General features: G+C 43.0%; 2 protein-coding genes and 1 long non-coding RNA gene across 3 annotated transcripts; 1 reads left to right on the forward strand and 2 right to left on the reverse strand.

Moving 5' to 3' along the window:
• Positions 1-29,651: 29,651 nt before the first annotated feature.
• LOC121147274 lies at positions 29,652-32,143 on the forward strand. The gene is made up of 2 exons (XR_005882355.1): positions 29,652-29,775; positions 31,938-32,143. It is a non-coding gene; the product is annotated as an uncharacterized LOC121147274 (long non-coding RNA).
• Positions 32,144-38,178: 6,035 nt separating this feature from the next.
• On the reverse strand, positions 38,179-47,399 carry LOC121147016 (beta-defensin 33-like). Its single transcript, XM_040966679.1, has 3 exons — positions 47,318-47,399; positions 40,415-40,553; positions 38,179-38,381 (listed from the first exon to the last, which is right to left on the reverse strand). The coding sequence occupies exons 2-3, from the start codon at positions 40,470-40,472 to the stop codon at positions 38,251-38,253; spliced, it is 189 nt and encodes a 62-aa protein (XP_040822613.1). The 5' UTR covers positions 40,473-40,553; positions 47,318-47,399; the 3' UTR covers positions 38,179-38,250.
• Positions 47,400-66,556: 19,157 nt separating this feature from the next.
• Positions 66,557-68,007, reverse strand: LOC121147571 (beta-defensin 103A). Its single transcript, XM_040967490.1, has 2 exons — positions 67,950-68,007; positions 66,557-66,702 (listed from the first exon to the last, which is right to left on the reverse strand). The coding sequence occupies exons 1-2, from the start codon at positions 68,005-68,007 to the stop codon at positions 66,557-66,559; spliced, it is 204 nt and encodes a 67-aa protein (XP_040823424.1).
• Between the last annotated feature and the right edge of the window lie 4,082 nt (positions 68,008-72,089).

The raw sequence follows: 72,089 nt of genomic DNA on the forward strand, positions 1-72,089 counted from the left end.
GTTATTTTGAAGACATGTTGGAATTTGGTTAGATTTCTTTGAATCCGTAGTCAGTTTTAGACCTTTAACAATATCATTCTTCTAATCTGTGAATGTGGTTGTCTTTCCATTTGTACATGTATGCATCTTCAATAACTTCATCAGTTTTTATTACACAGATATTTGATTTCCTTTGTGAAATGTACTCTTTATTTCCTTGGCATTTATGGTCAGACATGTTGCTTTCTTGATTTCTGCTCCAGCTATTTTACTATTGTAATATATTGTTACCAATGAAATGTTTGTTTCATATATTAAATATTCATTAATCTATCACTTCAATTAGTTTTATGTAAAGTTTATGTATCCCTATGTATAAAATCATGTCATCTGCAAACAGGCAATTTAAAATTTTCTTTTTTTTCTAACTTGGAGGCTGCTTATTTATATATTTTTCTCTGCCCACTTTCTCTCAATATGATTTCTCCCACTGGGTTGAATAAAATTGGAGATCTCAGACATTTCCTCTGTTGTCTTAGATCTTTGAGAAAAGTACTGTTCTGCTTTCTCCCGTTCATCATGATGTAACTATAGGCTTATCAAGCATGGTACTATGTGGGGAGGTACATTATTTCCATGTCTAACTTGCCAGGAGTTTTTCATGTAAGTTAATACATGCGTTTTCTGCATCTATTGAGGTTTTCATGTGTTTTTTGCTTTTTTTTTTTAATGTGTTGGATCACGTTCATAGGATTCAATGCCTAGGTTGGAAAAGTAGAAGGGGAGTTCAAATTTATTCAAAACCAAAGATTGCACCTCAAGAAACTAGAAAGTAAATACAAATTGGGATTAACTGAGTAGAAGGTAAAAATGTAACTATTGGAGTAGAAGTAAGTTACAGTGAGCGCAAAGGGAATGATTAATGAAATAAAAAGTGCTTTCCAATGTTAAGGTAATTTTATAAAATTTAGCTAGACTAACAAAAATATAGGGAAGACTCCAACAAATAAAACCAGAGAGGAAAGAGACCCCAAAGGACATTACAGAAAAATGAAGAAGTGTAAGAAATTACTAAGAACAATGCACCCATTAATTATAGAACTCGAAGGAACAGATCAATTCCGGGACTTAAACCCCTAGTCGGACTGAATCAGGAAGAAATTTCAACAGACCAATAATGAGGGAGAAAATTCAGCCAGCAATAAAAAGTGACCCATCACATTCCTTGATTGTATCCTGCTTGCGTATGTTCTATAATCTGTTTTATTCACTGCGGAAATTGCTTTGGTAGGAAATCATTGAGGACTTCTGCATTTATGTTCCTCAGTGATATAGACCGATAGCTTGGTGTTGCTTGCTTCGTGTCCTTCTCTGTCCTCAAGGTCAAGTCACGTTTCCTTGTAGAGTGTGTTTGGGATATTGGTATTCGCTGTCCTGAAACACTTGGTGGAATTCAGCAGTGAAGATATCGGGCCCTCCAGTTTGTCAGCCTTCTTATTTTTGCCTTTGTTTCATTATGAACTGAACTTACCAGTGTGACACAAAGCTTGAGGTATTTCCAAGCTTATTCTAGTAACCAGCATTTTCCCTTAATACAACTTTTCATTCTTTTGAAACCTCAATATCTACTTGCCTGAAATGAGAATATTAACTTTTTTCCATTGGTAAGACTATGAAGTCAATCTTAACTGTGACCAATCTATATCAGGTAGTATTCTGAGACTGTATTAAGATATTTGCTAATATGAATGTTAACTAATATTTGCTAACTACCAAAAGCTTGTCATCCATTATAATGGGATTTCAAAATAATACTGTTTAGCAGGTGCTATTATTAACCAGATTCATTTTTGCAAGTGTGAAAATGAAGATGACCTTACTCAAATTTATGAAAGCTTAAGCAACAAGGCTGATGTCGAATTCTGCATCGCTAACTGCTGCCCCATACTCGTTTATTTCTACATGCTAAAAACCTAGTGCCTCTGGCTTGCTGGAATCGTCTGTGTTCTAAACCGAGACCTGAGAGCTGTGGAATGTCAGTACACATTTGCTGGCTGATGTCTCACAAAGTTTCCAAAGTGCTTCCTTCACATGTTTCTGTGGATCCCGTCCTTGATTTCATGTCACGGTCCTGGGACTTGATTGTTCCTTTCTACATCATTGGAAGAGTTGAAGTCTATTACCAGAATCATCAGTCAGATGAGTCATGAACTCCCGTCATTGTTGAGTAAAGAGATTTCACTATTTCCAGAAAAGGTTGACTGGACTAGCCACTGAGCTGCTCTCAGAACAGCCTGTAACTGAACATGGTGGCCAGTTACCAGATCAGTCATCAAGGTCACTAGTAATACAACCCTGTCAAATTAAATCATTTAGACAAAACCTTTTGGACTTTGAATGGATTGAATTAAATTTGTACATTAATGAATATAGACAATATATCTTTCATAATATTCCATCATGAAATGCACATTGTACTCAAGCTATAAATCTGTATATCTTTATCTGTTCATTCTTTGCTACTGATAAAACACTTTTTCCAAACTACTGTTTTACATGTAGCAGTGGAAAACATCCACCCTGAACACTGTATAATCTTCATGAAATCATTTGGTGTGGTCTGATTTGAGATTCAGTAAATCTAAGTGGGCTAATTTTAAGTTGATAATTTTGTATGGTATATGAATGGTGTTACAAGTACCCAAAAGGCCCTTGGAGGAATCAGGGTTTCCACCAGCAAAAGCATCACTGTATCATGTATATGTTTGTTTGTTTTGTTTTTACTTTCTTTCTCATTATCACTTTATGATTGCTTGCTATGTTTCTTCTTATTTGATATTTAATTTTCATTCCTTTTAAAGTTTGCTACAGGCAAATTTATTACAACCATACTATGGAAAATTAGCAAGAAATAAAATTTAAAAAGGTCTGGCATGGTAGCCTAATCATTAAAGTCCTCACTTTGCATGCGCTGGGATCCCAAATGGGTGCCAGCTCATGTCCCTGGATGCTCTGCTTCCCATCCAGCTCCCTGCTTGTGGCCTGGGAAAGCAGTCGAGGACGGCACAAAGCCTTGGGACTCTACACCTGTGTGGGAGACCTGGAAGAAGCCCCTAGTTCCTGGCTCCGAATCAGCTCAGCTCTGGGCATTGCAGCCACTTGAGGAGTGAACACATGGACAGATCTTTCTGTCTCTCCTTCTTTCTGTAATTCTGACTTTCCAATAATAAATAATAATAATAAAACTAAATCTTAAAAAAAATGGATTGCTTAAAATAAAAACAGAAAGAAAATAACAAAAATATCTCAAAATTTTGAGAAACAGACCAGAAAGGAAGAAATCCCACATAATAGAGCAAAGCAGTCAGTGCTACCCCAAGATTACGAAGGCACAGCGAGAGCAGAGGACATTCGTTTCTGACCACACTGACGTTAAGTTGCCTTGGCTCTGGACACGTGGATTGTGTTCCTATCTGTCCTTCAGCACAGTCCCTAGCTTCACACAGTGCAGAATCCAGATGGCAGGAGGCGTGCCTCCAGCTCCAAAAAGCGAGGTCTTTGTCTTGACAGACGAAGTCCCAGCTCTCTGGGGTGGACATTTCAGCTTTCTCCTCCTCCTGCATCTGCAACTTAACTTTCTTCAGCCAGTGCTGTTGATACCGCCTTCTTTTTGTTGGTGTGTGTCTAAACCCCAGGAAGGTTCAGTTCATTCTCATCCAGGAAGTCCCTGGAGAGAGCTGGGATCTGCTTGTCAACCCACCCTTGCCGTAGTGTGCCTTGAGAACACTAGTCGTGTAGACGTTCAACATCAGCTTCACAGAGCCTTGGGAAATTCAGCCAAACTGCAGTTAAGAAAACCAAGAAGCCAGTATCTGAGTTCCATCATGGCAAGCAATGGGAAACTGGTTGCCAAGCGGCAGTTTAAGCCAGGCCCAGAGCTCCTAAAAATGAGCAGCAGTTATGAGAAAAGCTTGGCTTCCAAGACATGGACTCAGATATAGTACAAAAGATCGAGCACTATCTTGTGGGTTTGTTTAAAAGATTTTTAAAATCTATTTGAAAGTCAGAGTTGCACAGAGAGAAGATATATCCACACATCCCTACACACTGGAAGACAGGAAGTGAGAGAGAGAGATCTTTCATACACTGGGTCATTCCCCAAATGTTCGCAACAGCTGGACCTGGGCTGATTCAAAGCCAGGATTCAGGAGCTTTTTCTAGGTCTCCCATGAGGATGCAGGCAATCAAGCACTTGGTCCATCTTTTGCTGCTTTCCCTGCTGCATTAACGGGGTGCTGGAATGTAAGTGGAACAGTTGAATCGCAAACTGGCACCCTTATGAGAGGCCAGCATCGCAGGAAGCAGTCTTAAGCACTATGTCACATCAGCCTCTATCCTGTGAGTTTTGTCACAGGTATAACATGATTTGAGCCTCAGAGTTTTTAGAAATAAAGTTTAGAAGATTTTCATTGCATGAAAAATAAGCACACACACACAAATCATCTAAAGTCTAACTTTTGACAAGCTTAAGAACAGGAATTATTAAGTACCCTCACTGGGCTCATCTGCATTCCAGGCTTTGTTCCAAGTGCTGGGAATGTAGAAGGTAACTATAGGATAAGAATCTCTGCCAGCACAGGGCATGTACTCCAATGTTTGAGATAGAGAAAAGAAAACAAAATAGTTCAGTGCTTTACACGAAGTTTTATTGTTATCTAACAACAGTCCAAAATACTTGGAGACATTGCTGTGGAACCCCCAAACAGCTGTTCACCCAATGCACAGAAAGTCACTGGGGGGCTGCTCAGTGATGTTTAATTCACAGACTCCCCCAAAAAGGCATGAAGTTTCCTTTAGCTTGAAATTGAGGCTGAGGAGTACGTGATCAGATCTTCCAAGTTCCTGGCTCATCAGGGGAGCACGTGACCTTCTTGTGATTGGCCAGTGTCTCTCAGTTGGGCTCAAGCTGCTCTGAGGGTTATGAGGGTTATGTGAAGGTGGCAGTTACATTCTGCCCAGACCTGGAATTCCCCCGGTCACCAAGGTTCTTATCTATCAGAAAAGCAAGTATTCCCGAGTCCTGTTACCAGCACGTCACAGCGTCACAGGCATCACGCCCTGCAATCAGTCCTTTTTTTTTTTTTTGGTAAAGGACAAACAAGGGCATCTTAGGCTAAGAATACAGACAAGAAGTTGGGTTCTGTTTTACATTACAGGGATTCGATTTCATTATGGACTCATTGTCTCCTTAGATGAGTAGCTTGAAGCTCTCGTCTATAGCACTTCACAATTCAGTATTTTTTACACGCATATGTATGTATGTATGCATGCATGTGTATTTAATTTGGGAGGGAGAGAGGGAAGGAACTCCCTTTCACTAGTTTGCTCCCCAAATTCCCACAGTGGCTGAGACCGGGCAAAGGCAAGTCTGGGCACAGGAACACATTCAGGTCTCTCATGTGGGTAATAGGCATCCAACTCTGAGCCCTCACTACTGTCTACCAAGGCCTGAGTCATTAGGAAGCTGGAATCAGAAACCAGAGTCCTGACTTAAACCTAAGTACTGTGATTGGGAACTCAGGAATCCTAACTGACTACTCACCTGCTAGGCCAAGCACCCTCCCAGCAGGGCAGGGATTAAATTAAGTGAGAGTATTAGTGTGAGGGCTAATTTGACGGGGGTGGTCTTAAGAAAGAGGAAGAGACATCAGGGGGATGTGCTCAAGGAAGAAAAACCATTAGAAAAGGCACCAAGAACAAGTCATCTACCAGTCAGAAAGACCAGAGAATGAAAACAACCATGCTGACTCCTTGATCGGGAACTTCCAGCTTACAGAGCAGTAAGAAAAACAATTCTTATTGTTTAAAGCATGTAACTCCTATTGTTTAAATCCCACAGTTCATGGTATCCTGAAGACAGCATGAGATGACACAATTTGCACAATGCTAAATGCAGCTAAGAACAATAAAATAACAAGGCCTGGGGGGCGAGCACTTTGCAGACTTAGAAATGGGGGGGAAGTCATCCACAGAGACCCTGGCAGAAGTGCAGACCAGCAAAGACCCAGATTCCAGGGTAGGGGCCAGAAAGACTGGTGCAGACAAGGGTACAGACGGATGAGTAAAGATTCTAGGTTTACCCTGAGCAAACCAACTATCTCATGAACAAAAATAATGATTTTGTTGGTCCTTTATATTGGCTTTATACTAAAGAGATATGTTTTTAGGTAAATAGATTCATTGGATACAGAATAAATATAGCAAAACTTGTTTTTTAAAATGATTTTAACTCTCTTAGTCTATGAATGTGGTATTTCTTTTTTTTTTTTTTTTAAAGATTTATTTTTATTATTTTTTCATTGGAAAGGCGGATATACAGAGAGGAGAGACAGAGAGGAAGATCTTCCGTCCGATGATTCACTCCCCAAGTGAGCGCAACGGCCGATACTATGCCGATCCGAAGCCAGGAGCCTCTTCCGGGTCTCCCACGCGGGTGCAGGTTCCCAAAGCTTTGGGCTGTCCTCAACTGCTTTCCCAGGCCACAGGCAGGGAGCTGGAAGGGAAGCGGGGCTGCCGGGATTAGAACCGGCGCCCATATGGGATCCCGGGCGTGCAAGGCGAGGACCTTTAACCACTTGCGCCACCACGCCGGGCCCTGAATGTGGTATTTCTTTATATTTGTTACAAACTTCTGTCTTCACACATTTTTTAAAAAATATATTTATTTGGAAAGGTAGATATACAGAGAGGAGAAGACAGAGAAAAAGACCTTCTGTCCAATGGTTCACTCCCCAAGCAGCTGCAATGGCTGGAGCTGAGCCAATCTAAAGTCAGGAGCCAGGAACTTCCTCCAGGTCTGCAGGGTCCCAAGGTTAGGGCCGTTCTCCATTGCTTTCGCAGGTCACAAGTATGGAGCTGGAAGGGAAGCAGGTCAATGGGATTAGAACCAGTGCCCATATGTGATCCTGGCATGTGCAAGGCAAGGACTTTAGCCGCTGTGCTATAGCACCAGGCCTTGTCTTCACACATTTTTAAAAGTTACATTTATATAACTCTTGACAATCCACCAATAAGTGTTTTGTTAATTTTTTATAGTTGTTTCTATTTAAAAAGGTGGTTTTATCCACTGTAATGGTTTACTTAACACACTCCACTTGCTCCTTACTGTAAACAATGATAGAATAGTGAGTTCTGCTTCCTTATTCCTCCCAACTTTAGTCAGATAACACTTCTGAATATTTGGCAATGAGTTTGTATGTTTAAAGGATTTCCAAGTATGAAAGCAGAGAGAAATGAATCACTTGAAATAATTTTAACTATTGGTTCGGACCTTGGGGCTGGGGGCAACTGCAGTTCCCTGCAGTGTAGTGGCTGTGGGGGGGTGCCCCTGCTGGACCGGATCCAATGCTGGGGACTCAGGCCAAAGCCACTGCTGAAAGGCAGTGAACAGGTCCTTGGCTTTGGGCAGCCAGTGCACCAAGTAGTGCCAGGCTCTACCTGCTGGCCGCCCAGTGGCAAATTCTGGGATTTTAGAATATGAAATTGCTGCCTAGGGACACCCATGAATAATGCCAGTGTTAGTGTAGGTGAGAGATGAATTCTAGGTGATTACCAGTAACAGCGTCATGAAACTTTCAGGTAAGCATGGGGACTGAGACCTGATGGTTGGGAAGGGAGTGTCCATAAGATCTGTTAGGGCCAGACTGATTCACCAGCTCAATTAGCAATCCTGAGATGGTTTGTTAGCATAGAGCATCACTGACTGCCACACACCAGTCCGCACCAAAGCTATGGATGGGGGCCTGTCTGGCAGGGCTAGGTACCATTACTTGACTGGGTGGTGGAATATTGGACTGGTCACATTTGGCAGGGTCAAGACACTAACCAGGAGGGGAGGAAGATGGCCGACGTAGGAGGAAGGCTGTGAGTGAGCGTCTAGTGAGAGAGGGATAGAACGCTACAGAAGCAGCAAAGAGGAACAGCAGGGAACCGCAGGGAGAGGTCTGTGAAGCTCCCTGGGACAGTGTGGAGCCAAAAAGATCCACACAACTCGGAAGAACAACGAGAACGGAGCAGGGCAAAGGCAGAGAAACCGACATCCCACGCCAGACCTGCTGAGTCACTTTTGAAAACGGCCTGACGGGAGACGCGGCCAGCTCGGAGGCGGGGAGATCAGGGGGATCGTCCCCGGCGGGAGGCCCTCAACAGCGGCGGAGGCAGACTGCAGCGGCCGGACGTTTGGTGAGGGGGGGGGGGGTTGACGTGGCAGCCTTCGCATTCCTCGACCCCTGCTGAGGTTACAGCCTCTGAGATCGCGGGGCAGGCAGCCTGAAACTGTCGGGTCTTGGCCTTGGGAACTACGCTCAGTGGTGTTGGTGGCTGAAGGGGCCCTGGGAAGGCGCCTCGGTTGTTCTTGCGCTGAGGGGGCCAGTGCGGCTCGGTGCGCAGAGACAGCTGGCAAGGGTCTGGAGTCCCCCACACCCCACCTGGTGGAGGACCGGGAGGACTCTGAACGCTGCACCGAGCGGACTGGGCGGCCCCGCCTGCAGCAGCCGCCTCCGCAGCGCAGGTGTCAGGTGTCAGGAGACCTCTGAGATTTGGGAAGTGTAGCGCTGTGTGTCCCTGACACGCAGGTACCACTCCCATAGGGTGAACTGCTCACTCCTCGCCTACCATCCCGCAGTTCTGAGTGTGGGCGACCCACCAGGAGAGCTCTGAAAACTCCAGCACCATACTCACACGGTGCGAACCTGCCATGAAGTCATTATAACAGGGCGCCTGGGCCACTCCTCCGCTAAGGGCCTGTGTGGGGGAGCCACACGGGAGCAGGGGCTCTGAACACCCACACACCACGAGTGGTGGATTCACTGCACAAGAGCCACGCCTGGAAAGTGCCTCACCCACAGTCCCGTGTGTGGGAGACGCACCAGGTGGGATCTGAAAGACCCTGCAGTCCCTGACACGGAGAACGCAGGGAGAAAGCACATAAAACCTTCTAAGCCCTGTGGATTCCCGTGCAGGGGGCACACCCAGAGAGCGCCTCCATCCCTCCACGCCCTGGGGTGTCACACCTGTAGAAGAGGTGCCCAGAGTGTGCCTGGAATCCACTGGGCCCCCAAGGTGGTGCTCTACAGCCCCGGGCCCTGAGAACGCACCAACGGTGCCTTGAAAACTACCACGCCTGGCAACACCACGCCTGCAGGCTCCAATCTCTACAGGAAAGCACCTGACGGCCCCTCAACACACGGGTCCATTTGCCCCACCAGAATACACCAACGCAATGGGAAAAACCACCAGAAAGAGTTGTGCTCCAGATGAAAGAGCCAGCACCCCACCAAACAAGGGCCAAATGCCATTATCAATATCGACGATACGAGATGAAGACATGGACGTGTTACCAGCAAAGGAATTGATGAAAATAATGCTAAAATTTCTCAGAGACGTGGACACAAAGCTGGAAGACTTCCAGAACCGCATAATCACCAAAATACAACAAATCAAAACCAAACTGGATGCCCAAGATAATAAGATTGAAAGCCTCATCAACAGAATAAATGCGGCAGAGGAAAGGATCTCTGACACAGAAGACACACAAAATGAAGGTGCCCAGCGAATTAAACAGCTGGAGACAAACCTCAGCAAAACTAATAAAATGATGCAAGAGATGAAAGATTACCTTAGAAAATTGAATATTCGGATCATCGGCCTCCCCGAGGGAGTAGAAAGAGAATCTGGGATGCAAGCAGTGCTTGATGAAATTATACAGGAAAACTTCCAAAACACTTGGAACACGAATCCACCCCGCATACAGGATGGACAGAGAACTCCCAACAGATATGATCCAAAGAGATCTTCACCCAGACACACGGTGCTCAAGTTCTACTCCAATGAAGACAAAGAAGGAATCCTGAGACAAGTACGAAGTAGAGAAAAGATCACATACAGGGGAAAACCCATCAGAATCACTGCTGACTTCTCCGAAGAGACCCTACAAGCAAGGAGAGAATGGACAAAGATCTTCCAAGTCCTGAAACAAAACAACTGTCAACCAAAAATAATCTACCCAGCAAAGATCTCATTTGTATATGAGAACGAAATCAGATACTTCAATAGCAAAGAAAAACTAGAAGAATATGTCTACACAAAACCAGCTCTGCAAAGTCTCCTTAGAAATGCGCTAGTCCCGGACAAAAAGGAGGCAAATCACAAACAAAGTTGGCAAATAAGAAGGTCTCCAAACTAAAGGCCACACGAACAAGACAATTACATAGGCAACAACACACACACAACACAATCACATGGCAGGACAAAATTGCAACCTCTCAATTTTAACTCTCAACACAAATGGTCTAAATTCACCAATCAAAAGACAGAGATTAATAGAATGGATCATCAAACAAGACCCAACCATCTGTTGCCTACAAGAAACGCATCTAACCAGAAAGGATGCAAAGAAACTGAAAGTGAAGGGATGGAAAAAGATATTTCACGCCAATAGACGAGAAAAAAAAGCTGGGGTAGCTATCCTAATTTCAGACGAGATAGATTTCATTCTAACTAACATCAAAAGAGACAGGGAAGGCCATTTTATACTGGTGAAAGGAAAGATCCATCAAGAAGCAATCACCATCATTAATGTTTATGCACCGAATCTTAATGCACCTACTTACGTAAAGCAATTACTTACAGACTTAAGGGAAGACATAGACACCCGCACAATTCTTGTAGGCGATCTCAACACACCTCTAACAACAATGGACCGGTCTACGAAACAAAAACTCAACAAAGAAACAACAGAGCTCACACAAACAATAGAACAACTGGACTTAGTAGACATATATAGAACTTTTTATCCTAAGGCCACAGACTATACCTTCTTCTCAGCAGTGCATGGCACCTTCTCCAGAATCGACCACATGATAGGACATAAAGCGAATCTAAACAACTTCCAAAACATTAGTATCATACCATGTACCCTCTCAGACCACCATGGGATGAAACTGGAAATCAACAACTCAAAACTCCCCAGGAAGTATAGGCACTCTTGGAAATTGAACAATATGCTATTAAACGAACAATGGGTCAGAGAAGAAATTAAAGATGAGATCAAAAAATTTATGGAAACCAATGAAAACTCTGATACAACATTCCAAAACTTGTGGGACACTGCCAAAGCAGTGCTACGAGGTAGATTCATCGCAATCGGAGCGCATGTCAAGGCCCAAGAAAGACGCCAAATACAGGAACTAACCTCACACCTCCAGGATCTGGAAAAACAGCAGCAGAAGAGTCCCACGCACAATAGGAAACAAGAAATCATCAAAACAAGGGAGGAGATAAACCAAATAGAAATCAAAAAAACTATACATAAAATCAACAAATCAAAAAGTTGTTTTTTTGAGAAAATAAACAAAATAGACACTCCACTGGCCCGATTGACCAAAAAAAAAACAAGAGAAAGTGAGAATCAATAGCATTAAAGATGAAAAAGGCAACATAACAACAGACACTGCAATCATTAAGAAAATAATTAGAAATTACTACAAAGAACTGTACTCCCACAAATTTGAGGACCACCAAGAAATAGAAAAGTTCTTGGACTCCCACCACCTACCAAAACTCAGTCCGGAGGCAACTGCAGAATTAAATAAACCCATAACCGAGGTAGAGATTGAAACAGTCATCAAGGATCTCCCAACGAAAAAAAGCCCAGGCCCAGACGGCTTCACTACAGAATTCTACAAAACATTCCGAACAGAACTAACCCCAATCCTCTACAAGCTCTTCAAAACAATAGAGGAGGAAGCAACCCTCCCAAACTCATTCTATGAAGCCAACATCACCTTAATCCCAAAACCGGACAGAGAACCATCAGAGAAGGAAAACTACAGACCTATTTCTCTGATGAACATTGATGCTAAAATTCTCAACAAAATCCTAGCCAATAGAATTCAAAAAATCATCAGACAGATCATTCATCCGGATCAAGTAGGATTCATCCCTGGAATGCAGGGATGGTTCAATATTCGGAAATCCATAAATGTTATAAACCATATCCAAAAACTGCAAAACAAGAACCACATAATAGTTTCAATAGATGCAGAAAAAGCCTTCGACAAAATCCAACACCTCTTCATGCTAAAAACTCTAGCCAAAGTAGGCATAGACGGGAAAATCCACAACATATTCAAAGCAATTTATGAAAAACCCAACGCCAGTATCATACTGAATGGAGAAAAGCTAGAACCCTTCCCACTGCGATCTGGAACAAGACAAGGGTGCCCGCTATCACCACTGCTATTCAACATAGTCCTAGAGGTACTTGCAGAGGCCATAAGACAAGAAAAAGAAATCAAAGGCATACGTATAGGAAACGAAGAAGTCAAGCTTTCACTATATGCAGATGACATAATCCTATACATAGAAAAACCAGGAGACTCAATACAGAAACTGCTAGAACTTATACGAGAGTTTGGCAGAGTGGCGGGGTACAAAATTAACGAACGAAAATCAACAGCCATAGTGTACGCAAATAACACCAAGATGGAAGAAAATCTAACCAACAGGATACCATTCAAAATAGCTGAGAGAAGTATGAAGTATTTGGGAATAAATCTAACCAAAAGCGTAGGAGACCTATTCGAAGAAAACTACAAACTATTTAAAAAGGAAATTGAACAAAACCTCAAAAGATGGAACAACATCCCGTGCTCCTGGATAGGCAAAATCAATATCATTAAAATGTCTATACTGCCACAAGCAATATACATTTTCAATGCAATTCCAATCAAATTGCCCAAAACATTCTTCACGGAACTGGATACAATGATTCAAAAGTTCATCTGGAAACACAAAAAACCACGAATAGCTAGAACCATCCTGAAAAATAAGAAGTTAGCAGGGGGAATCACAATCCCGGACCTCTGGACATACTATAGAGCAGTGGTTATCAAAACAGCCTGGTACTGGCACAAAGACAGAAAGGAAGATCAATGGAATAGAATAGAAGCTCCAAAAGGGAACCCACACAAATACAACCAATTAATCTTTGACAAAAAGACCAATGACAACTCAAGCAAGTGGGAAGGCCTCTTTAGTAAATGTTGTTGGGACAACTGGCTGATAGCCTGTAGAAACAAAAAGATAGACCCACATCTATCACCATACACCAAGATCCAATCTACATGGATAAAAGACCTAAACCTACATCCAGAAACCTTCAAACTCTTGCAAGAAAATGTAGGAAATACCCTGCAAGACCTAGGAGTAGGTCCCAACTTTCTAAGAAGGACACCAAAAGCAATAGCAGTTGAGAACAGAATAAACAAATGGGACCTCATCAAACTAAGAAGCTTCTGTACAGCAAGGGAAACAATCAACAAAGTAAAAAAGCAACCCACAGAGTGGGAGAAGATCTTTGCACACGATATAGGCGATAGGGGGCTAATTTCCAGGATATACAAAGAACTTCAAAACAACCAAAAAACCAAAACGAACAAGCCACTCAAGAAATGGGCACGGGAAATGGGCAAACATTTCACAAAGGAACAAATCCAAATGGCAAACAAACATATGAAAAAATGTTCCAGCTCCCTAGCAATAAGGGAAATCCAAATTAAAACATCGATGAGGTACCACCTAACACCAGCAAGATTGGCCCACATAAACAAGAACACCAACGACGCCTGCTGGCGAGGATGCGGGGAAAAGGGAACCCTACTCCACTGCTGGTGGAGCTGCAAATTGGTACAGCCTCTATGGAAATCAGTCTGGAGAACACTCAAACAACTCAAAATCTGCATACCATATGACCCAGCAATAGCACTCCTAGGAATATATCCAAAACACCTGTTTTACGACAAACCAACATGCATCCCTATGTGCATTGCAGCACAATCAGTAATTGCAAAAACATGGAAGCAACCAAAATGCCCATCAGCAGAAGATTGGATAAGAAAGCTTTGGTTCATCTACTCCATGGAATACTACTCAGCTATTAAAAAAAACAAAATGCAGTTCTTTGTGGCTAAATGGGCACAACTGGAAACTATAATGCTAAGGGAAATGAGTGAATCCCAAAAGATTAGATACCACATGTTTGCCTTGATTTAACGTGTAATTTTTGTTTGGTTGTTTGTTATTTTTTGAACCTGTCATTGATACTGTCTCAACCCAGATGTCTCGAAGAATGGAACTTGCATTATTTTTTAACATATTGTTTACCCAATACTATGTCAATTAATTCCATAATGTTGTATAATGATACTGAGGCCTTGTTGGGGCTTTTAACTGACCGGATCTTTACTCTGTTAGACCTATCTTCAGACCATAGAAGGTCTCCCCAAGAGGCCACTGAACTTATCTGGACAATAGGACACGGAACTTTATGCTAGGCATGTGTTTGCAAGCAATGAATCTCAACTGAACTTGATCTATGGTTATGCAACAAGGTGGAGGAATCCACCATGGGGGGAGGGGTGTGGGAGGGGTGGGGGGAATCCCCAGCGCCTATGGAGCTGTACTACATAATACAATGTAAGCAACAATAATAATAATAAAAAAAAAATCAAAGAGAACCCCAAATAGCTCCGCCTCTCGAAGAGCATGCTTCTATATAATCACTTTTATCACACTGAAAATACCATTTGACATAACAGAATACAGTTCAAGTGCTCACAATTAACATACACCATGCTTAGACAAATACAAGTGGTGTGTATCCCAATTCTTTAAAAGATACTACAGGTATAGAGCATCTTGAAATAGGTTCACACTTTACCTTTCTAAATGTGTATGTATATACTAATAAATATGACTTGTGTTAAAATAAAAAAAAAGAACAGTCTAACTGTAGATCATAAATCACAGGTATAATATTTCAATATAATTTTCAACAATATTCAAGTTGTCAGAGTTCAATACCTTGCAGCTTTGTCCTGACTATCTGAATCCTAGGCATGGCCAAATACTTAATTACATTCAGATTTGGATTTTAAACAGAATTAAATATCTGGCCTGTAAAGAACACGCTAAGAGATTCTACAGGTATTGTATTGCAATCAATGATTTCCTAGTGGCAGCAAAATATTTAATTCATGGTAGTTTTCGCAGCTTTGCATAATGGTACATAACATATCACTACTGATTTTCTCAAGCTGTGGTGTCACCAGAAATAAAATATGAATGAAGAATCCATTGGAAAATTTCTAAGTTTCCTCTTTGCAGTTGTTAGGACATACACAAATGATTTGGAAGCTACCACCAAGGGACTACAATACTCAGGATTCATTGTTCTAGATGTTAATAACGAAATTATTTCACTTTTAGGCTTTTGAAAAATTCTCTTTGGAAATAAAGGCATGTAATCTCTGTTTCTCAAAAAAAAAAAAAAAAAAAAAAAAAGACACTAACCAGCACTCGAGAGAACTTGGTCCGGGAGTAAACTCTGTGGTGGAAGTGTGGGCCCAATGCCGTGGAAATATGTTTGCCTGTCATCCGAGGCCATCACAGGGGAAAACGCATTTACGAATGCTAACTGGGCCTCTGGGCCACTGCCAGGCACGTGGTGCTACTCGTGAAGTTGTTGACCCAGTGGTTTCTCTGGTTCATTAGCAACCAATATGGTGAGAACATGGGCAAGTCATTAGGGACCACTTCAGAAATGACCACTGAAGAATGAAGAGGAGCCTAAATAAGCAGCCTACTGCCCACAGAAGAGAAGGAGGGGAGTGGATGCCCAGCAGTTTGTGAAGTGGGGCTGGGCTGTATGTTCCCCAGGGTTTATTTTTAGAGACTGTCCCCTTAGGCAGAAGAAGTAATTGAAGTGGCGAGAGCATTTTGTTCTCTCCTGTTTCGCTCTCTCTTCCCGTGGGTGTGGGCAGCATGCTTAGACGCTTGTAGAATCAGCACCGGAATGGTGACTTCTCTCACCCATCCTGTCGTTGTGACGACCAAGCCTGGAGAGGTTGTGTGGTGTATGATCCAGAGGCACAGCCAGGAACTGTGTATCCCAACATTCTTGACATTTTCTGCATGGTGTTATTGAGGTCTTGAACTATTTCTGTGGAAGAGTCTAGGCTCTTGTTGTAAAAGAAACAATACATGATGGCTGTGAGCACAGGTGGGACTCAACTTGAATGGGATGCCACTTGATCACTGTTTGGCCCTATTACACCATCTCCAGGACTCGGCTGTTAAGATTCTTTTCCAGTTTATATCATCCTAACTGTAAAGATTGAGGATTAAATGAAGCAATATGTGGAGCGTTTAGCACAATCCTTTGCTCGTAGTGAGGTACTTTCCCCGATACTTGTCAGTGGGTGCGTGGGATGCTCATTTCCATGTATATGCTGTGTTCCAAAAGGCTGTGAGCCCTCTATCCAGGTGTGCTCAGGTGATGTATTCTGTGTCTGTGATTTGAAGTAAAATGCATTTTTTTTCATTCTCATTTTAAGGCCATTGGAAAATTTTTAAAACTACTCTTAAGTGAATATAAGGACTGGTTAGAAATACAAAGGAATTCAGGATCAGGCACAGATGACCATTCTGAGGGTCTTCAGAACAAGGGAGGTGATACAGACATGGATCAATAACGATGGCCGTTCATGTATTGGAGGACTCCACCAGTTCATGGTGGCAATTGCCACATAACGGAGACCTCCACTGCTTCAATGGAGTCCATGGGCCTTTTCTAGGAAGAGGTGGTCAGCCCAGTGTGAGATGTCTTGCCAGGCCTCTGTGAGCCGGAGAGCTGGGACGAGAATCAACAGCCAGCGTCTTGCTTTCTCAGAGGGGAGGGAAGAGCAGCTGTGCTCAATCCCAGGACTGCTCAGTGGCTTGCCCTTCCAGAAGCCACTCAGTCCGGGCCATGGACTGCCTCTGGGGCATTGAGAGTTCTGCAAGAGGTTCACACCGGGTGTGTGTCAGTCTCTGTGTCAGTTCCTCCTTCCCTTTCCCTTCTTCCTTCCTTCCTTTACTTCCCTTCCATTTCTGTTTCCTTAGCATGTCAACTATCATCATGTTTAAAGCTTTTTTATTTTTCAACATCTTCTGCAGAATTCTCTTGGGGCTTACAGACAGTAGCGGCCCTCCTATTCTTAGACCCTGAGTGGATTTTTTGCCAGTAACTTATTGGAGATGCTGACGTGAACTGAATCACCGTGATGTTACAGCCTACAAGGGCAGACAGGTCCAAGGTTCACAGAGACCCGGGGTTGTAGTGCAGTCATTAAAAGGCTCTCGATTTCTTTCCCAGACACAAACTCATTTTTGATCTCCAAAGACATCTGAGCTGAAATGACAACCTGTGCTTAATGCATGAATTCAAATTCTTAATCAAGTTCTGGAAGAAAAATCAAAGGCTTTTACGCAAGAAATCACCGGTATTGAAAGGTTACCGAAACGTTCATTTAAAAAAAATTGATCTTACCTAGTTCTGGAATATTAAGGAAGTTCATCTTTGACATGAGAAGATAGAATTGAGAATCAAGAAAGGAGAAGATGGGGTTGAAATAAGGCAATATTTTTCATTGTGGTACAGAGAAGAGTTCTGAAAACCTAAAGGACATCTACACAGGTTTCTCGGTAATGTTGAATTTCCTCATTTTACCAAAGTTTCTTCATCTGTAAAATTGTGTGGATTGGAGTAGATCATTTCTGAAGTCTCCAATGCATGTCATTGCAATTTTATGAAGAGGCAAAAAATTAATTAACTACGAATTTATGATTTTATGGTTGAAAAGCTATTGAGAATTAACCATGAAGTGAAAGGAAAACAACAAAAATTTAACCTGGGGGCTGATAATAAAATTAGCACACAAATTAATTGTTTATAAAAACAATATAGTTACATATTGTAATAAAGAGTAATGTGGCTCAAATAGAAAGAGAAACCATGAAGTACTATGGTTATCATAATGTTATGAAAATGTTTTAAATCTATATGAAGAAATTATTGAAGGGTATCCAAAAGAAATATTTAAATTCAAACACCTATTAAAATCTTGTTGTTTGGGAAGCTCAATGGTTCATGCATTGTTGTTTTGCTAAACAAAAGCTGTAATTTTGAATTAACACAAATTACCAAAGTAGTAACTTTACTTTTAACATGATCAAGAAAACGTTCTTTTATAAAAGTGGATCATTGGGTGTAGCCAAGAATTTTAAAGAAATGCCCATAGTGTTGTGCTATTAAAAAATCACACAGTTCTGGCAGAGGAAGTCATGGGGAGAGAAGCTTACTCTGTGTTGTATGATGACATTTGATAGCTGGGGAGGGGGTAGCACGGTGTGCCACTGAAATACTATAGGCTGTGGGCATGCAGGTCCTTTCCACAGTGCCCTGCTGTACCCAAGGTGCCAAGGAGGCCTGTGTAATTTCACTTTTCTTCTGTACACAGATTCTAATTCCTACGGGAATAGAACCATGAGCCCAGGCATGTGCCTTTTATACCAGACAGCACACTCCTGCAAGGGGCAAGAAGCATTTTAATGTAGTTAGAATTGTCTCCTGGATGTCCAGAACAAATTCCAACTGAATGTTGAAAAATTATGGACAAAAATGATCACAAATATGCATATAATTAGGAGAACACACAAATGTCTTTAAAGAAAAGTAAGCAGGAAGAGCATAAAAAGTGAAAATGGAGAGCAGTCAGTAATTCCAGCTCCTGGATGAAAATGTATTAAAATCAAAATCAAGCAGGGAATCATTTTTGTATTATATATGGTAAAGGACTAATGAACTGAGTATTGCTAGAAATCAATGAGAAGAGATGAATGGCCCGACAGAAAGACCAGTAGAGACAAAAAATGCCAAAGAGCGTTAAGAGAAGTTCAGCTTGCTTTTTAGGTGTGGCAAGGCAAGCACAAATACTACTGTTCACTAATATAGTTAGCATTCTTCATACACACCAGTTTAGTTTGTGAATATAAAGTCAATTGAATGTGTGCCTTTGCAAAAATTGAAAGAGAAATAAGAAGCAAATAGGAGAGAGGGATAAGCATCAGGGAGGGACAGAGGGGTTACACCTGTCATATTCATAAAACTGTATTTGTGGGGAAAAAAGCATAGTGAGACGGTGGGCACTTGTACAGTATTATTAATAATGAAAGGTGTATAATGGTTAATACTCCTTACAATCACATAATATTTTGAATATATATTCAGTCATGCATATATATGCTACAAATATATTTGAATAAATATTAAAGGATCTTCAATTTGATATTTAAATGGAGGTGGTTGTAAAGCACGGTTCTATACTTTAAGGCAAATATTCCCACGGTTTTATCAAAGGAGAAGCGCTCCTGAATCGTAAACAGTTGCAACTGCAGAGAGTCTGTGTATTGCTTTTTTAGTTTTGATTTTTAAATTTCTATTATTTTTAATTTTGAAATATATATTGAAAATTGTATTGGCATACCTTGAATAAGTTCATGTATTTCATTGTACCCTCCTTTCTTCTTGACCCCCTTAGTTTTTGCAATAATGTACTTTCATCTTACTTTATAAATCACAGTATTAATGTAAAAACTAAAAAATAGAAATATCAGTATTCCATAGGACCATAGATGAGAGCTAACCAGTAACCAAACAGTATAAACAGTAACCAAATTATAAGATATCAGTTTAATCCTTATATATTTTTTCATATTCTATAATTACCACATATCAGAGAAGCCATATCAACATTTGAAGGAGTGATTTGTACCCCCATATTCATAGCAACTCCATTCACAATAGATTAGGTATGGAATCAACCTGGATATTTATCAACTGGTGAATCTAGAAAAGGAGTGGTATATATATGCAAAAAAACACCTCCCATCCGTACAAAAGAATGAAATCAGCAGAGTGGGTGCAATCGCAGACCATTATGCGTAGTGAAATAAGCCAGTCCCTAAAAAGAGCCAACATAGATTTTCTGATATGTGGAGTGTGTAATTTTGAAAACAAGAAACATAATAAAGAATGAACAAATGATTAAAATTCATATTCTAAGAATAAGTAGGTATATTTTTCCACTAAATTTTAAAAATATTTATTTGTTTTTTATTGGAAAGTCAGATTTACAGAGAGAAGGAGAGACAGAAAGATCTTCTGTCTGCTGGTTCATTCCCCAAGTGGCCACAATGGCTGGAGCTAAACTGACCTGAAGCCAGGAGACAGGAGCTTCTTCTGGGTCTCCTGCACAGGAGCAGAGTCCCGAACCTTTGGGCCATTCTCAGAGATGCTGGATGGGAAGTGGAGCACCCAGGACATGAAGCAGAGCCATATGGGACTCCGGGATGTTCAAGGCAAAGATTTAGCCAATTGTGCCATCGCACTGGACTTTTTCCCACTGACTTTAGCAAGCATGGTTTCTTCCCTTAACCCAATGCCATTCTGCATTACTGAAAAGGAGCCTGGGAAAGCCCATAAACTTGCCTCCATGTCTTTTCCAGTCAACTTTATTGCTCGGAAGAGTCCCATTTGCACTCCTTCTGTAATGGTGTGGTCCTCAACCCTACTCCTCAGCTTCAGGTGCTCAGGCCTCTGCTGCACTTCGATATAATCTTCTGGTGATGGGTCAAGAAGACTGACTCCCATCCATGTGTTGAAAGCAAATCCAGGTGAGCTGTAGACGGGGATGTGGGAACAGGGACGAATACAGTGCTGAGATCGGCCAGCCTTGCTGATGGGCGAGCAGGATCTTGGAGCAGCAACAAAACTAGCCCATGTGGCAATGTGTGGACCACACTTGGCGCCTCAGCCTTCTAACCTGGCTCTCCTGTTCTCCCCATCAGGAACATCACCTCTGCAGCTATGAGGCTCCACACCTTATTCACTATCCTCTTTGCCATCTTCCAGGGACTGCCCGGTAAATGCCATTCACTATGCTATTTCTTTTATTATTTTTTTTTCTTTCCTTAAGTCAAAAAGTGTTAGAAAGTAAAACCTGAAGGGATGCTCTCAATTATCACTGAGTGCCAGAATGACTTTTTGGAGTTAGAAAAAAAAAATTTCTTTGGTTATTCAGTCTTCACATTAAAAGTCCTGTTTAAGTGGAAAACCACCCCATCTCCCTTCATCTCTCTCTCCAAGTACATTACATGGTTGGACAATGAAGTCACCTGGCCAGTATGAACTCGGAGGCAACACTCTGGCCCTGGCCAGAGATCTCGTATCCTTCTCAGCACAGTGGTGACATTGAGCTCATCTAGGCAAGGCTTTCGTCTCATGAGAATGTGTCCCATGTGACCAGGACATGAGCTGAGTGATGAGATGCTCCAGGAAGCAGGCTGAGACAAGCTCTGCAGCCTACGGCAGAATGAAGGGTGAGGGTCTTTGAATCAAACCCATTTTCTGCTGCTGTTCAGCTGAAAAAGCCATAGGTTCCACTTGTGCAGGGATCTTGAGCATCTTCCCATGGAACTTCTACCTGGAACCAAACATTTGTTTTCCAGGCTATGCTCGGACACTCCATTTTGAGAGACCCTGCTACCTTCGGGGTGGAATCTGCCTGAAGCAAGGAACCCCAACTTGTGAGCCCTTCAAAGGACCCTGTCGAGCATTCACTGTTTGCTGCAAAATAAGGAGAAGCTGATGGAAGGAGCAAGGAACCAGCAAGAGCTCTGGAGCACGGCTCTTCTTGTCCAGACGAAAATAAGTGACATTCAGGACCTCTTAGGTTTATTCTTAGATTTAAATCTCATGAAAAGGGAGGGATAAACTGATAAGAATTAAGTTTAAAGTATTCAAAGCACTTTTATTCATTCGACATGTTTAATCATTGAAACAATTTTGGTTTATAAATCTGGTTTCTCATGTGTACAAAAATAATTCAGCTAAATTTAATTTTCCCAATACAGTTTATACATGGAGAAGTATAACCTGAGGCCTTCATTTTCAGTGTGCAGTCACTGCTGCTCATAAAACATTTCTCTAATGTGGAGTGAGAGGATATGAGGACAGAGTGGCTTGTGAATAATCACTTTCTCAGTGCTGAGTAGGAGAAACATCTGAGGTGACACAGAGCCACGGGGGGATGGAACATACAGGAAAAAGTTCATGTACAGTGAGGCTACCCAGCTAGATCAACCACATGTGGAGTCGGGGGCATGAGCCTGGAGAAGGGCAACAATTTCAACTGAAGCTCAAGGCTTCCACTTGTAGCATAGGTGGTGACCTTATGTCTTTGCCGGTCATTTGTTTTGGTTCAATTACAGCCATCAGCTTTTGCGTCCTGCATAGCTCATCTCTCCTTCACAAGTATGAGTGTCCTGCTCTTCAAGTAATTGTGAAAATGATCTTTGTTTTTCATGATTTATGATGCAAAGTTGGGTGGTGGAGACGGGGTGCAGATGTGGGAAAGGATACAAGGTGTGGAGGTCAAAGAGAACAGACAAGATACATTCATATTCTGCCAAAGTCTCAGTGATCACATGGGAAAAGAAGGGATTTGGCTGGCGTTGGAATGATCAACAGGCTGGGCAAGCTACTTCCCGGGTTTTAACCAATTAATAACTAAATGATATTTAGTTCATATTTGCAGATAAATGATGGTCTATTATCAACTGTAATTCTATATTTGTAAAGATATTCAGATAAAAGTTCTAACATTAGCTTCTCTTAATTTGTTTCATTGATGTTGATTTCCTACATAATTCACCTATAGGAATTTTCCAAGATTTTGAGTAGTTTTGGCAATTATAGCATAGGTTCACAGCATGTATACATATATACATATGTATATGTCTGTCTATATATAGATAGATAAACACAGTTACCTTATAAAGCAATGTTGCTAACATATAAAAAGTTAGTTGACCCTTGACTATAATAAGTTTATTTGTTATAGCAGGTTGTAATAATTTTTTTTTAGTTGATGAAGTACTTGGTAAGTCAGAAACCTGTTTCTTCAGTCAAGTATCTTGCTGACTGTTTCCTAATAATGCCAGTAGAAAAATGCACTTTGAAATAGGTCTCTTTTGATCTTAGAAAAATCATGTAGCAAACTCTTTTTATTTCTTGAAATATTTGTTTTTTGTTGTTTTTTGATGCGATTTAGTTGGCAGTGGGCTCCCCCCTCGCCTCCCCTCCACTCTGTTCTCCCCTCTAGGCAGAACTCTTACATGTGAAAAAGAGGCAAGTAGGATCTGAATGTAGGATGTAAGACAGCTTCATCAGGCTTGAGGGGAACAGTATGCCCACAGCTTCCTGACACACAACACAAAGTGGGTTAATTGTCTCAAAATCACTAACTTTCCAAAGGACAGAGAGAAGGACTTGCCAACATAAGTGATGGCAATTCTACCAGGGAAATGGCTGAGAAAACACAACTAGTTCTGGAAAAAAATTTCCAGAAAAAAAGGGGGAAAGGGATAGGTGGTTTATACTGACAACTTTCCCTCAGAGACTAAATTTATGGGGTACCATGTGGATGTGAATTATAGCAACTCTATCATGGGGCATTTCAGCAGACTTCCCAGGCACCTAGAGCATCATGGTCACTGATTCCATAAACCTTGACAGGTACCTCATTTTTCAGACCTCTCCAAGACTGAAGGAATATGGCAGAGGACAGGATGATTGCAACCTTCTTAGAATTCTAGTCTTTCATTGGAGATTCAAAACAGAGGCTGAATAACCCTCTCCACTGGGAAAAAATACATAGGAGATAGAAAAAGGCTGAAGAGAAACAGTAGGACCCTCTTGCTGACTTTGTTGATCCAAACACCAGCACCAGCACCAGCACCCTCCCTGGGTGCATCACACTAAGGTGGAGCTTTGTGAGAGACGGAGAATACCATCAAGAAGCAGAAATCCAGAAAAGCCTGGGGAGGGCCAGTCTTGCTCTGCTGTCATGATCCGTTTGGAGGAAGACGAGTCGGGAGCCTCGTGGGATCTGAGGGCTGTGCTCCCAGTGGCCGCCCAGCTGACAGCGCCTGTCCAAGGTCCCTCTGTCTGTTAGCACCCTCACACTGGAGACCGAGCTTGCAGCTCAGGGCTTCGCACTCCACCCACATCCAGCCAGTGTGACTTATCCTCCTGATTCTCCATTTCTGCCCCAGGATTTCCTCATTGGCTAATCTGAGATCTTCAGGAGGCTCTTCTTTCTTCAATAAAGAATATGTTTAGTATTTCATTCAGCGTATGCTTAAGGAAAATGCAACAGCAAGTGCTTCTGATACCACTTTGCAATTCCAATGTAAACTACATTATGTGTGTATGTTTACATGTATTATTTCTTTATATGCTTTCAACCACTTCAATTTAATGATGTATTCTTTTGCCAGATCCACACCTTTGATATGCTCCTGTCGTAAAATATGTTTTGAGGTCGGGTGTTGCAGTATAGTAGGTCAAGCCTCCATCAGGGATTCCTGCATCCATGTCAGTGTGCCTGAATGTGACAGCAGCTCCAGTTCTAACTTGTGTCCTGCTGATACAGTCCTGGGAGGCAGCAGAGATGCTTCAAGTTCTTGAGTCCTTGCCACCCAAGTGGAAAATCCAAACCCAATACCTAGAAACCAGCTTTAGCCTGCTGCAGCCTGGACTGCTGCAGGCATTTTTTCCTGCATTATATGTTGTCCACAAAATCTTGCCAATTCTTATGGCAAGGTAACTTTTTGAGTAGGAAAGAAGAAGATTATAGGAAAGGAGAAGAAATAAGATTATACAGTATATGAATGTATAGATAGATACATACTACATAGATCATGAGATCATTTACTATCTAGTTTTCACTAAATATTCCGAAAAGCTAAAAATTCCAAGTAATATGTATGACTCAAACTCCTGGGAATAGGATGAAAGGAAAGAGCTGTACATGAAAAGTACCCAGAAGTACATAATTTATTTGTGGCTAGTGCCTCTTCAGTAGATCTCTGTGCCATCTTGCTGCAGTAGGCACAGGGCAGGAGCTGAGCTCACGAAAGAGGAAGAGGAGCAAGTGGGTCGGAAAGTGGTCCTTCTCCAGACTTCCCCAAACAGCCAGGAGGATGCTGGCTCCTCCCGTCCATTTCCTCGGGGAGTTATCATAGCAGTCATTATTTCGAAACAGCAACAACAGATAACAAGGCATAAAAACCGGCACACAGGATTGATCTGCAATTAAACAAAGCACCTCGAGGCCTCCAGACTGTGTCCCCAGCCTCGCAGAGGTAGCATCCTTCTGATGGTGGGTGTGTCCATCCCTCCCAGCCCAGTGCGGGGGGGGGACTCCCTGTAATTCATTCGAAACCCGGCAGGATTCACTGGGTCATTTACTTGGAGTCATCTTCAGTAGCAGAACTGGGAAAGACTAAGACCCAGCTGTGCTCCCAGCAAGCTACTAACTGCTGCTAATGTCTGCTCTCCAAGCAGCTGGCACAGCTCCGCCTGTGGGTTCTGTGGGTTCTCCCGCTTGGCTTGTGCTGAAAGCAGAGCGCAGTCACACTTCGGGTGAGGCTGTGAACACCTGGCCGCACTGTTTGTGTCCTGCCTCTTGCTGCTCTCGCCATCTCACTCCGGGAATTGGCTACAGTGTCTCAGTCCTTCCCGGCAGCAGGCGTGGAGTGTCCGATCACTAAGTCATACGGTCACCTGTGATCTTGACTGAAATTAGTCTGCTTTGCTTTTGTTCCTCTGCAAGGGGAGGGTACAGGATGGCTACTGAATGATTCCCTGTTTTAAATCTTCCAGAGTTAGAAGTTAGTTTAAGGATGGGCAGTACTGGGGGGAGCAGAGAGGGATGGAAGTGTAACTGGCTTCTTGGCACTGCACCTTTGAAACGCATAAAATCTGTTCTCTTCATAGTAAGACAAATGTCAGAAAAAATAAAAGAATATTTTTATTTTTTGTTTGAATAAAATACTGCAGACTTTGACATTTTTTAAAAATGAGAAAGCTGAGGATTGGCAGTGCTGAGGGTTGCTTAAATTACATTATGAATTGGAAATGGGCTCGAGCTGAGGTCTGAGTGTGCCTACCATGCCAACCTGACTCTCCATGACTCGGTGACCCTTAACCTTTTAGTATCAGGTGCTGTCTCACTGATTCTTTCACAGACAATATTTGGTACAGCTTTCCCCAGAGCTCATGTTGTAGCTGTGTTTACCCTTGCTTTGCTGAAGCATAGAGCAACTCAGAGCTTCAGTAAGCTGTCTGTGGCCACACAGCAAGAGCTTCAGTAAGCTGTCTGTGGCCACACAGCAAGGCGAGGTGTGTGCGGAAGAGGCAAAGAAGAGGGTAAAACCCAAGGTCCTGCCACAAAAGAAATCCCCATCTCTGCATCACCCTAAACTCTTCCTCACACCCCTGTGCTGTCGTAAAGTTAAAATGTAAGTTGTATGTCTGGTTCCGGCTGAAGCCAGTAGCCGGGAGCTTGATCTGCATTTTTGAAGTGGTAGTGGGGGCCCAGGTGATTGGCCTTCATCCACTGCCTTCTGCCCCATAAGAGCAAATGGATCTGAAGTGCAGAGTGGCCAAGAGTCAGACCAGACTGTGACATGGGAGGGATCATCCCAGGCAGCTTCAGTCACCTGCCACTCAGCAGTTCCTGCCTCTGCCCTGGGGTTCCTTTGCCTTGTTCCTGCTCTTGTCTTTAGGATGCATTGCTGTCTTCAATGAAATGCTTTGACCTGACATGATTTTCTTTTCTTTTGTGCATCTTCTATAGATAATTCCTTTGAGGGTACCAGAAAGTTTATACGAATCATCTCATAGTCACAGTCACAATGGCCTCTTTGTGTCGCATTTCCTTCCAAACACAATAATTTTAAAAGATTTCAATGAGGAAACACAGAAAAAGCACATGTTAGAAACAAGTTTCTATATCTGAATAATTATAATAAATACAGGCAAAACTTGGAAATTAAAAGAAATTATGCAAATGGATAAAACAATTCACTACAAACATGCTTTTTAGAAGACACACGGTGTTTAAGCACTGAGATTAGAACTAAATGTTAGAGAGACCATAGTCAGACACAACTGGAGAAAGTTGGCTGTTTATCAGCCAAAATGTACCATATGCTTAAAACTTTAAAAATCATTAAATCAAAAGTTAATACGTGACATATTTTATTTAATTAGAAAAAGCTTAAATTTGCAGACAACTAACGAAATGCTCTCAAAATAACTAAGCACAATTTAGAGCACTTGTAACGAAAGTATTACAAACTACCCCAGAAATCCAAACACCTGCATTAGTGACATAACCGTTATAAATTTTATATTTTAGCATATGTTATAGCTTATAATATAAAACATTTTTATCTTTTTGATATTTTATGAATTTCAATAACAAACATTAGGATTCATTTTGCTGAACAGGCAAAGGCATAATTATCTTCATAAAACATACAAAATATTTAAATTGTATAGGATAAAAATTAAAATGAATAACAGCCTCCTTTATACTCAGACAAGATCATCGTTCTCTAAGTGTAATTGGCAAACCCTATTTGATGCATTAAGGAAACAGTCCCTGCCCTTCCGACCCGGTGTGCGTATTTCCATCACCTAATTGTTAGCATCTACAGGGTCTATTTCTGGTTTCTCTTTTATGCCTCAGTGAAATATTTTTCCCTGTTCCTGTACAAATGCTCCAAATATCAAGCTTCAGCATCAATTATAAATTGTTTGCATATTTTCTTTATGTAATTAAGTCTAAAATAGGCTCATCATGGTCCCAGCACGAAGGTTCAGTGGCTAAAATCCTCATCTTACACATGCTAGGATCCCATATGGATGCCAGTTTGTGTCCTGGCTGCTCCACTTCCTGTCCAGCTCCCTGCCTGTGGCCTGGGAAAGCAGTCGAAGACGGCCCACAGCCTTGGGACCCTGCACCCATGTGGGAGACCCAAAGAGGTGACTGGCTCAGCCCCGACCACTGCAGCTGCTTGGGGAGTGAACCAGTGAGCGTAAGATCTTTATGTATCTCCTTCTCTCTGTAAATTTGCCTTTCTAATTAAAAATAAATATTTAAAAGGCATAAAACAGGCTCATCATATCACAAAAGTCTTAAATCATAAAGATCTTTTATTTATTTCTTTGCAATGTAGAGTTACACATTTACAAACACAGAGACAATCTCCCACCTGCTGCTTTACTCCCCTAAGCATCATAAGCCAGGGCTGGGCCAGGCTGAATCCAGGAACCAGCAGCTTCGCCCAAGTTTCCACATGGAAACTCAAGTTCGGGAGTCCAAGTGCGTGGTCACTTTTCCCAGGTGCAATGCCAGGGAGCTGAATCAGAAGTGCAGCACTCGGGGCATGCGCTGGCACTCAGATGGAATGCCAGGTATGGTAGGCAGGGTATACAGCACCAGCCCCCAAATCTGTCTTTAAGCTCAACTTGTAAATTGCACCTTGTCTGTGGAAACTGTTAGCCAGTTTATCACTGCTTCCAATTGTGCAGCAATTTCCTACTTGACCATAAGATAGCCGATCTCTCTGAACAGTGGTGGTGATACAGAGCTCAGGGTCGGGGCCGAATTCCCGACATTCATCATCATACTTGTGTCTCTAGTCTCATTACCCTGTTACTTCCTCAGGCATAGTATTAGTACCTAGTAAGGCCAGTTTGTTAGTAGTTACACAAAGGCCTAAGTAATTGCCTTAATATAGTCTTCACAATTGGTTCCAGCTAGTTGTGTAATTAGAATGTGACTAGCAGTCACCTGTTATTTAGAAGTAACGAAAGAACCCAAGACATTTCTTATAGGTAATGGCTCACTCAGGCTGGAAGCAGCATTTGTGATGAGGCACACTAGATTTGGAGGATAAGAAAAACATTAAAATATTGACTTTTGGTTCTCAGAGATGCTTACTTTTTGTGTAGCCTGGGGCAAACTTGAGTGAGAGAGGAGAGCATTGGATAGGTTAAGTAAAATGTAAGGGCTAGATTATTCTGTAACCTCAGCCTCGAAGCAAAAGGCCTGATTTGGGGCATAGAACTTTTGTTATCTGGATTTTATTAAGGCTGTGAATAAAGAAGCAAACACTGCCCTCCTACACGTGCTGGCCTTTTCTTGCTCCAGAACTTGATTATACTTGGCAAGACAAGAGCAGAAACCATGAGATTCTAGTCGTCATGAGAACCATTCTGGACTGAACAGGCAGCTCCATCAACAGGGTCATCCAGCAGCAGGTTGGTCCAGTCTTCATCAAGAACAAATACCAAGGAGGCACAACAGTGCTAAGGGTAGAAGAGATTCTAGATTTGGAGACCACAGCAACTAGTCCTTAGGAAAGGAGATTCTTGGAAGGGGGTTGTAAGAGAGCGCAAGGGCTCTCATTCTGCTGTGTCCTAAGAGTGCACAGGAGATCAGAAAAGCAAAAGATCTCATAGTGAGTGTATTTGCACCTCCAAAGAGCAGATTATACTGGTTATGTGGTAAGTACATGAAACAGAAAGGTAACATAAGTGATCCACCAGCGGCCTTCATGGAAGACCTGCCTTGTTCATTCTAGTTGCCCATACATTCACTATCTATTATTTGCTTTGTGGTTCTTTCCTGTGTCTTGCTTCAGTACCTTTTAACAAAAAGAAATCCTCGGAGTTGTGTATTGACGCTGTTAGGCATTGTTCTTACTCTGTTCTTGTTCATTGTGTTTTGTCATAAATAATCACAAGCGGCATTACTTTTATGGGTAGTCACCTTCATGAAACCTATTAAAGAGGAAGCTTTAAGTTAGTTTCACTCAACAACACTGTGCCACTGGTTCCTTCTTTGTAGGAGCTCCAAAGAGGGACCCACTGAGCAGGTGCCATGAAGCTGCTCTACCTTTTCGTCCTGGTCATCTTCTTCCTCTCTCAGGTCATACAAGGTAAGCCCTATTTGGACAATTCCTTTCATATCTGAACCGTGTTTCTTCCTCCAGCATGTTCCAGTTTTAAAAGGATGCTTCTGGTTACCAAGAACTAGTGTAGGATGAAAGATGAAATCTTCAGCTGTCTTCATGGGAAACCTATGAAAAACCACCGAAACCTACGAGGGGAATCGGGACAAAGAGGAACTTGCTGTCTGGAACAGCCTTGTGCTGCTGTGGCAAAACTTCCGTCCTTCCTTAAAAGTTGCATTTATAATGTCAAGTGTTTATCTGTGGTCTTCTAGAAACAGTAAAAGTGGAAACGATGCTAATTGAAAAGAGGCATTTCCTGTGTTTGCTCCATGACCCTTCGCAGAAAAACCAGGAGGCATGTTTTTGTTCAGGTCTTGAGCAGAGGACAGCAAGCATGAGACGTTTGACAGAGGTTGGACTTCTCTGCCTCGTGTCCAGTTACGGCCTTTCAGGGCTATGTTGCCTTTCACAGCAGAGTGAGAGGGCCAGCCCTTGGGCCAATTGGTACGAGACTATGTGAATTAGGCAGATTCCTGAAAGTTTGAACCTGGTGTCCTGCAAAAAGTCAGAAATAATGCATCCAGCTAAGTTCCTCAACTCCATCGGATGGCATATTGTTTTATAGACACATGTATAGACTCATCTGTGCCCTGCCTCTATCTCATTTTTGAAGGCTTCCAAGAGGACCAGTTCACAAAACTGATGGATTGTGGAGCTAAGGAAACAGGAGCTGAGTGCTTCCTCAGCCAGGGTCCTTCTGTCTTCTTTGGGTGAACAAAAACCTTTTGACTGTGACCCACTGGACACATTGAATGATTGTGTTGTATCACTCCAAATAGTGATCTCAAGGGATTCCTCACTCAACTGATTTACAATCAAGCAGAAGAGAAGGAAAGCTTAGGGTTTATCCTACAGGACTCTAAGGAAGAATGGGGAGAGACTTTTCATGACTGCTCACAATGAGATACTTGGTGTCCTAGGTACGGGCGGCCCAGGTATCAGTGTTCCTTGGTCATTTCCAGAGCTATGCTGAAGCACAGATTGGTCATAACAGATACTTTCATTCTATCCTCCACCTTGGGAATGAAGATGAGAATCCAGGAGCCAGTGAATGGCAGGTTTGTGAAGCTGTGTGCTGACAACATAGTTTGAACTACTTGCTCACAGTCATGGACCGAGTGGGACTGGCTGAATAAAGTAGAAACCAGACCAAGGTCCACAAACAGGATGAAATAGGCTGAATGAGAGCTAGCTTCAGCTCTGCTGTTGGTTTGCACAAAAACGGACCGGGCTTTGACAGACGTGCTGCTGACTCTGGCTGAGCCCTGGGCACCACTGCAGCCATTCCACCTGTGGGCAGCAGCTGGACTTGCCCTCTCACTTTCTGTAAGAAGATGAAGCCCTTTGCAGAAGTAGCTTTGGGGAAAAGGGGACTTCTAAAAGAGTTGAAATGGCTGATGTTCCTCAATGTTCTGGAGTCTCTGTCCTTTGGGCAAGAATTTTAAATACTCGATCTCAGTTTTAAACAGTATTTATTTGAGACAGAGGAAGGGGTGAAGGGAGAAAGGCAGAGAGGGAAAGGCAGAGACAGAGGGACAGACAGCTTTCAGTTGCTGATTCACTTTCCAAATGCCTTCAGTAGCTAAAGCTTAGGGAGGAGTCAGGCTGAACGTAGGAGGCAATACCTCAATCCAAATCTCCCACATGAGTGTCTGGGGCTGATCAGTATCAGCAAGGAGCTGGACAAGTGGTGGGGCTTGAATCACACACCGTGACACAACATGCAGGTGTCCCCGTAGCTTCTGTCTACGCCAAATGCCCACCCCTCTAACCTTAGCTTTAAGGATGTGTTTGGTAAATTCCAAAAGTAAGATTGGTAAGCCTAAAAATTGTGGGTGAAATTGAAATGGCTGCTCACACTCTTCAAATGTTTGGGGATCATAATGCATGCCCATTCAGTTGAAAAGCATATGTATGTAGAAGCCTCTTTCCAAGGAAAAGGACTATAGCATCAACTTGTGTTCAGTAGAATTCTGTGGTGTCAGTAAAAACACACAATTCTAATGTGTTGCTTCTGAAAGACCATTACTGTATGTGGAGTTTGTGCATTTCTACCCCCTAACAAAGACTTTTTGCTCTTTTTACAGGCGATGAATACAACAAAGCTGGTTACTGTGACTCACAAACAAGTGTGTGCCTGAGGAGAAAGAGAAACTGTCATTTTCCAATGCCAGGCATTTGCCCTGGAAGGAGCTTCTGTTGTTTAAGAATACAGTAGATGGAGAAATTCATGCTTGATTATCTATGCATGCTTTTCTGGAAAGCTGTGACCTCATTATATCATTTATTCATGCATTTCTTTGTCTGTGTCCATTGATACCTGCTCTGTGTTGGGGTTTTTGCTGGTATATGGGGATATGATTCAAGGTCACTTTTCCTACGAAACACGTAGACACACATATCTTATCCATGCTGTTTTGTTCAAATATATCTTCCTAGTGAAGGATGTCTCTGAAGGCAGTCTTCACAAATGGCCAAGAATTACACATGAACAGTATGAGTGGCATAAATGTGCCAAATATGAGGAAAAGTTACACATTCTGCTATAAACATGTCTGCCTTGGTGCTCAGGTGTAATTCAGGAGATATGAGAAGAACTGAAACTAATGGAAAGATGACTGATGGACAGGCACTTCAGAAACCAATCTAGATATTCTAGCTTGTCTTTTAAATTATAAAGAAACTCTGAAGAAGTTTAAGTGGGGATGTCGAGGAGGACTAGAAGTTAGAAAGAGTGGAAACAGAGCGAATGCGATGAGATGCAATAACTATCTGCAAAGGTTTTGGTCACAGAATGCAGATTAAGACAGCGTCAAAAACATGGAGTGGAAGATTTATTTACTGTGCACCAGGAAGTGGGAACCTGAGGTTTTGGTGGCAACATGCAAGAGAAACATTCCTCATTGTTTGAGTCAGTGGATGAAGACTCCCAAAAAAATCCTGTGGACTCCGGTCTGTAATTCAAAAGAAATCAAGGAAGGAGATTGTAATTGATCAGCCTTCGCATTCGCACGGTGAAAGCTAAACCCTCACTTACAGCTGAGAGCACAGGCAGAGGAAGGCAGGGTGGGAACTGATCCAGCCTGAACAGTCCAGCCTGAACCTGGTCCAGCCTTCAGCACAAGACTGAAAAGCAATTGTCAGAGAGGAAAAGGGAAGCGTGCTAGAAGCCAGGACTGAAGCTATCCAGTGGAGGGAGCTGGCAGCCAGCAGGTTGGGATGTAGCGGTTATTACCTTTGTGAGCAGCCATTCTAACTAGACTTCATTTTCATGTTAGCAACACCACCATTTCAAGAGTTCCACTAATATTCTGGGATCAAATTCATTATAATACAAGGCATCTGTGTCATGTTAGGTCAAGGGAGAAGTGAGCTTCCATAGCAAGGGATCCTGGTTCTTCTGGATAAGCTGTACACTTTCCACTGAGCCGTGGAGGAGATGTAAATTCTACTTTGGTTATCAGTAGACTCAGATTCTTTTCAGAAACACAAGTTATGCCAAGTGAAGGAGTTAACTCACTCTGCTATGGAAATCATAAGAATTGTTGATTCCGGGCCGTAGTTCTGCAGGGCAGCAAATGACTATCCATTAGTGTGAACATTCAGTGTGAGCATCCATCCATGGCTGAAAGGGCAAACAACACTGGTGATTCAACATATACGTTTTCATTTTATTCACTTATTTTCAGCTCACAGCCCATCTTGGCTTACCCATTACAAAGATTAAACTGGGCCGGGTGCATGGCCTAGTGGCTAAATCTTCACCTTGTATGTGCTAGGAGCCTATTTGGGGGCCAGTTAGTGTCCGGCTGCTCTACTTCCCATCCAGCTCCCTGCTTGTGACCTGGGACAGCAGAAAAACATGCCCTAAGGCCTTGAAACCCTGCATCCACATGGGAAACCCATAAGAAGTTCCAGCTCCTGGCTCCTGGCTCCTGGGCTCCTGGCTTTGGATCAGCTTAGTTCTGACCATTGCGGGACCTTGGGAGTGAACCAGTGGACAGAAAATCTGTCTGCCTCTGCTCTCTGTAAATCTGCCTTTCCAATAAAAAATAAATGTCAAAAAATAATTAAAACTATCCGTCTTCAATTGTGGTGGAAAAGAGACTATGCAGAAAGGTCTCCTAATTTGTGTTCATTGGCACTTGTCTCCATACTGTGATACCAGGAGTCTCAAATCCTCCATTTTTTAAGTATTTTGTGGAATGTCACTAGCTTTTATTTTCTAGCTGTGTCATTTTCTCATGACTAAGGTGTGGACCTTGAGGAGGCATGCCACAGAGACTAAGACTGTTTTCAGCACGTTCAAGAGTGTTGCAACAGTATTTAGCCTTGCAGTTAAGGTGCGGAGTAAGGCACCTTTCCTACACCAGTACTTGGATTGGTCAGTCCGTTAAGTCAGCACCTCAACCCCTGGCTTAAGCTTCCTGCTAATACAGACTCTAGGAGGCGGCAGTGGACTCGGACAACTGGATCCGGTCAGCCATGTGCAAGAGCAGAGCTGCGTTTCTGGCAGTTGGCTTTGGCTTAGCCCAAACATGGTCACTGAACACTTGGGGAATGAACCACCACATAGGAACGCCAGCCCTCTCAAAAACCTAAACACAAAACCCTTGACAACGGATGTCACCATCATGATCTGTGCATGATGCCACTGCTGCTGCCCTCCTCTGGCCGGGCTCCTCTGCTAAGTACGGCTAAGACTGTGTCCTCTGTGTCTTTGCTACACGGCTCCAAATCAAGTCCTTCAGTGTAGGGAAGAAGCTAGGCTCCATCTTCTTGGAAGAGGAGATTCTGAATAAATGATTTATAATTGTTCTTTATGAAAGAGTCATCTCTTATTAATTTATGCATGGAAAAGCACCTGTAATTTATTTTCAGCAATTTCAGTCTTAATGAATGCTCATTTTTTTTAATCAGATACACTTAGGATGTTTTAAACTGAAGGTGAAAAAATTTCATGTGTTTATTATTTTCTCAATACATTAACTCTCATTTTCTTAGCATATCCCTAAGGAAGGTAAATGGAAATTAATGTACAACAGTTTCTTAAAAACATAATAAACTTTAAGAATAAACCTTAAATATGTAAATATAATTACATTTAGTTTTCTTTTCAGATATGTTTATCTTAATGAAAGATGAAATTTTTCCTTTGACCTACTATAAATCTTGATTTCTATAATTTTATCTGCTCGAGGAACTGGAGGACCCGAATTGACAAAAACAATGATGTTCCTTACCCTTCTTTCATAATGTTTGAAAATTCATTTTTCTTTAAAAGTTATGACTTATTTGTTGTTTCCTGATAAACCAGCCATGTTGTTTAGTTACCTACTTCCTCAACTTCCAAGAATTTGTTCTTAAATACAATGATGCATTTTCATATTTAATTGATTTTCTATTTAATTAAGCCATTAAATATAAAAGGATGAAATTTACTACTGCTCTATGTAATGCAATGGCTAATTAATTAGTGTAACATTTAAGTGTTTATCTAATTTACAGACACACAGAGTAATATCTGACTTGGAAAATAATCACAAAATGACGCATCTTGGTACTCTGTAAGCCTTATGGGTAGATTTCAGGCTTCTCCGGATCAATGCCAGATTCAGGACTTTATGGTCAATAGTCAAGTGGGAAATACAGTTATGGTTTCTACAGGATTTGGCTCCAGACCTCATGCAAACAGTGGCAGCATAGGTTACACACTGATGGTGCTGACAGGACAGGAACTGGGTCTAATTATTGTGTCTGGGAGGGGGATCTTGTAAGGAGGTGGTGCTTAGATGTGGGGTGTGCCTTTGGAAAACAGTGCTTGGCATGAAAGGGATTGCTGGTAAAACCCAAGCTAGACCTTGACACTCTTCTGTTTCTGTCAAGAACACATTTCCAAACGCAGATTTATATATATATTTTTTTAATCAATTACATTGCATTATGTGACACAGTTTCATAGACCCTGGGATTCTTCCAACCCTTCCCCATACCCTCCCCACATGGTGGATTCCTCCACCTTGTTGCTGAATTACATTTCAAATTCAGTCAAGATTCTTTCATTGCAAACGTATACCAAGCAGAGTCCAGCATCTTTTTGTCCAGGTAAATTCAATGGTTTCTTGGGGAGACCATCTCTGATCTGAAGGCAGAGTTGGCAGAATATCATCCCAATCAATTGAAAGCCACAACATAACATCAACGACAATTTACAACATTATGGACTTAATTGACATGGCATTGAGTGACCAATATGTTAAAAAAAAATGCAAGTTCTTAACCACATCCTTTGACTACTTCATTGACATTTCAATTTTAGTTTATACACAGCTGGCTTCTATCCACCTTAAAATGGCTATAGGGTACTATTCAGCTGTCTCATGTCTATTTTCATTTTAGTATTTAACAGTTTATAGTGTTGAAGCATCATTTTGCTGAGCTTGGCAGATTTTAGGATAGTCTAAACTGGGTTATAACTCTAACAAGGCATATGTCAACAATTGAGGTGCAGAACAGTTTTAGGAGGGGTGTGCAGAGAAACCTTAAATACCTTAGTGAGGAGTAACTAATCCTTGCCAAACACAGATTTCTTTAAAATCATTTTTCTTACTATCCAAGGAATGGTTTTGAGCATAGAGAAGATTTGAATTTTATTGAAGAAACCCTGTGATACTCCTGGAAAATTCAGTATGTGGCAATAATTTAACATATCTCATTGTGAACTAGGAACACAACATTTCTTAATTATCTTTTCCTAAGTTTCTTTATTTATTTTGGAAGGCACATGGATAGAGACTGAAAAACAGAAAGATTGAGGGAGACACAGATTTCCATCCACTAATTCACATTGCAAATCCCCTCAACAATCATTAGGCTTGATTGAAATTGCAGAAATCAATATGGAAAGCAGATTATGCATTTATTCATAGAAAGTGGACATGTTTTATGATACAGGTACAGGAGCACAGCAATGCCGCCCACCTTTACCTACCCACATCCCCGGCCAGAGTTTTGAAGAATTTAAACAGATAAGTGTAAGTGTGCATCAGTGAGTGAGTGGATAGGTTATCTACATATGTGGCTTCATAACTCCAGCCATTTCAGAAGCAAAGAGTACAGCTAGCATTCAAGGTTCAGCTTCTAAAAGCATTTTCCAGCAAAGGAACAAGAGTTCTTGAGGAACCACAGATTCCAACACTAGGAAGGGAAAATGAAAGAGGAGTCTAGAATACGAGGTAGTGCCAGGGACGGAAGAAGTACCCAAAAAATAGAAAATCCAAAACAAAAACAAATTGTTCCAAATGGCCAAAGATGAAATAACCATATAAAGTAGCAAAATATGCAGTTAAAATCTAAAGGACAAAATATATACCAAGAACGGTACAGAAAGAAAGAACGGAAGCCTATACTTGATTAATAAATATGGGTGTGTGGAGGCAAATGAAAACCAGTAGGAGGATAACATGCCAACAGTTGCAAGCAGAACCCACCACCAGTGAGTGAAAGCAGAAGCAAGATGCTCATATAATCTCAAAATTGTTTTCCAAAATACACCTAATAATTTCAAAGAGAAATAATAGCTTTGTAGAGAAGAAATCTGGCAGACAGCTCCTAATCAGGAGACAATTCATTTAAGAAAAGCAGTTTACTAAGACGTCAAAAGGATTAAGCACTAAAAAACAAAACATTGGGACTCATTCAAAAGAACAGTCAGGCTGACTGCAAGCATTCCACATTGCATGGCTGGAAAACTTGAGCAAAGCAGTATTCTACTCAAAAACCCATCAGAACCTCCTCAACGCATGGCTATCCACAAAAAATAAAACCAAACAGGGCTTCAAAGACCACACTCTATTTGGATGCTAATCTGATACTGTGCTGTACTCTGCTACTGGCGTCTTCAGAAATTGCTTAGCGCTCACGGGAGCAGGGGGCGTATGAAGCAGGCATGTTTATCAACCAAGGAAAGCTGTAAATTGTAGAGGAGTACACTTGGATCTTGGCATGATCGTTCTTCACATGCGCACTGACACTGCAGTCAGCCTCACCAGACGAACCGAGAGGCGAGTCTCCAAAGCCTTCCCCCATAAATAGATCCTCTAAATTGTTTCAGTGCTGAGAAAGTAGTCAAACAATTAAGAGTCATTCCAGGTGAAGAACATAGAAAAATGACAATGAAATCTCTGTGCTATCTCCTAACCTGAAAACAGGACAGGCAAAGACCTTGTTCACCATCAGCTCGCGGTGTGTCCGAACGAGTGTGCATGCAGTTCGTGGGCCTGCCTCATCGGCACAGCCTGAGAGAGACCAGACGCAGGGCCATGTGTCGGTGGCAGCAGCTTTACTGAGCACAGCAGCAGGAGCGGTCAGGGCTTTCTCAGGCGTCCTCGGGCTGTGCGCTTACACTCGGCAGCAGTGTTTCTTCCGACCCTTGCACTGTGCAGGCAGGATGGAGCACCCGTGCGTTTTCTGGTGCTTGCAGGCACCACCCATGTTTTCACAGGCAAGGAATTTCCTTTGCCTTTGATGTCCTGGAGAGGAGGAAGGGGTGAGGAAGCAGAGAATTCTTATTTACAAAAAGCAACTGGAATCCACCTAGCAAAGTCAAAACGTACTGCCTATTCAGGTGTGACATGTAGGCTTACAATTTTTTTTAAGATTTATTTATTTAATTGGAAAGCCAGTTATACAGAGAGAAGGAGAAACAGAGAAAAAGATCTTTCGTTCACTGGTTCAACTCCCCCAAGCAGCTGCATGGCTAGAGCTGAGCTGACCAGAAACCAGGAGCCTGGAGCCTACTCTGGGTCTCCCACGCGGTTGCAGGGTCCCAGTGCTTTGGGCTGTCCTCACCTGCTCCCTCTGGCCACAAGCTGGGAGCTGGAATGGAAGTGGAGCAGCCAGGGTATGAACTGGCGCCCAGATGGGAACCCACGTGTGCAAGGCTAGGACTTTAGCTGCTAAGCTATCACACTAGACCCCAGAGTGGTTCTTACATTCTAACATTGGTTGAAATTTCCAAAGCAGAATAATATAAAAATGTATGGAAATCATGAAACTCAAATTTCATTGCCCATTAATTCAGTTCCACAGGAAGAGAGCTGTATCACTCCTTCATTTTGTATTTCTGTGGCTGCTATTATACCAAAAACAGATGAACTGTGACCAAGAACAAATGGTGTAGACTGCTGAAGTGTGTAATCAGGTCCTTTACAGAAAAGCGTTCTGACTGCCGGAGCATCATCTCCCGATTCCTGCCTGCCTAAAGACGCTCCCCATGAAAATCTCCTACACAGTCTGACAACTATGTGAGCACAGTGAGGAATGTGGGAATGCGTGACCAGCGAGTGATGCTAACTCATGCTGCTTTGCCGTACTCTGTGCAGTGTGACTGTACCCTAGGCCGGGAAGTATCACGTGCTGTACGCATGGTATGAAGTCACAGCAGTCTTAAGCTGGAAAGAAAATGCTTGCAAGTTGGGAGGTTGACTATAGCAGTTTAGAGAACAGCGTGAAAACAGCACTGAATCATGTGTGCAGTCCAGAAGGCAATAAAGAAAGTGCAAAATGACCTCAAGGAAGCAAGGAATGAGAAGCATTTCTGTTAGAGACTATGGATTTTATAATATACAGATAAAATACAGATTTATGGGTGTGAGGTGAAGCACACGCACCCGGACTTAAGGGACACCATTCCTCATCCGTGTTCTGTCCCTGTAGTTATGGGCAAGCCTATTTTCCTCTGAGAAACTAGTTAATGAATTTCAAACAGAATAAGTCCTTTCATAGTGCAGCTCTTAATTGCCAAAGTCAAACTCCTCAGATTTGTTTATTTTGTGGTGACCAGTGACCTCACAGTGGAGGACGCCGTCTGTTGTGTCGGAATGCTTACACATGATGGCTTTCAATCAGGAGCAAGAATTAGGCCTTTGATATTTTAGCATGCCATGACTTGGATGTGTCAACAACAGTAATACTGGAACTGAGCTAATACATGCAAAGAGGTCACCAGGTTAACATCTAAATCCCCAGGCAAGTTTGAATTCCAGACAACGATTTGTCCCAAATATAGCACAGGAAACATCCATACTAGATCACTCAATGTTTACATACAGCTTAATTTTTAAATGCAGTTTTGGATTTGTTGAGCTCTTAACAAGAACATTGCCTTTGGGTTGTACTCAAGTCTAGGTGTCACTGCCTGTAGCCCACAACGCTCAGAACAACTTAGGCCATTTCTTAGTCTCATCTGTAAGACACGGGGTGAAACGAGCCTCTCCGTAAATACGGCTGTGGAAATGCATGTGAGATAGAACATCCAGAGTCTTGTTATGGTGTTTTATAAACAGAAAAGGGCCCATACTGCTTCCTGTTTTCATTAGTGCTTTTGCTGTGATCATTACTCACATGGTGTTGTTTGTAAAACCACTTAAATGTTACCAATCACAGTGGTTTTACAGGAGCTTTCTCCCATAAACACTAGCTACAGCTCACTTTAAGAAGATTTCTGACACTGTTCAAATTTCCCTCTCTTTTGTGACCTGAAGTGTGCAGCTTCTAGGCTTACCTGATGCTGTCTGGATTAGACATACTAGCAGGAGAAAGAGAAGAAAGAGCAGCTTCATAATGGGATGAGAGGTCTTGGAGAGGCGTCTGGTGTCTGGAAATGACTCTGTCTTCGGTGCACGCCAGTGGGGGCAGGTGATCTGGGAGAGAAGTTGGAAAGCTCAGCTGGAGGTAAAAGGCTTAGCAACATCTTTTGATACATTCAAATTAGAAAATGTTTCATCTCTGGACACATTCAAGTTTCCTGTTGCCGCACAAGAATGGTATTACAGGTATTTTCTGCTGAATTCTCATTTCTGCCTACAATTGATACTTTGCTATAATGAAGGGCAGATCTTAGAGGAAATGCTTCCAAACTTTGTCCTTTCAGTCTGATGCTGGCTGGGGCCTGTCATCTATTGCTTTGCTTGGGCTGAGCAATGATCCTTCTATATCCAATTTACTCAAGATTTCTGTCATGGAATGATGTACTTTATCAGATGCCTCCTGTGCATCTATTGAGATAATCGGTTTTTCTTCTTCAAATTGATTGTGAAATGACACGTTTACTGAGCTGTGTATGTTGAACCATCCCTCCACACAAAGATCAATACTACTTAGCCAAGGTAAATAATTTTTCTCATGTGTTGCTGGATTTGATTAATATTTTGTTGAGGATTTTTGCATCTTAAGTTCATCAGGGACACAAAGTTTTAGCTAGAGCCATTAGGCAAGAAAAATAGATAAAAGGGATATGAATTGGAAGAAGAGCAGTATCCCTTTTGGCACATGACATGATCTTACATACAGGAAACCAAAAGACTCCAGTGAAACTACCACCATTTCATTACAGAGTTTGGTTGTGTTGAAGAATGTAAAACCAACACACAAAATCAGTAATTCATAAACATAAACTGAGAAAAATGTAATATCAGACTCATCCACAATAGGTATAAACATCTTTAAATAGCTTGGAAAGTTAGCCAAGGATGTAAATGGTCATTAGAATGAAAATTACAAAGTATTAAAGAAATAGAAAGTATAAACACACAAAAAACAGAAAAAAAATCTCCCATGATCCTGTGTTATAATTATTGTAATCAAATGTCCACACGATCCCAATCAAATTACCAAGAACTTTCTTTTAAAATCTAGAAAAAAATGCTAATATTCACATGAAAACACAAGACCCAAATATTTAAAGCTTAAACAACAAAAGTAATTCTGGGGGAAGGGAATCACAATGTCAGATTTTAAGGCATTGGCACAAAAAAGACCAATTAAACAGAATAGAAACCCCAGAAATGACTCCATTCACCTACAATAAACCAATCTTTGACAGACGAGTGAAATCAATCCCTAGAGAAAGGACAGTTTCTTCAACAAATGATGTTGGGAAACTGCAGCTGCATATACCGAAGCATGCAACATGAGCCCTGATTTGCAACTTCTTCGTGAATACATTCACTGTGAATCAATGGTCCAAATCTACAACCAGATATTGTGATAATTCTAGAACAAAATATTAGGGAAACTCAGCAAGACATTGTCACAGGCAAAGACTTCTTGGAAAAGACCTCAGAAGCACAGGCAAACAAATTTTAAAAATAGACAAATAGGAATACATCAAGCTAAGAGGCTTCTGTATTGTAATGAAAGCACTCAAGGGAAAGAGATAATTAACAGTACGGGGGAAATATGTGTAAATTATATAATTGATAATGACTTGATACGTAGGATCTTAAAGAGCACAAGAAAATAGAACAGAACAAAACAAAGCATTCAGCTAAAAAAGGAGCAAATGACACGAACAGGAATTTTCCAAGGATGAAATTCAAATGGCCTACAGACATATGAAAAATGTTAAGGACCATTAGAAAACGAAAATAAAAAGCACAATGAGGCTTCATCACACCCCAGGTAGAATGGTTATCATCCAAAAATTAAAAAAATAATAATAAACAGTGGTGAAGACATGGGGAAAAGTACCTCCATCCACTGTTATTTGAAGCTGGTATAAGCATTGTGGAAGAGAATGCGGAATCCTCGGAGATCTGAAAATAGATCTACCATATGACCCAGCCATGCTACTCCTGGAAATACACAGAAACAAAATGAAATAAATGTAGGAGTTATCTGTTCCCCCATGATTATTGTGTCTCAATTCGTAATAGCTAAGATACGGGTTTAACGCACATGTCCATTAAGTGATGAAGGAAGGAGGTATTTATGTATCGTGGAGTACTCCTCAGCTACAAAAAAAATAATAATATGCTGCCTTTGCAACAAAAGGAGTACCCCTGGAAACCGAAAAGGTAGATATTATATGTTTACTCAGCTATTTAGTAAAATACAAAATATATACATGAATGAAATGGACTTTTTTAATTGTTGTTTTTGTCTCTGTTTATGCTCCAGCAGAGCTGCAGTCTTTCTACATTTTACTTGTTAAATTTTATATTTTGTAGTGAATTAAGCCTGGAATTGTTACTGAGTGGATTAAAATTATGCTTTTTCAAAATTAGAGAAAGGGATAAAGGAATGAGAGGGACTTAAGAGACAGACATAGGAAGGGAAATATGCTTACCTTTTCAGGATTATACTATGAAATACAAGAAATCTCTGCTCTTTGTATTAATAAAAATTTTAAAGATATATGATTGATTGAAGCTGAAAAATGATACATTCCTGCATACTTTGTTAATCACTAAGATCCAAAAATGTAGAGATAATACTTAGTGCACAGTATTCTTCCTCATTGCTGATGAGAACCCCAAGCCAGGAGGGCACGGGAATGGGGCATCTTATGGGACTGTGTCATAAAATAACAAAAATAAATTTGATAAGAAATAATGTTTAACTGTTCTTTACAAATGTAAAAATCCTGACTACAGTTTTTAGTGATTGTATCCTCGAGTGTTTATTCAAGTAACTTAAAAATCTTGAAAATTCATATCAACACTGCCTAGATAATTTGTGTTAAAAAAAAAAAAGCAAGCATGGTTTAATAAAGAAGAACAGACTGTGAAATCTTGAGTCCACAGACTGCTGGTACCGGAGACAAGTTTAAAGTCTGCAGGCAACGGTCTGTGAGTGGGTGAGAGACCAAGGTCAAAGGCTGCAGACACGAGTCCCCAGCTGGGCAAAGGTCCAAGGCCGCAGAGCTGTGAGCTTTAAGGGACAGTCATGTACTGAGATTCCTGTACTTGGATCATGCTGTTGCTTCCTGATGACCAAGGGTTGGCTGGTTAACGTCAGAATGGCACACTGCTATCAAAGTTTGTGCCACAGCAATTCTTACAAGTTGATCCACAAGTTCAATGTAAGATTGAGGCAATGAGCCCCTAGGTCTCTCTCCTTCCTCAGAAAGAGGGGCTTGCCTTGGACTGTCCCCCAGTTTTGTTGTCTTCGTCTTGTGTTTGCCTCATTTTATATTTCCTCATTTACATATCTTCCTTCTCTCTAAACCCGTATACCGAGAAGGTCGTGGTACAAAGACTTGCATGTGAATGTTTTCAGCGTATTTTGTACAATCATGACAAAATTGGAACGACAAAATGTTTTGTGATAGCTGAATCCATTAACAAATTGAGTACACGCGTACTAGAATATTGCTCATTAAACAGGAAAATGAGTTATCAAAACAGGAGAAGAGATGCAAATCTTTGCTATCCCATTTGTAAGACATTTTAGAAAAGACATGATTCTAGTAATGGTAAAAATAATCATTTGTTCTCTGGAGTTCAGGATGCAGGCATGGAAATGAAGTAGGTAAAATACAGGGGAGATTAATGATAATAAACTATTTCATGGAATATTTTCTGATAGTACACTCATGATTCCATGCATTTACCCATTACAAAGAATGAAGTTTAATGTCTATGAATAAAAAATAAAATTATTTAGATTATAGATAAAGAGGAAATATGTAGATCTGACAGAATATCCTACTATATTATAAATATATGCATGAATCAATTACCCTGGAAGGGGTGTGTTTGAATGTTACTGTGTGAATATTCTTTAAATAAGTGGAGTCTAGAATAATAAAGACCAGATGAACTATATAAGAATTAATAATTTCTTGTTCATAATGGTTCATGTTAATAATTCTGATATTGCCACATATGGAGAACTAGTAAGTTCATAGATTAATAACAGCTTTTGTCCAATTACATGGATAGATCAATTCTGGACAGGTTCTTATCATGCAAAGCTATTGCATACATCACCACTTTGTGCAGTATATTGTATAGCATAGGGATTATAACTCATTCCTATAGTAAAAGAATCAAAAACACCAACTCAACAAAGACATTGAAATTCCCCTTCGCTGCTTCCTGCTTCCCTTCTGTTTTACTTCACATTACTTATATAACTCCTTTATTATCCTGGGAGATTATAAAGTCACAGGCAACTGTTCCACTATTTCACATTCTCCATGTTTTGAAGCAACACTGTAAAGTGAAGGTTCTCAGGTTTCTTTTTTAATGCATGAGGTCTTGTATGAAAGAATGAACACATGAATGAACACATGGATGGCTGGAAAAAGTAGACTGCAGGGACTAAAGTGCTACAGTTGAATGATACTGTCCCCTCCAAATTCATAAGTTGAAATGTCCACCTTCAAGATAGTCATGAGATGTTGACCATGTTTGGTGTAGGAATAAGAAGTCCTTAAACAGAGCCATTACAAGGCTTGCACTTTGACCTAGTGGTCTCAAGCTGTGGGGTCCAGCATCCCTATGGGTACCAGCTTGAGTTTTGGCTGCTCCACTTTTGGTCTAGCTTCACGATAATGGTCTGGGAAAACCATTGATGCCAGTGCAAGATGGCATCATTGTTTGGGGCCCTGTGCCCATGTGGGAGATGGGGAAGACATTCCTGGCGCCCAGTTTCAGATCTGCCTGGCTAGCCTGCTCTGGCTACTCTGGGAGTGAACTAGGAGATGGAAGAGTTCAGTCTCTCTCTCTCTTTCTCACACACACACACACACACACACCTACAGTCATACACCTTTATGTACCAGGAATCTTAATACCTTAAGTGATGCCTTAATTATTTGAAATAGGTACATTCTGTAAGCAAGTCAGGACAGGTCATACAACTAACCTGTATTGTATCTATTTGTTCATTCTCAAAACATTATTGCAGTATTTTTTACTGGAAAAAAAAAACAGTAATATTGGCTAAATGAAGAGGCATAGCTACAATGAGATAAGGTAGTACTTGTGTGTGTGTGTTTGTGCACGTATTTGAAAGCAAGAGATTTAGAGACTAAAGGGGCGTGTGTGATTAAAGGTTATTAATTTACCAACTCCTATCAAAGAGGAAAGGAAGAGCTGTGATAGAGTATGGTGGATTGTGTAAAGACAAGTGCCCCCTGGAGGATGTCCCCAAATACTCATCACCCATACCAGGGTCAGGGTCGGGGGAGGGCAGCAGTACTATGTAGAGCTCAAGGGTCTAAGATGTGACAGATCGTCAATATCTTCATTAGTAATCAAAAATTTCCAAGTTGTAACCTGACCAAAGCGTTGAGGTTAGTTACTCTCTCGTCACTGTTCTGTCACCACCACTAGCACACTGACCATAAAGACCACCTGGACATGATGGCCATTGGTGGTGTCAACTTATTTTTCTAATTTATTGTTTGCTCAGTTCTTCTCTTACCCCAGAGATTATGAGAAGACTTGAGAATAGAAGTAATGCCTTTTTCTACTTGGTAGTCATGTCCTTAGCTGACATGCACTTCTGATTTTACGTGAAGGTTAGTGACACTCTTCCTTCTAAACATATTTTACTTTTTTTTTTTTACATTTAGTGGACAAATTTCACATATTTCACGATGCAGATTTAGAGGTACAATGGTACTTTCCACCCTTCTCTCACTGATGCCCACACTCCCTTCCACCCTCCTCTGTCCTGATTTCACAAACTACTCTACCACATTCTCAGACGGAAGCAATGGCCCAAGCTGTCATGGAGCCTGGAGGAGTTCCTGAGAGGGTTCTCCTGCCTACTTACTCATGAGTATACACTTTGTTCTGTTTTCTGTCAGGAAAATCCTTTCCTTCTAGACTAACATCAAATCATTTTTTAAGTGATGGACAGTGTCAATAAATGACTGCCTTGGTGCTTTTCCCATGATCGCTTCCTGAGTTTGAAGTGACTTGTAAGGACACTTACTGTCCTCAGAGCTTCTGTTCGGCACACCACGCACCCACCCAGTCCTAGCCGTGCCAGATCTACTCTCAGCTGCTGCTTCTTTTTTGTTAGCTCAACTCTATGGTACTCTTAGTGCTGGCTTTTTCTTTCAGTCTGGAAGCCAGTTAGAGATAAAATGTCTTTCCTTTCTGAACTTTAAATCAGTGTTTGAATCTTTGGCAAAGTAGAGAACTGTTTTAGCGTGTTGGTTTTGAGTATCTTGAGTTACCTGACTTCGTTGGCAGTATCTACGAGAATAATGAAAATGGCAATTATAATGTTGGGGTTCATTCAAGTGACTCTGAGGAAATACCTCTGATTGGATGATTTGTGCTGCCTGCAGTTCTGGTCCCCTGGAAGGCTGGGAGCAGGCATTGGTCTGGGAGAGGCCATTCCCCAGTGGGCCTTGTGTGTTCTTGAGTGTTGATGGAAAATCTGAGTTCTCTTGAGCATCCTGCTAAGGATACCTGTCTCATTCCTGAGGGCCCAGCTTCATGATCTTATCATCTCCCCAAGCACCTCACCTCTTACTACTGTGTTTTTAATTAAAATTCGTATGTTGAATCTTCAGACATGATCAAATAATAATATTAATAATAGAAAATGAGTAAAATCTGAAACTACGTATCCGCATTCCTGCTTCCCCTGAGACTTTAGTTCCTCCTTCCTGCCTCACACCCCTTCTTCATTCAGTTCTTTTGTACTCTGGATCACCTACCTGCACAGTTCTTGCTCTTCCCTCCAGAGGCTGTGTTCTCCCTGTCCATTCAGCAGGGACTCTGAGGTTGCTGCCCACTAACCCAGGTCAGAGTTAGAGCCAAGTGAGGCTGCACAGCTTGCATTATGACACTCATCTGGACAGCGGTCAGGCTTGAGTGGTCTCTAGTGGGCAGAAGGATGCGAGAGAGTTGAAATCAGTAGATGAAACTTTGAAAGGATTTTGCTGAAAAGCAGAACAACAAGAGGTAATAACCGAAGGGTAACAGAGTATGAGATGTACTTGTTTTAGTTTTTGTTGATTTCTCGATGGGGGATAAGAGAAATTGAGAGAAAGGATTTCTGGAGCTACTTTCATGAGTAGGAAAGATGGCTCCAGGACACAAGTGGGAGGTTGGTCACAGATTGCAGCACAGGCAACTCTGTTGACTCACCAACTCTGATTCATGAAGTGTCCCTCAGTGTGCCGAAATCAGGATGGTATTCCTCCCACGGGAGAGTCACAATAAGACACTTTGAAATGTTGTGATAATTAAACGCTAAGCAAGTTTTATAGGATGAAACTCATATTCAAGAAAAAATTCCAATAATGAAGACAGTAAATGTTTAAAATAAACAGAAAAACTGAATCACGCTTGAAATCCATCTCGATCTGTCTGGGGCATCCAGATGGCAGCCAGCACGAAATGGCCTGGAAACATGTATGTGTCTGGCAACAGGGCTGAGAGGACTCAAATGGCCGAGGCTGGAGCAGGTGGAGCACCTGTGATGTATCTTTCTCCATGTGTCTTCTCCCTGCTGGCTCTTGAGCCTGATGAATTCAGGGAAGCCAGGTTGCACACATGGCGTGTTCTATTAGAGCCACCATGGAGCTTCCGCTCTCTGTGACATCACGCATCAAATTGACGACTCTGCACTGATGCCATCGCAAGCCCAGCCCAGGGCCCGAATGGGCACACAGACCCCTTTTTGTAGAGAACAGCTTAGATCTGGGAGTGCACATCTGGAAAAGTGATCTACAAACAGAAGAGCAGAGTCACATGTGCCCTGCAATGAGTCACCAAACAAAGGAGGCAGGGACTGACTTGCCAACGATGCAAGGCCAGCTCTGCTGCCTTGGGGAATGTGGAGTTTGCTCTGACCTCCCTGGAATAAGATGACTTGGCTGATGGTGAATGAACCCTGCCTGGCAGGGAGTAATTGCAGACCCAGTTTTACTTTCCAAGCCAGCGAATTGTTTCTGCTCTTATGTCTCAGTCTACTCTGCAGACGTAAGCCAAGTAAGAGCTTAAATGACCCTTTCCCATCAATCCTACTGTAAATTTGCTTCATTTAGCACTGATTCTGTAAATGGTAGCTTAGTAAATCTAATAAAAGCAAAAATTGGCTGCAGTCTTGAACTCTTTCTTTCTTCATATTTGTAAATAACTGGAATAATTGAAATCTTACCCACTTAACAGAGAAAAACGGGGTTTTGAAGATTTTAAGTAACCCGTGACTTTATCTCCTTTCTTGACCACGTTGAATATCATGCTAATACTACCAGTCACAGCAGAACGTCTATAATTTATTGGTCACTACTTAGTGCCCCCAGTGGTGACTGGCACTTTCCAGATGACATCCCAATGTGTATATATGCACTAATGTGAACTCAAACTCAGCCCTCTAAGACTGCACTTTGCGTTTCCATCTAAATGCAGCAGCCGAAGATCCCATCCCAGTGAGCCCAAGTGAGTCAGTCCCATCCTCTCACTTTTGAAGATTCTCAGTGTGTGCTGGTACATGCCTGATTCTGTCTCCAAACTCCTAGTGTCACCTGACTAATCCTGGCCTTGTAGTCTTGGCTTTGCAGAGCAGCTTATTCCCATAGCTCCATGCAGTGAAGTCCGACATCCTAAACTGCTAGGATCCCACAGGAACGGGTCCTTGGACATGACAAGACTTTGTGAACTTTTGGACGTAGTGGACGGTTAGCCTCAAGAGTTGTTCCTGGTGATGGGATCCCATAACCCCTGTAATTTCCCCTAGAACATTCCAGCCTGCATCCATTTTTCTCTTGTCTCTGGGAAAGGATCAGAACATTCCATTGAGACTATGTGACTTGGGCATCAGGGTTAGTTGGAACTGCAGACAATGGACAGACAGCAAATGGAATGCAAACAAAACAAAACTGAACAAAGCTAAACAACTCTGCTCTCTCGCACTGCAGTTTACCTAAGGGCAGGTTTAGATTCTCAACCACTGGAGACAGCTCTTGACTCTGGACATTCCCAAGAAAGCACCGGGAAACCTACCCAGCAAACTTCACCATCTGCCTTATCTGTTGACCTTCTGGTCCTGAGAGTGTACACACCCTCCCTCTGCCCTGTGCTGACATGGTCCACAACTACTACCGCAGTTCCTCGTTGCTGATGTGGATGTGCAGGCTGCCCGCAGTAAAAAGTTTTTTTTTTTTTTCCCTGTCATTAATGTCTGTCGGTTGAGTTTCCAAAACCCAGTCAGAGTCTCCAAAAAGTAGAGAATATATTCCTTCCTTAGACTCCTCATGGGTCCAAATCCCTAACAGCATCTATGACAACCACCTGGGGAATAACTAGATTTTTATATTTAAAAATGTAGCCCTATTGGGTCTGGCGCCATGGTGTAATGGCTAAAGTCCTCATCTTGAACACGCCGGGATCCTACATGGGTGCCTGTTCTAATCCCAGCAGCCTCACTTCCCATCCAGCTCCCTGCTTATGGCCTGGGAAAGCAGTCAAGGATGGCCCAAAGTGTTGGAACCCTGCACCCATGTGAGAGACCCGGAAAAGGCTCTCTGCTCCTGGCTTCGGGTAAGTACAGCACCAGCTGTTGTGGCCACGTGGGCAGGGAACCATTGGTCGGAAGATATTTCTCTCTGTCTCTCCTCCTCTATATATAACTGACTTTGCAATAAAAATAAATAAATCCTTTTTCAAAATGTAGCTCTATTTAGCACTTTTCTTCACCTCCTCTTTCAAAACCAAATGTCTGTGGCACAGAATGTTAATCTGGCATTTGCAATGTCAGTATCACTGAGCCTGGGTTCAAGTCCTGCCTGCTCGCCTTCCAACTCAGCTTCTTGCTAATGTGTTCATGGAAGACGATGAGCATGCGAGTCCTTGCCACCCACATAGGAGATCCAGTGTAGCCGTGTATGAGATGGACCAGCTGATGCAAGACCTTTTCCTCTTTTTCAAATAAATGAATAGATTTTTGAAAGCAAACAGTAGTTACGATGATTGGTAAAACGCCAGCATCCTGTATTGGAATACCTGATTTGACGCTGGGCTCTGACTCCTGATATCATTTCCTGGGAATACAAACCCTGGAGGACAGTGGGGATGGCTCAAACAGGTTCCGTAACACCCACATGAGAAACCTGTGCTGAGTTCCTGCTGTGGCTTTGATCCTCTCAGACACTGTGTGAACACGGGTCCTCCAACTGAAGCAGCACATGGGGGCATTATCTCTCCACAACACCCCCACCCGCCTCTCCTCCGCCCTCCACGTGTGTCATTCTCGGTATCTCTCTGCCTCTCCAATAAATAAATTAAAAATTTGAAAACTGGAAAAATATTATGCCAAATGTTGTTTTTGGTTAAGAAAAATCAGCTTTCTCCCTAAATAAATCTACCTCTACTCACTCCTGGAGTTACTGAAATTGTTAAAATGGATTATTTTTCACTCAATACTACCAATAAGGAAATGAATTTAGTCCCATCCTAAATTCAATGAGCAAGTATTTGCTCCAAACAGGTTTTTCTGGCAATAAAAAGAACTGTAGTTTCTTTGCTGTGTGTCCTCTAAGATAGCCAGTCAGGTGTGTGTGCTGCCAGTGCCATGATCTGATAACCTGTTTTTCCACCTAAACACGACTTTCTTGGCTTGTGCCAGATTGAATTCCTTGCCGAGAAGTTGTAGACAATTCAGAAGATGACTTTTGAACTTGTTTGCTTCACTGGTAAACTATTCATGAGCACATTTCCAAGTTTGTGAGACTTTATATAACTCTACTTTGGCAGCAAAAAATCTGAAATTAATGCACATAAAGTATCTTTCAAAGATTAGCGGATGGGGTGTGGCTGTGGCATGGTCTGCAGTGCTGATGTTCCATATGGGCGGCAGTTAGAGCCCCAGCCACGCCTCTTCCAATCCAGTTCCCTGATTAAAGACCTGGAACAATAATAGAGATGGCCCACATTTTGGGGTCGCTGCTCTTAAGGGGGAGACCCAGAAGAAGCTCATGTTTCTGGCTTCAGCCTGGCCCTGCCCCGGTCATTGTGGTCATTTGGGGAGTGAATCTGAAAATAGATGATCTTTCTGTCTCATCTCTTCCTCTTTTTCTCTGTAACTCTGCGTTTTGGATAATTACATTTTTTAAGAAACTAGAGGAGCAGTTGTTGTAGCATATCAGGTTGAGCTGCCACTTACAATGTTGATATCCCATATCTGAATGCAGGTCTGAGTCCTGGCTGCTCCATTCGGCTTCCTGATGACATGTCTGGAAAAGCAGCCCACGTGTCTGGGTGTCTGCCACCCACAGGATGGCCCACGTGTCTGGGTACCTGCCACCGACAGGATGGCCCACGTGTCTGGGTGTCTGCCACCCACAGGATGGCCCACGTGTCTGGGTGCCTGCCACCCACAGGATGGCCCACGTGCGTGGGTGTCTGCCACCCACAGGATGGCCCATGTGTCTGGGTGTCTGCCACCCACAGAGATTCCTGGCCTCTGCTGTCCACCTGATTTTGCCCTGACTATTGTTGCCTTTTGAAAGGTGAACCAGCAGCTTCAAGGTTTTCTTTCTGCTTCTTTTTCCTTTATCTACCAGCCCTTTGGCTCTGCCTGTCAAATGAATACATAAATATGCAAATAAATAATTTAAACTTCATGGAAATTATACATTATGAAAATTCTATGCATGGATTTCTTTTTTTAACAAAATGAACTAGTTTCAATCCCATTTTTCATGAATGTTTGAAATTATTCTCATCTGTATTAACTAGAAAGCTATGTAAATGCTTAAAGCACACAGGTGAATCTTGTAACTGTTAAACTCAATGGAGTGACAACCCAGGAACGTCTTCTTGTATTGACTTCTCTGTCCATTCCTGAGTCCCACACCGTGTCATCTCTTCTTATCGTGTTTTTGTGGAGATGTTGTCGCTCTCCAATGTTTAGCTAATGCAATGGCCGTAGTTGGAAGTGGTCCTCACCCACAAGTTTTGTGGACTATGTTGGGTCTGAAATTCCCTATTCCAAGCTCTTTGATGTTAGCTAGAAAATCATTCTAAGTGCAGGCACAAATACCATTCATAAAGTGACAGAATTTATTGAAAAGGTGAGGAAGTCTCAGAAGCAGTGGGCCATGTTCAGGAAGAGTCTGGTCAGGGAAGGGAAAAGATGAGAAAAAAGGTATTTCAGTACCCTGATCCTTTGTGTCCACAGGAAGCCCCTCCCTCTATGAGCTTGGAAAGGGGCGTGGTTCCAGGACATTACTCCCAGATCAGGGAAGGTGAATCCTAGGGAAGGAGTTATTTGACTGACAGGTGAGCAGATAAGATTTGCTGTGGCAGTGGGGGAGATGTACTCTCCCCCTGTAGCCCTAATGTGACCATCTGCCATATTCCATATCTCAAGAACTTGTGGCTAAATGGAAGATTTAAAGCAAGAACAGGCAGAGTAAGAAGTGTCTGTTGAACAGAACTATTGCTTCTCAGAGGAGGATATTTTATCCACTGAATGGATTATGGGTGGGAGCTGAGCTGGTCTAGAAGGATGGGTTAAACTTAGGTGACCTGCTGGGTGGAAGCGGTGGCGTGCCAGGCCAAGGAGCAGCAGAGAAAGGCACAAAGGGGATGTGTGGGAATCTTTGGAGCCTAAAGTGTACAAAGGCTAATGGACGATGATAACCTCAGTCAGTTGTGGTGTCTCGTGCGTGTTGAGCACGAAGGGGACATGCATTTCATTAGCAGGGATTCGATTAGAGGAATCCCCACTGCACAAAAACCCACAAAACAATCAGAATTACAGCAGGTCAAGGTTCTCAGGTTTAACAAAGTAGTTTAATTGGGTTTATAATTTGTACACAGATTTTAAGAAAATTGTTTCTTTCTCCACAGCCTTCTCAGCCAGGGGCTTTCCTCAGTCTTCCTCCACATTCGGCAACATTTCTGTGTGGGCAGAAAACATGAGCCAATCTCCTGCCACTGAGCAAGGCATCTGAAGGGAAGACAAAGGCCTCTGTTGCCAAGACACGATAAAGGAGAGTAAACTTGGGTAGAGAAACCTGGCAAGGAAGGAAAGTGTAGAAAGACAGTCAAACGCTGTTTGTGAGGATTCAAGCATGAGCAGTCACCCCTTTTAGCAGGTCCTTGGGGAGGGAGTTCCTTCGTCCGGGCAGGGACTTGTTGGGGAAACGGGGAGCTGTGATTTCTTCCAGCTCTGCTTCTGACTGAGGGACCCGTGCTGCTACGCCTCCATTCACACCTGTTCTCAGAGAAACGTGCTGTGCTTGGGCACCTGCAAAAGCTTAATACAAAACTCTCTTCACTGCAAGGGATGACAAAATCCATTGCTTACCAAACACGTCATTGTGCCCCCGTTCTGGAATAGCCAGCTGGCATTGGCACGCACGTGTCTTCCTTGCCTACAATTCATTTGGCTGACTGTTTGATTTCAGCAAGTGAACATAATGAAGTTATGGGAAAAACAGATTCACAATAATATTTTATTCTCTTAAATTCTTTAGTTTCTCCTCCCTTCCTTCTTCTTTCCTCTCTCTCTTTCTGTTCTTTCTCTTTTTTTTCTTGCCTCGTTGTCATTAACAGGAGAAGGTTAAATAAATGAAGCTAAAATTCCTAAGTAAGCAAAAGAGTCTGTCCAGAGCAGGTACCCCAAATGCTGCTGGGGGCAGAGCCACGTAAAGGTTTGCAAACTACATGAGGAGTTGCCCAGGTCTTGGTATTTGTGTCTCCAAGGAACCACATCTCCATCATCTAATTAACAAATGATATAAAAAGATAGTCTGAATTTCTTCATGTAAAAATAATCCTCCTACTTCCAATTGAGAAGGCTCCTTGCCCACACTTTGAGGTCAGGCTGCAGGGAAATCACGTCAGTTGGCTTGTGAGGGGAAGGCAAGCAAACCTTGAGACGCCCTCAGGCCCAAGGCACCTTCGCGGGCACAGCAACGCTGCTCAGTTTTAATAAGTAACCCACCCAATGCAGTCTGGAGGAAGAATGAGTTACAAACTGCAGTGTATCTGCAAAATATGTCACTTCTCTTACTTCTCAGATCCGTCTTACCTGAGTCTAGCAGTATGAATAAGGACCACAAGGTGATGAAAAGGTAACAGGTCCTCATAGCCGCTGGGTGGCAAAGTGGCTGCGAGGATGAAGCCAAGCTGGTGTTTCCAGTTTCTAGGTACTAAAAGGACACGGGTACCGCCAGAAGCAAGCTTGGTAATTCTGGTAAAACTACACAACAACAGGACAGTATCTTTTCTTCTGAAACATACCATGTCATTCAAGTACATGTCACTGATTTTTCTTTGGTCTTCCCATTTGGGAACTCACCCATAGGTGGATTCTTTCTGATAGGGAAGTTGCCTCTATTTGCTATTGACCGCTGGATGTAATCCATTTTTTAAAATGATTTGTCTGTTCTTAGTTTCCTGTTCTCTCCTCTGAGACTGGATACAGAATGTGGCTAGAATAGTTCATTACAGACTGGACATCGGTCAGCATTGGCCAACACCAGAGTCTCAATCGATATTTTGACATTTGGATATGACAGAATTCGCTGAGATAACAAAATAAGGGCAGGTTACCTTCTACAAGCACTTAGACTTCCATGTAATATTAAGTACTACAGGGATCATGTATTGGGGTAAGCCTTTCCATTTCTCATCTTGAGGTAAGGGGTCAGGCAGACTGTCACCTTCTTGAGTTTCTGACACTTTTGTGCAAATAGCAACCTTGGAATGTGCTTTGTGACGTCAGGTTGTTTGTGGATTATGACCACACCTTCACAGAACTCTGGGGTCATTTAAGCTTATTTGTGGAACTTGGTGCTTTGCCTGGCGGAACTTGCTTTTTCTTAGGATAAGCTGTTGGAGCTATGTCCTGGATTAATAGAGAATAAGACCTGGAATCACAAGAGTAAACCCCTAATAGTGTAGACTCATTTCATGTCAATCCTCTGGAGGAAATTACTCTTTGTTATAGATCTTCGGAGGGCCTGGACTCTCAGAGCAGAGCCTGTGTGTCCTAAAACCACCCGAGACTAGACGGACACACTACAGAGCAGAGCCTGTGTGTCCTAAAACCACCCGAGACTAGACGGACACACTACAGAGCAGAGCCTGTGTGTCCTAAAACCACCCGAGACTAGACGGACACACTACAGAGCAGAGCCCATGTGTCCTAAAACCACCTGAGCCTGGGTGTGTACACACTCATTTCCAGTCTGCAATAATTGGGTTCTTCTGGGAATGCTGAAGGAAGGAGAATTGGGGCATGAGCTGAAAGCATTTCTGTTTCTAAGAAGAGAGACAAATTTGGTTAAAAAAGAAAAAAAAAACAGCTTGGAGTTTTCATATTACTGATCTTATGTGCAACATGCCATCTGAAATTAGTGCATTCACTTCTTATTGCTGTCATCTTTGTTAGCTCTTCCAGTTCACCACAATATTTGATAAATCAAGCAACTACCAGAAGACAGAGAGCCACGCACCATATGTTCCCTCAGCAGGCAGGATCACCCCTCCCAGGTCTGCGAGACACAAGGTTGGTTTGCAGCAAAAACTGTGAGTGAACAGATCAGGTTAGTACAGGAGGAACAGCTGCTTTCTGCTTTCTGTTGTACATACTTAGAAAATAAATGCATGTTGTCACTCTTCAGTTGAGTTGCTAACATACTTTCGCTGTTTGGCCAGCTAATTTTTAGAGTCCTATTAAACGTTCCAAAGTCATCAGCTAAGAAGAAACAATCTGATGAATAAAAGGAATAAAAGGAAAGAACCCTGCTCCAATTCTGCACTTGACCACCTGTCCTTGGCCTGGCCTGCCCCGGGTTTCCTATGACATTTAAAGACCATTTCAAGAGGACCTGTTTTTTTCTTTCATAAACAATAGTGTTTCCTAAGCAAAGGGAATGTTTGCTCAATAAATATAAGTAGACAGAAGTAAGCATTGTTGAGACTTTGATATATTACTTCATAGCACTATACATGTGTGTTCATAGCTTTTTAGAATCATTCTGCCAAAAGTGAAGTAATCCTCTCCATGTTGTGACCATCTTGGTTCAAATCATGTGATTTTTCTATGTCATTAAATAACTTCTTAGTAAAAAAAAAAAATCATTTTCTTGAAAGCGCCCTCCGTTTATTGGGACAAGAAACGTGCAGACAGCGCAGGCGGGGAGAAGCTGTGGAACCCTGAACCCTGAAGGCATTCATTTCTTTCTCTGCAGATTTTTCTGAGATTTAAAATACTGTATCCTAATTCTAGAACTATGAGCAATAGCTGAAAAATAGCGCAGTGCTAGTTTCAATAGCTTAAGGCCAGAATGACTGTAGCAGAAGACAGGATCTAAGAACATAAGGCAGCGGAAACTTTCCAAAGATAAATAACACTAAATATACATGAAGTCACACTAGTGGGTTGGAGTGAAGCAATTTGAAGACCAGATCCTATCCTTTAAAAAATCTTTTATATAATCTTTTTTCATTAGTTTTTTATTAAAATATTTTTGGATGTTCATTATCTTCAGTACAGACTTTTTAATCCTTAAATTTTTGCAGTTCAGTGCCTTCCCCATCTGTTTCCAGATCCAACACTCTAGTCGAATCTGTTTTCACTCTAACAAGATCTGATTTTTCAGTGTTGAGGTCCTGGGAAGTCCAAGGGATTGCTTTGAGGCAGTAATGCATTCACTCAGAACTAGTGACGTGTAGAGTTAGTGAAGACATAGCGGGAAAGCACGGAGGGCTGCTCACTGCTTCAGGACACAGAGCAAAGTGCACCTCTTGGCTGCCAGAGTCAGGCCTGGCCTGAGAGCCGGGCTCAGGTGGTTTTCTATTGCTTTTCCCACCCTGCATGGCTGACTCTTCTAGATTCACTGCCCGCCTTGCGTGTTCCATGCTCTGCTCTTCTTCCTGCATTGTGCCTACAATAAGGGCTGGGGTCTCACATGATTTGTTTGAATCCTAAAGGAAGCACTTTGTCACTTCATTTGCCATCTAGTTTAATCATCTGAGAAGCAGCCTATGTTCACAGTGAGAGGCAGATAAACTGGTGAGACAAAGTGTACCCACAGAGATGTCATATCCAAAAAGAGACTTAATTTGTTGGAAAGTGCACAGTGGACTAAGCACTGAAACTCAGAAGATGTGAGCACATGTGAGGAAGACAGGATAACAGGGTTCTTTAGTACAACTGTGTGTTTTCACGAGGGCAAGAGTGTGTGAGTTAGGACTGGAAGGAAGAGACACGAATTCTAGAACAGTGTGGGGAGACCAAGGCACACAATTGGAGGGAGCTGGGAGAGCAAGGTACACACTGCAAGAGAGAACTGGAAGGCCTGGAAGGAGCTGCATGCTCCCAGCTCCCAGCTCCCTGCTCCCAGCTCCTTGATCCCTGCTCCCGGCTGCTGGCTGCTGGCTGCTGGCTGCTGGTTGCTGGCTGCTGGCTGCTGGCTGGCTCCTGGCTGGCTCCTGGCTGGCTCCTGGCTGGCTCCTGGCTCCTGGCTGCCAGTCCCTGGCACCTGGCTCCCAAGTCCCAGCTCCCTGCTCCCGGCTCCTGCTCCTGGCTGCTGGCTGCTGGCTGCTGGATGGCTCCTGGCTCCTGGCTGCCAGTCCCTGACACCTGGCTCCCAAGTCCCAGCTCCCGGCTCCTGGCTCCTGGCTCCTGGCTTCTGCCTATTCCGGCCCCAGCCATTGCAACCATCTGAAGAGTTAACAAATGGTGGAGGATATCTGTCTCTCCTTTTCTCTATGTAGTCTGATTTTCAAATAAACAGATCTTAATCAAAGGAAAGTTAAGAGAGGTTTCTACCACATATGTAGCAGTTTTGGCATGAGGATCACAAAGCAACAAAATGTGTCAGGTTTTGATTGGCTTCACTCCTTCCCACTTTAAGGAGATGGTGCTTGATTCTAAGTGATTCACAAAGCTGTCCTAAAATTGAGAGGATTGAGGAGAGGGGAGATGAAAAAAATAAGGGAGCAAGAAGAGCAAGAGCAAGCAAGACGTACCGCCTTCCCACCACATTCACTGTGTAACTTTGGTCTTTCCCTGCCCCCTTCCTTGGTAGAGGTGCCAGCAATGCCAAGCGGACTGCAAGGACGTGACGGATCCCCACGGATGTTGCCCACTGAGCTTAGGAAGCTGCTGGGAGGAAGGAGCAGCCTTACGCAAGTCCAAGCACCTGGTTTCTGGGTAGAGCTCAGTGTTGTCTGTAATTCTTGTAATTACAGAGGGATTAAAACCAAGTCTCACCTGGTGTGTCAGAGGAATGGCCTGCCGAGGAGAGAGCTCACCCAGCTGCCTTTACGTATGTGCAAGAGGGCCTTCTCTGCCTGTGGTTCTAAGTGCCTGGTAAGGACTGACTGAGGAGTTTGGGTCTGTCTCTTCAGGAAACAAATGTGGGACCAGTGACCAGGAGCTCACCTGCCTGCTTTGTGAAACTTTAAAAATGAAACTGTTGGACAAGTCTAGATAATGGCATGCTGGACCATCTGACATTGTCTGCACCAGCAATGTCGGGGCACGCTTCAATAACAGACTGATGGAACTGTTCCTTGCTTCGAAGGACTATACTATTGTAACAATATGGGGAAAATCAATCAGGGGGAGGGAATTTTGGATAGGATCCCTGACCCTACTTAATTGTAACATAAAATTATAAATAATAAATGAATGAATGAAATTGACAGGTTGCTTTTCCTGAAGGCTGGAGGACAATCTTGAGCCAGAGTGAGAAGAGTTTCACCCGTCGCACCCATCCCTGCACACTTCCTGGTCATGATGCTGGCTTTGCTCCAACCCCACTGAAAGTCAGGATTTCCACAGCAAAGGGAGTTTTGCAGGTTGAGCAGAGAAAGGCAGGGACATCCTGTGCTTATCAGATGGTGAAATTCTAGAATTCAACATCATCCCAGTATGACAGGTCGTGAGTCAACGACAGGTGTGCCGGTCTTTCTGTCGTAGAGAAGCTGGGGGTGTGTCGCTGTGGTTAGATGACGCTTAGAGTTCATGCATGACAAAGCTGTGAATGGCTCCCTCAGCCACGCAGGCAGCCTGCAGCATCACCACACCTTAACTACGTGAAGTTTCTGGCCTTTCCGCCTTCACTGGACGCGTATGGAGGCATCCCCCTGCCACTTGCTGTTTGTGGAGAAAGACGGAGGCTCCCGAGTCCCCTCTTCAGAGCTCCCTGTTGCTGCACAGCCCCACTCCCTAGGACCCAGAGCCATGTGCAGTGTCTCACAGCGCCCCCTTACTCTGCATCACAGAGTGTGCAGTGTCTCACAGCGCCCCCTTCCTCTGCATCACAGAGTGTGCAGGGCTCACAGGGCCTTCATCCCAGCCGACAGAAGTTCAAGGGCAGGATGAGCAGAAGGAAAGCAAAGTGTTAATTGTGGTTCTTGACCCTTAGTTTGAAAGACAGAGGTGCAGCAGCAACAATCCATAATTCAGAGTCAAATTGATAGTGCTGTGAAATGACAGGAGGGATTTTGCACTGTGTGTTTGATGTTGTCATTAAATTTGTGTGTCCAAGACTCATTTTTTGGCCCAAGGTAAAGACTTTTTAAAGAAAATTTAAAATACAAATTTATTTGAGAAGCAGAGAAGACAGCCACAGGCACAGAGAGAGGCATGTTTCATTCGCTAAGATGTCCACAACTGGAGCTGCTGGAGGCTGATGTTGGGGAACCAGGAACTCAAAAATCCCCATGAAAGATAGGGACACAACTTCTTGAGCTATCATCACGTTGGCAGGACACTGGAGTCAGGAACTGAAGTCGGGTGTTGAACCCAGGTGCTTGAAAATGATACGCAGACATCTTAATCAGCATAATCAATCGCTGTTAAACCAAACGCCTTCCTCCAGATGTGTGTTTAACCAACACACAGTAACCGTACTCACATGTTAGGCACAGTGTGCATTCCAACATGTCCACAGCATGCAGCGTTTAAATCACGGCAATCTGTGTTTTCATCCACTCTAACGTTTACCAGCATTTTTGCGTTGGGGTCATTATTCCCTCTCCCATTTCCCCTCCCCAGCCTCTGATAACCAAATCCTACCCTTGACTTGAGAGACGTTTGTACAGGAAGCGGGCAATGCTACTGTGTGGGCAAGATTGGCAGTGACCTTTCTGTCGAAAGAGGAAGTCGCTGATGGAGGAGAAACGGGAGGCCTGGGCCAGGAGCCGTGTCAGTTCAGGGCCTGTTCCTGCAGTCACCAGCACCCTGGGGACTCTGCTTTTCCAGGCTGGGAGCACTCTCGATGCAGGTTCTTTCATTCCTGATGTTGATTTCCTCCAGGCTACAAATGGAAAAGCAGAATGAGAATAAAGCTGGTGTATGCTCAGCCTGCATTAAGAGCCAATAGCTCTAAAAATGATTATGTATTTATTTTAAAGTCATAGTTATAATGAAAGAGGGAGATACAGAGAGACAAAATTCTTCCCTATGTTGCTTCACTCTCCAGATATCCACCACGAAAGCCAGGAGTCAAGTTCGTCGTTCAGTTCTTCCACATCAGCAGCAGGGGCGTCGACACTCGGGCCACCTCTGCTGATTTCCCCAGGCTTATTAGCAGGGGGCCGGGTGGGAAGTGGAACAGCCGGCACATGAACTGGTGCCTACATGCGGTGCCAAGTGGCCCAGGTGGCAGCTTTACCTGCTGTACCACAATGCCACACACAACTGACAGCTTGCTATGTCCGTTAAGTTTCACTAACATTTCAGAAGAGACAAAAATCATGACACTTTATGTTAGTTATTGCAGCATGCATCTTGTAAGAATGAGGAAAAATTCCCCCCAAATCATAATACATTTATATAGATTAAAATAATTCCTCGTTGTCATTCGCTATCCACGTCTGCCCAGTTGTTCTAAGTCAGGACTTAGGCCTGTTGAATTTTTTTTAAACTTTCCCTGGCACATTTTTTCATCTAGAGTCCCAAGTTGGATCGGGCTATGTCTCCTCAGGGTTCCGAGAGATGCTGCCATCCCGCTGAGGGGCTTCATGAAGGCACAGAGCTTGTTTACACTGGAGACCCGTTTTTCTCATGTTTGGCACCTAGCCTGACTTGCAGGTCTTTAATGACTCACGAGTTTCAAGTTGCTACCAAGCTAACACAGCGGCCCACACATTCACTCCCAGGAGGGTGTCTATTTCTCTCCCACTTCTCTCCCAACCCAGGCTACTATACAGGGCATTTCTGTCCAAAGACTGTTTGTCCTGCCTGGCTCTCAGTGCATGCCGGAAGGTCCTGTTAGACGAAGAGGCACAGTGGGTCCCACACATGATCTCCGTAAAATCTCTTACTCTGTGCACTGGGCTTTAGTGCCCCAGGCAGTAGGTGACAAGACCAGGCTGGCTGTCCGTCAGGATTCCTGTCCATCAGGCTTCCCTCTGGCCCTGCTGGCAGGTGTTCTTTGCAGCAGCACTCATCCTGGCAACAAAACTTATTACTTAGGGACCAGCCGAGGGGCAGCTGCGTCTTGCACGGGAGGGTCACTGTCTTGCTCCAGGGAGGAAGAGCTTGTGGCAGCACAAACACAGGGTGCCTGCTTGTTAGATGGGGGACATGTCCAGCTCAGGTGATCCATGAATTCATTTCACAAGCTCACAGCAAAGCAAGACTGTACATACAACCAAACCTGGACTGAGCGAGACCTAAGTTTAGTTCCTTAGAGGGGAAATAAAAATAAATGCTGTCCCCAAGCCTCTTCCCTGCATGGGGAAGGGAGTGGAAGCTGTGTCCCTGGGCCTCAGTGGGGAAGCTGGCCCAGACGAGAGTAGTGGCCCGCACCTGGAGGTACGCTTTGGCAAACCAAGGACTTCCTCAGCAGAGACTGTAGAAAGCAGGGCTGCCCGGTGTTCATTAACACCATGTCCGGGCTGACTTCACAGCTCAGGGCCCAGGTGTGGGGCAGTGTTCCCCAGTTGCCAGCCAGACTTCATCAAGATTTGTTTGGGGCTTGTGTTTTCCTGGTGAGCCTGTGGAGCACACAACTGGGCAGAAGTGGTGTCTAGAAGCAGGTTGTATGGGACATTTGCTATGGACCCTTGAAATTCGCTCCTCCCTGGAGCAGCCCAAGCCCCTGGGGGCTGAGACTGTCGGGAACTGAGGGATCTGTGCAGCTACTTCCTTTCCCTTGTCTGGAGAGAAAGGATGGCTTCTCCACGGGGTGGCATTGGACTTCTTGCCAGTCCTTTCTGAGTCATCCCTAGGACCTCTACACAAATATCTGCGCCCAGGACACAGCACAGGTGCTCCGGCAGTGAGCTGCCGGCAAATGATTGCACAAGAAGCATGCACCTGCGGGCGTGGCAGTGCAGCATGCCACAATGATCACATTCTTTAGGGGGTTTAGAATTGTTCAAGAAGCACAATCAGACTCAGACATAGAAATTAAGTTCGTAACAGGCAGTTACATTCAACAGGAAAGAATGCTCTGTTTCTACAGTTTCAGATGAGTCAATTATTAACATGTACAATTTAAATGTTTCCTCATTAAGACAGGAGAACAGAGTGCATAAAAAAGTATTGAAGTGAGTTAAAACCATGCAGGCATTTTGAGTATTTTATGGACCTCATAATCTGTTTTAAAACATACATTTATTTTTTTTTTACTTGAAAGAGTTACAGGGAGAGAGAAAAACACCTTGTCATATATTTTAAAACATATATTTGTTTTACTCGAGTTACACACACACACTGAGAGATAATCTTTCATTTGCTGGTTCACTCCTCAAATGACCACAGTGGCCAAAGCTGTTCCGGTTTGAAGCTGGGAGCTGGCAGTTTCTTCCGGGTCTGCCAGGTGGGTGCATGGGCCTAAGGCCATGGGCTCTCCTCCACTGCTTCCCCAGATCATCAGCAGGAAGCTGGGTTCAAAGTGAAGCAGTCGGGAAGAGCTGGCGCCCATGCGGGATGCTGCTGCTACAGATGCCATCTGAGCCTGTTGATCCTGCGCCAGCCCCCGGCCTGCCGCCTTATGAGAAAACGCAGAACAAATGTGAAAGTTCCATTGCACGAATTTACACTGAAAATTAAATTCAAATCTAGATAAAACTCAATTGTTTAGGTTTTTTTATATATAACAAAAGTTTCACTAGATTCGCTAGAACTTATGTTTGAAGAAATTTAGCCCAATGTGGTCACGACAATTATTAAATACTCCAAATAGCTTCGGCAGCACTTGTATGAGGTGACTCTTCTCAAAATTTAGAGTGAAATTGATCAAGTCTAGGGGACAGGGCTATAGAAAAGTCGGCCAGAAACTTGCATGAATAAGCAAGTTATTCTGTGAATAAAGTGTTATTCCATAAAATTATGGCACTGACAATATTTTCTGAAATTTATAAGCTTATATTGTTCCTTTGTGATTATTTCCATTACATTCTACAAATGAGAAGATGTTTGTAAAGAGGATAGTTGCCTATTTTTCAGACCTTAACAATTTTTCCCATTTTAACACCTGTCATTTGAACTAGGTGTCCTGGGTTTTTGTTTTGCGTGGGCGCTTACTTATGACCTTTTGTTTAATTGGTGGAGTGGGAGAGTGAGAGAGGTTGAAAGAGAGAGATGTAATCAATTGGCTTACTTCCCAGATGTCTGTAATAGCTAGACCCGGACCTCCATGAAGCCAGAATTCCACCTCGGTCTCCTGTGTGGGTGGGAGGGCCCAAGCGCTCGGACCCGTCATCCACTGCCTCCCTAGGTGACTCTGGGACCGTCCTCCACTGCCTCCCTAGGTGACTCTGGGACCGTCCTCCACTGCCTCCCTAGGTGACTCTGGGACCGTCATCCACTGCCTCCCTAGGTGACTAGCAGGAAGCAGAGCAGCCACGACTGGGACCATCACTGACAGGAGCCACAGGTGTTCCAAGTGGGAGCTTGAGTCTGTGCCACAACACCTGCCCTTTTTTACAAGTGAGTTCATCTAATCCTTATCAGCGAAGCCTGCCCAGAGAGGTGTTTCCTAACTTTATAAATGAAGATATCAGGCTCTAAACGATTAAAGATGTGACCAAGGTCATCTAGTGACTAAGTGGCAGGCCTGTTACTTTGAAACAAAATCAGCCTCCGTCATCACACAATCACTGATGTTCTGATAACTTCACTAAGTGAGAGTCATGCTTGGCTAAAACCCAGCCTCTCCTACCTGCCTTCCACCTCTCTTATCGCCAGAGGTCAGTGGGGAGGGAGAATGTGTACAGCCTTGGGGAAGGTGAGGAGTGACGGTGCAGACAAGGCCACCTGGTGGCAGCTGCAGCCCTGCCCACGGCACAGATCAGACGAGGGGAGTGTGTGCACCCGAGGCTTCTGGTAATAGTTATAATGAAGGCGACGATAAGTCTAACAGTTTGATCGATCCTCTTGGAGAACCATGTTTTTATTTTAAAAGCAATTTGTATGTCTATTTTCTTTTCATCCATTTTTACCCTTTTCATTTAACTTGGGTTTAGCTTCCTCTTTTTTCTAGTTTTTTTTTTTAACAATTTAAAGATTTTTAAAAATCGTACCCTGTGTAATATTTCAGACATGTATTTGTTGTGTAATCCTTAAATAGGAATAAACATATTTCTCTTGCAAACATTTACCATTTCTTGACAAGCAAAAACATATGATGTTTTCCTACAGCACTGTGTCATTTTCTGTAGCCATGTTTCTGTTCTCTTGTGATGGAACCGCAATCAGTTGTGCTGTTTTCTCTCATTTATGTTGCATGAACATTTAATGTTAGAAAAATTCTCTAAGTATTGCCTTAAAATTTTTCTGCAACTTGGCATGTTGTACTTTCATTTCTGATCAGTTAGAAATGTTTGATTTGATCTTAGCATTTCTACTTCAACACATTAGAAACAAATTCATGAATTTCCAGATTTTCAAATTTAAAAAAATTTCTGTTACTGGTAGTGCTTTTAAGATTCTGTTGTGCTTAGACACCGTATTTGCAACCCTAGTCCTGCACCAGCTGTGGCCCATGTCTGAAAACGGCCACTTCACCTCTCCCGCCGTTTCCTCCTCCAGCACTGTCAGGGGACAACTCCCACAGCAGGTAACTCTAAAGTGACACAAAGTGAGTTCCTCCAAGCTCTGGCCTTTTCTCCCCAGGGCCTGGGTTGGAGATCGGTTTTAGGGACGACCAGTCCCCGTACCCTCTGCTGCAATCATTCCATGTCCACACTGAGAACAGTCGGGCAGGAAACACGGGTCTCTCCGAGCGAAGTGTCAACAAGTGCCCGTGGAGCTCTGCAAGTCACAACAGGTGCTCACTCGCTGTGTCCCTCCACTCTGATACGGAGATGGACACCAAGCAAACTACACGGAATGGAATCCCCAGCAAGACTTTGAGTGGTCAGCTGAAGCCAGACCCTGTGGTGCGTGAGAAAGATCTTCTGTATTAACTTAGGCAATCAGCTGTTTCTATGAAGGAGGTAGAATGTGTAACAACTCCCTTGGGATGATTAGAAACCTGTGGAGGGCTGATTCCATGTCAGGTGTAAGTGATTCCATGGCAGAGCAGAGTCAGAGTGCCAGGCAAGCAAAGGGATATCCAGGGAGCAGCCAACTTGCCTGTTCCTCGGAGGAGCAGCTTTCAGGACTTGGAGAGGTGAGTTCATTGGGAGAGGATCCGGAAAACGCCGAGAGACAGAACACAGGAAGCAGAGCTTGGCAGGAGAGCAGGAATCTGATGTGCAACACTGACAACAGAGGAAGAGAACCCGATAACCACAGGTAAGCAGGCTGAGATTCCCGTGTCGGTTTCTGGGTGAATGTACTGCATTTCCACGACAGATGAGTCACTCGAGTTCATTGTCTACATGGCAACAGTCCCCACAGTGACCAGAATTGCTTCCAGCAATTTCCTTTTAAAAAACAAACTCTAATTTTATTTTACTTTTACAAACTTTAAGAAGACATTCCCCCACTTTACAGGCTTTCGTCACGTTCTGGATTTTTTTTTATTTTATTTCTTTCTTCGGCAGCACTTTCGGCCACTCAGAGAACAGCGGCCGATCTGCTCCTCCTTGGGCAGGCAGCCGAGCACAGCACATCGGCCCCTTCTTAACTTGCAGTAATATTTTTGTGCCGCACTTATGATTCCTCCATTGCCTGCGTGGAGAAAATAGAGCAATTGAGGAAGTTTCTGGAAGATGTGCTGCAGATACAAGGCTGTTGGAAACCCTCAATGAACTCGACTGGTGCCTTTCTGTCTTCATTGCTCCCTGCTCTCTCTACACAGACAGGAGTCAGCAAAGGTGAAACTGAACCTGTAGGCAACGTGTCTGTGGGCGGAAGTTCAGCTGTGGAGCAGGAGAAAGTCGGGAGACAAGTGGGGCTTCCTAGAGGGCTGTGTGAGGGCAGCTGACCGCTCGGCGGCCCAAGGGCTTTGCAACCACCAAGCTTAGCAAGATGGAAATCTGTGCTTCTGTTCCCAGACCAGATCTTTCTTCATGGATCAATTTTTCTTTTTACTACCACTTCTTCCTATGTCTGAAACAGTGTGGGAGAAGAGCACAGCTTTGTGAGCTATTTAACCCCTTCATGAGAGCGGTTCAGCGTTGAGTGGGAAGCTTGCTTTAGGCTTCTTCAGGGAAAAAAAGAAACGCCTGTTTCCAAGCAATACAACCAAATGATAGACAGTACGCTTAGTGAAATAAGCTATCCCCTAAAACAAATATATATTTACCCCGATTCGTTGTAACTAATATACAAAGTGCGAAAGAGCAATCTGTATATATGAAATCAACATTTCCAAATTTCATTATTGTTCATAGTCCTTATCCTCTGATTGTTCATTTTTTACTGAGTGCATGCTAAGCTTGTGATTGTAAATTGAAAGAATGTCATTGTAAAAATTAAAAGGAGCAAATAAAGGAAGAAGAATGGTAGGAAGCATCATTATGCTGTTAAACTGTACATATGGGCCCAGCATGGTAGCCTGGCAGTTAAAGTCCTTGTTTTGCACATGCCGGGGTCCCAGATAGGCACCGTTTGTTATCCTGGTAGCCCTGCTTCCCATCTAGTTCCCTGCTTGTGGCCTGGGAAAGCAGATGAGAACAGCTCAAAGCCTTGGGACCCTGCACCCACATGGATACCCAGAAGAAGCTCTGGGCTCCTGGCTTTTGATCGGCTCAGCTCCGGCCATTGTGGCTGCTGGGGGAATGATTCAACAGAGAGAAGATCTTCCTCTCTGTTTCTCCTCCTCTCTGTGAATCTGACTTTCCAATTAAAATAAAAATTAAAAATTAAAAAAACTAAATATATAAAATCTATTCCCCTTATACAAATAAAAAAAACCTCCCAGAAGAATGCCAAATTCCACAGACCAGTTCCCTCAGCCTCACTGCCCGTCTTACCTGGAACAGGCACCAAGAAGAGGAAGAGCAGGGCAAACAGGAGGTAATGGATCCGCATGGCCGACAGGCTCCTCAGCAAGCCGAGACTGGATCCAGAAGTGCGTGCTTACTTTATAAAGGCCCAGCCATTGGCAGAGGCAAGCGATGGCTGCAATTGTTGTGATGGTACAGCGATGACACTGACATACTTCCCCATGCATCACACCGGCGTCTGAGCACACACCCACTCACCACTCACCCAGGAGCTAATGACAAACCCCGTGAATGTAGCAAAGCCTGGTAGAGCTGTGTAGAGCTCCCGGTGTCCTCTGGGGCTTGTCCGACGCTGGCTCACGTCTGAGTGTCCATACAGACAATGCCCTTGAGGGAAACACTTGGTCCTTGAGCAGTCCCGGGACATATAATTTGGGGATAACTTGTCCAACACGGTAGGGCATTTCAATTTTCTGCCTCTTCCTCTAATACTCCCAGTGTTTTAACCCTGTACCCTAATAGCACTTCTCACCCATCCTAGAAATCAAAATTCATCCATTCCGGGACATAGTCTGAATGAGGAGACAGGACTTGTGTGTAGGTAGTGAAGGACGGTGTGAAAATGGACTACATTCTAGCATCACTGGCCCCGTGGTCTCTGAGCAGTGACCTGAGATAAGCACCTCCTGTACTTCATCTTGGCCTCATTTGTGAGTCAGGTGTCCACTCTGCTTCCTTGGAGAGAGAATGCAGGTTGACTTGACCCTCAGGGACACTCCCTTTCCTACGGAGAGTGTGTGCTAAATGAGAGGCAGTTTCAGCAAAGTCCAGGGATTCCATGATTTCTGTTGGCTACAGATTTTCACTAGGAAAACTGTATTTTAAAAACAAAAAATATTCAGGTTGTGGCAAAGTGGGGTAATCTACTGCTCACACACATCCCATATTGGAGCACCTGTTTTAAATCTCAGTTACTCCACATTTCCAAACCAGCTTCCTGCTAATGTGCCAGATAAGCATCAGACGATGGTCCAAGTCTTTGGGTAACCGTCACCCACGTGGAAGACTCCAGTTAAGTGTGGTTGTTCCTGGCTTCTGTCTGGCCTAGCCAGCCCTAACTGTTTCAAAAAAAAAAGTTGAAGAGTAAGCCAGCAGATCCAAGACCTCTTCCTTTCTCTCCCTATCTCTTCATTATGCCTTCCAATTACTTTTTTAAATTTTTAACTTATTTATATTAAGAGTGAACATTTGCATTCCATGCATAGTTTTAATAGCATAATGATACTTCCCACTCCACCGTCCTTCCTCCCTTGCTCCCACTTTCCCTTCTTTCTTTCTTCTTTAATTTTCTAGACTTCTTGTTAAAGATTTGTATTTTGTTAGCAAGTCAGATTGACAGAGAGGAGGAGAGGCAGAGAGGAAGATCTTCCATCCACTGGCTCACTCCCCAAGTGGTCACAATAGCCAGAGCTGAGCCAACCAAAGCCAGGAGCCAGGAGCCTCTTCTGGGTCTCCCACACAGGTGCAGATTCCCAAGGCTTTGGGCTGCACTCAACTGCTTTCCCAGGTCACAAGCAGGGAGCCAGGTGGGAAGCGGGGCTGCCAAAATTAGAACCGGTGCCCATATAGGGTCCTGGTGCATGCAAGGCAAGGATTTTAGCCATTAGACTACCACACTGGACCCTCTAGCTTTTAATTTTTTTAACAAGTTTATTAGCATTAGGCATAGTTAGGTCTTACTTTTAATTTTTACAGTAAGATACTTTCATTTTACTCCATAATTAAAACTAAAAATAAACCTTAAACAAAAACATAGACTTAATATTTCAAGGAATCTGATCAGTGGGTTGTGTCTGTTGATTGACTATTGAATTGCGAGTTGAGATCACCCAGGCATTGCCTGGCTATTGTAATGTGTGACTACACTTGTCAGGGGTCCACCAAGACCCTGAGTGTGCTGTTGGAGTGCATGTTCGGGCTTTTTGTGGCTGACTGGAGTCTGTGGGCACACACTGATTCTTTGTACTCAGTGTATGTGAGAAAAGAAGGGTGAGACACACAGAGGGATTGGTCCTGGTTTTCTGTCTCTCAAAAAGTATCACATTAGTCAAGTCATAATTACAGGGTGGATTCTGATAAGTGTCACAGAAGAATTGAAGTGCAGGGCTGAGCATTTATCGGCAGACGTAAGGGAGCTCTGGAATTGTAAACATCCCATCTTTTTAAAAAGATTTATTTAATTGTTATTGGAAAGGTAGATATATAAAGAGGAGAGACAGAGAGGAAGATCTTCTATCCAATGATTCACTCCCCAAGTGAGTGCAATGGCCGGTGCTGCACTGATCCAAAGTCAGGAGCCAGGAACTTCCTCCAGGTCTCCCACACAGTGCAGGGTCCCAAGGATTGGGGCCGTCCTCGACTGCTTTCCCAGGCTACAAACTGGGAGCTGGATGGGAAGTGGAGCTGCTGGGATTAGAACCGGCGCCCATATGGGATCCTGGTGTGTGCAATGCGAGGACGTTAGCCGGGCCCGACATCCCATCTTTTTAAAATCAAGCTATCTTCTTCAATTGAGAATTTGAGATATGCACAATAGCAGGTATTATTAAATACTAAAGGAGTACGTGAATACTTGGCAGTGTTGCTGTGTCTCTTAGGATGAAAGCAACACAGCTGACTGGGTTGTGGAGAGTTATACCACACTCAGCCCTTGTTCAGGGTTCAAATCCCTGGAAGAGACTGACTTTTCCACAGGGAGAACAGATAACAGGGAAGTAAATCCCAGACCAACACATTTGTTCAAACACCGGGAGGCTTTTGAGGGAATCACCACAATTTTGTAAAAGGTTCTGGAAATCAAAGTCACCTTGCCTGGCAGGATATGGTGGAAGCTGGAGCTAGGACAGTCCATCACAACACCAACTTTGTGAAGCAACTGTGTGCTTTGAGGCCATAGTGAGTAACATTTGTTTAGGATGAAATGCCAAGTGGCAGAAGGCAGAGATGGACTCAGCTTCTCCTCTGCTCCATGGAGGCACTAGAAGCCTGTATTCCTTCTTGGTTTGTTGTAACTCCAGCGTCTCAAGTTACACTGGGACTGTCAGATAGAGGAGCAGGTGAACTCACAATGTGAAGACTCACAGCACTGATAAGAGCTGTGTCTTACGCCTTCTTGCCACCGAGTTTGAATCACAGGGCTCAGAAATGCACATTGTGGAAACTATTGTACCAGATGCACTCGGAGCCCTGATAGTCAGGGTTCTTCCAATTTTCAAGTAAAGGGGAGACCACACTGTATTTATCTGTTTTGCTTAAATCAGATTTTCCTTTAACTTATTGTTTTCAAGAAATTGCTTTAAAATATGTGAATTTGATTGATATAGGTTTGGTTGAAGGCAGAGTGGGTGGTTCAAACACTAGTTTTGGAGGGAGCCGGTACAAGTTTAACTCTTAGCCTATTCTTGATTATGTGGATTTCTTGAATAAAATAGCTAAGCTTTCCCAGCATCTATACTTCCAACAATAACTCACAGAGAGCAATGCACTTCCTGTTTAGCCCAAGGCAATTGGACTGCAGCTATGTGAAAATGTATCATTTCCTTGAGCAGTGTTAACATCAAGGCCATGTAGATACCTAGCATGTGACTTCCACCAGGCAAGTCCAATGTTTCAACCCTACTCCCGTTCTCTCTCTCTCTCTCTCTCTCTCTCTCCCTCCCTCCCTCCCTCCCTCTCTCCATACTCTGGGTGGCTCAGCAACTCTCTTTTGCAGCTGTGTTAATCTCACAGCCACTGTTATTGTAAGTTACATAGGTTAAGCAGACATTGCGGGGCAGGCTTTTGCTGAAGTGGTTAGGATTCCCACAGGACACACTGGAGTGGCTGGCCTTGGATTTGGGTCTTGGTTCCCCTTCCACTTGCAGTGCTCTGAGTCACAGTAGGGTCAAGGACTTGAGTCCGAGTTCCTCACATGGGAGAGCCAGATCAAGGTCTTGAGTCCCACTGACCCATGTTGGAGACCCAGATGGCAGTACCAGATCCAGGCTTGGATTTGAACCAGCTCTGGCTGTTGTGGGCATTTTAGAAGTGAGGGTCTTCTGGATATTCCATGTGGCGCAGGGGCTCAAGTACTCGTGTCATCCTTGTTGTTTTCCCAGGGACATTGGC

Source organism: Ochotona curzoniae, unplaced genomic scaffold (genome assembly GCF_017591425.1).
Source record: "Ochotona curzoniae isolate NIBS_2020 unplaced genomic scaffold, NIBS_Ocur_1.0 scaffold_4506, whole genome shotgun sequence".
NCBI lineage: Eukaryota > Metazoa > Chordata > Mammalia > Lagomorpha > Ochotonidae > Ochotona > Ochotona curzoniae.

What these genes read in the sequence shown, in the direction of transcription:
- LOC121147571 (XM_040967490.1), bottom strand. Translation starts at nt 68,007, where the DNA reads ATGCGGATCCATTACCTCCTGTTTGCCCTGCTCTTCCTCTTCTTGGTG. An exon ending in CTTCTTGGTGCCTGTTCCAG is followed by an intron (nt 66,703 to 67,949) that starts GTAAGACGGGCA and finishes TTCTCCACGCAG; the next exon opens with GCAATGGAGGAATCATAAGT.
- LOC121147016 (XM_040966679.1), bottom strand. Translation starts at nt 40,472, where the DNA reads ATGAAGCTGCTCTTTCTTCTCTTTCTCCTGCTAGTATGTCTAATCCAG. An exon ending in TCTAATCCAGACAGCATCAG is followed by an intron (nt 38,382 to 40,414) that starts GTAAGCCTAGAA and finishes CCTCCTCTCCAG; the next exon opens with GACATCAAAGGCAAAGGAAA.